Source organism: Apium graveolens, chromosome 7 (genome assembly GCF_009905375.1).
Source record: "Apium graveolens cultivar Ventura chromosome 7, ASM990537v1, whole genome shotgun sequence".
Classification (NCBI taxonomy): Eukaryota; Viridiplantae; Streptophyta; class Magnoliopsida; order Apiales; family Apiaceae; genus Apium; species Apium graveolens.
The window spans coordinates 47,344,122-47,400,726 of record NC_133653.1 but is presented as its reverse complement, the minus strand read 5'-3'; the positions used below and the strand labels follow the sequence as shown (position 1 = coordinate 47,400,726).

The following is a 56,605-nucleotide window of genomic DNA, read 5'->3' as shown; positions in this document are numbered from 1 at the left end:
TCCACAAAGATCGGTACATTCTATGCTTGCTTCATTATGAAGGATGTCTGTTCTCATAGACATTTGTGTGGTGACACTATAGCTAGTATGTAGGTGCTTATTATAGAATAAGTTCACTGAACATGACTCACACAGCTGAACAACTGATGGAGTTCACTCACGTGTCAGCAGCTGTTCACATAGTGATAGTTGTACAAGTATCCTTAGACTTGAGATCATCATAGTCATCTTGTGTACACTGAACTATGCTTTGGTTTAGTTCTTAGTCTCCAGGGACAATTATAAGGGCTCTACTGGGTATAAGAATTTGTACACGAAGATAGTGTATGATCAATAAAGGATCTACCCCTTCCAGTGAAGGAAGAGAATGTTCAATGCTGATCCACTTATGCTAGTTCAGGAATCTCTGACCAGAGTGAATGAAATTAGAAAGGAGTTTCTAATTTATATTAAATACAACTAAACATAGTGAATGAGAAAGCAAGTGATTAAATAAGATAGGCTTGACACAAGTTCTGTGCCTTATATTTAATCATGACATTGCAGGGTAGAAGGAATTAATTGTACGGCAACTATATACTGAATAGGTTCTTGGTATTCTAAGCAGTGAATTCGTATTATCCGGATAATCTCGATATGCTGAGAAGTATCCCTCACGATGTAGAATAAATATGATTGATTAATTAATCATATTTAATGAATTAGAGAATTTATATAAGTAATGATAAAATAGTTTTATTATTATTTATTTCTACTACCGGCTTAATATTGAACCTACAGGGTCACACCATAAAAGAGAATGATTTAATGGTGGAGGAATTAATTAATAATGGCTGATAATTATTCATTTATGAAATAAATAATTAATTGGAAAATTTAATAATTGATTAAATGAGATTTAATTGATTATAAATTAATTAAGAAACGTTCTTAATATTATTAATTAAGCATTTAATTTTTGGAAATTAAATCAAGAGAGAGAATTATTTCTAAAGTGTTTAGAAAAAGGATTAATAATTAAAAGGTGTTTTAATTATTAGTGAGAATAATAAAGGGTTAATAATAATAAATTTTATGGGAAAATTTTCAGCTGAAAATTTTGCCTATAAATATAATATTATAAACCCTATTTTTGCCTCAACCTAAAAATTACAAAACCCTAATTCTCTCCACCTCCTCCTCCTTCATTATATCGATTTCTTGGTGGATACTGGTGGAGTGCTTCACACTTGAGGAGCAGCTGCTAAGGATCTCCGCTCGTTGTTCTTGGATCGCTTTTACAGGTTAGAAATCAATCCCATATGTTTTAATCACGATTTATATGCTTTATTTAGATTTTATATGTGTAAAATTGTTTTACCATGCTTCTGTGATAGATAAAATTCTACAATGGTATCAGAGCATAGCTTGTATGCATATAGATATGTGATAAAAATTTCAGAATTTTATGTGCTTGTATGAATTAATTATGATTTTTACAAGTTATATCATGGATTAATTATGATTGATTAGAAATTGTTTCTCAGAATTATTTGGACTGTAGATCTGGGTTCTACAAGTGTTGTAGATCGTCTGGGTATTTTTTTCATAATTTTATGATGAATGAATTAATTATTATGAATTTTTGAAGTTGTTTTAATTAAATTCGTAATTATATATATATAAAATCTGTTATGTGTATATATTTTTTTTGATTGCTGCTGTTTAAAGAAAAAGGACAGCACTGGTGTACTGTTATGGTGGTGGCACGGGGCAGCAGTAATTAGTACGACACATTTTTTCTGTGCGGCGGCGACTGTCAGGCTTAAAGGGGAGGACCGCGCGTCCGGCATGCGCGCGAGGGGCACACGCGCTCGTGTGTCACGCGCGGCGCGTGTCAGACACGCGCGGGTCAAAGGTCAGCGTAGTGCTGACGTCATCAGATGATGTAATGCTGACGTCAACTTAGGGTTTAGGGCGCGTGAGGCGCGTGGGCGACAGTCTGACACGCGCCTGACAACGCGTGTGCGCGTGGCGGCGCGTGGGTCACCTTCTCGGGGCGCGTGAGGGCTCGTGGAGGGTCAGAATAGGGCGTGCTTTGTGCCGTTGGATTCGTCTTTTCGAGACGCATCTAATGGTATATTATATGATATTTTCTGAAATTGTTTCGAACTGTTTATAGCTAACAATAGTGTTTTAAAGCTGGTTTTGACTGTTTGAATTGCTTTTAAATGCCTCATGTGATACATAGAGATGTATAATGCTTAGACCAATATGCTACATGATGTAACATGCCTACCTTTACGTTTATTCATGCTTATATATGTGATATATGCTTAGTTTATCATGCGATGATAGATTTAGGTGAACTTAATTAACATAAGGCGTTTGTTAGACAATCTTGTATAGTGAAATTGTTTCATGACCTTAATATAAATATTATGAATACGATCATGAGATTCTTGTGTTTATGAAACACGTAATTGAATATGAATTTTCAATATTGAGAGAAAGGATGATTCTGTCAACAACAGATTTCTATCTGTAAGAAAGGGTTATTAAGTGACGCCTCTTGACAATGCTCCACCCGATCTGGGAATCATCTGATTATCGATTATTGATTTGAAATATTTAATTTAAAAGGAAGAATCTCTTCATAATATGATTATGATTATAACGTAATATAATCCCTCTAAAATTAAATAATATCAAGTAGTAATTGGACAATGACACAACGGGCTTGTGTCGGTCATAGCCTTCCAACATGATAGAAAGTAGTTCTTATTTTTAAATCATTGTCGTTTCGTGCTACAGCCGAGGGCTTTGATTTCGAAATAAGAAATACTTGTTTATTACATAGAGATGTGTACATTGAATTAAAATTTAAAGGTCATTACGTGCTACAATTGTGGGCCGTTGGAGACTGATTTAATTGTACGAAATGTTGGGTTAGACTTGACTTAGAATATTGAGTTTGTCATGCCACAGTCGTGACTCAATTATTCAAGAGGCTAAAATTATATTAGGGAATAACATAAGATGTAATTGATAAGAGTTGTCTGCCTATTGAACATCACATGACATTTCGTGCTACAGCCGAGGTTGTGTGATGGAATGTAGGATCCCTATTCCCACTAGCATTATGAATGCTTAATTTTCACTTAGGGGTTGAATAAATTAGATAAATTAGTGGGAGACACTTATGAATAAAGACCCGATTCATATAGTGTTTTGAAATGAAATTGAATATTTGCTAAGTGTTGTTATGTGTTTATCATTTATAGATTTACTATATTCGTCATGTCTTCTACACTATCACTCCGGAGCATACTAGATGCTCACAACTTGACTGGTCCTAATTTAGCTGTTTGCTTTCACTGTAACAAGTTGGGGCACTGAAAGAGGAACTGCAAGGTTTACCTTGCAGAATTGAAGAAGAAGAAGGGTAGTGAGACTACCGCTTCTGATTCAGGCATGTTCATGATCGAAGTTAATATGTCACTAGGTTAAATTTCTACTTGGGTATTAGATACCGCCTGTTGTTCTCATATTTGCAATTCGTTGCAAGGACTAAAGGGAAGTAGGACTCTTGAAAAAGATGAGGTGATTCTACGTATGGGCAATGGAGCTAGGGTTGCGGCCATATCTGTAGGATCATTTAGTTTACATATGCCTACGGGCAAGACTATTATTCAGAATAATTGTTATTACGTTCCCTCGATTGTGAGGAATATTGTTTCTATTCGTATGTTGGATTTGGATGGTTTTTCATTTATTATTAAGAATAATGAATGTTCCATTCTTAGAGATAATATTCTTTATGGACGTGATATTTTAAATAATGGTTTGTATGTATGTGACGTAGAGCATGATTTACTTCAGATTGAACAAACTAACAAAAGAAAACGAGATGATGAAAATCTGACCTATTTATGGCACTGTAGGCTAGGTCATATTAGTGAAAATAGACTGCGGATATTGCATAAGGAAGGGTTACTTGACCCCTTTGATTTTGAATCATATCCTACATGCGAGTCTTGCCTATTGGGTAAAATGACCAAATCTCCATTTAGTGGACATGGAGAGAGGGCAGCAGATTTGCTAGGATTGGTACACACAGATGTATGTGGACCAATGTCTACGCAAGCCATGGGTGGATTTCATACTTCATTACTTTTATAGATGATAGATCTAGATTCGGATATGTGTATTTGATGAAACACAAGTCTGAACCCTTTGAAAAGTTCAAAGAATATAAACATGAAGTGGAGAAACAAACCAAACACAGTATTATAACTCTTCGACCAGATCGAGGTGGTGAATACTTGAATGGAGAGTTTCTAGATTATCTCAAAGAAAATGGTATAGTCTCCCAGTGGACTCCTCCATATACTCCACAGTTAAATGGGGTATCTGAAAGGAGAAATCGAACTTTGTTAGACATGGTTCGGTCCATGATGAGCTATGCGAATCTTCCAATATTCCTATAGGGTTATGCATTGGAAACCTCAGCATATTTACTGAATAAGGTGCCTTCCAAATCTGTTCCTCAAACTCCATATGAGATATGGAAAGAAAGGAAACCGAGTCTTAAACACGTTAAGATTTGGGGATGTCCAGCTTATGTCAAGAAAGTGACTCAGATAAGCTGGAATCTTGATCCGTAAAATGTAATTTTGTGGGATATCCTAAAGAGACTTTGGGGTATTACTTTTACACCGATCATCGGGTGTTTGTCTCCAGACATGCTACCTTCTTGGAAAAGCAGTTTATCCTTGAAGGAAACAGTGGGAGAAAAATTGAACTTGATGAAGTTCAAGAAGCACAAACTACTACGGATCAAGTGGAAACACCTGTTTAGACTGAACAACCTTCTGTGGAACAGCCCATTCGTAGGACAGGGAGAGTGTCTCGCCAACCTGAGAGGTATTATGGCCTTGTCATTGAGAATGGCAATGAGTTGTCAATCATTGATGATGACGACCCTGTGACCTATAATGAGGCTATGAGTAGTGTTGACTCAGAGAAATGGCATAGTGCCATGAAATCCGAAATGGAATCTATGTATACCAACCAAGTATGGACTCTGGTTGAGGCGCCTGAAGGTGTTAAGCCTATTGGGTGCAAGTGGGTATACAAAAGAAAGATTGGAGCATATGGCCAGGTGGAGACCTATAAGGCCAGGCTCGTGGTAAAAGGATTCAAACAAAGGTAAGGGATTGACTTTGATGAAATTTTTCGCCTGTAGCCCTGTTAAAATCAATTCGGATTTTGCTTGCGATTGCTGCTTACTACGACTATGAGATCTGGCAAATGGACGTGAAAACGACCTTCCTCAATGGGGAACTTGAGGAGGAAGTGTATATGACACAGCCAGAGGGTTTTCTTTCCAATGGAAATGAACATTTAGTGTGTAAGCTGCTGCGAACCATTGATGGTTTAAGGCAAGCTTCTCGTAGATGGAACATCCGTTCTGATGAGACAATCAAGGAGTTTGGTTTTATCAAAAACATAGATGAACCATGTATCTATAAGAAGGTTAGTGGGAGCGCGGTAACATTTCTTGTATTGTATATAGATGGCATACTTATAGGAAATGATATACCGATGCTGCAATCAGTCAAAGTATGGCTATCAAAGAACTTCACCATGAAGGACTTGGGAGAAGCATCCTACATTCTCGGTATGAAGATCTATAGAGATAGATCTAGAAGAATGATAGGTCTTACCCAGGGTACATACATCCAGAAAGTGCTTAAAAGGTTTTGTTAGGTCCCAATTTGTTTGTAGAAGGGGGGGTTGAATGCAAACAATACCGTTTAGTCGAATAAAATGCGGAATAAAATTGTGAAACAAAATTCAAGTTAAATAAAACTTTTATTAAACTTGAAAGGTGTTACAACTACGGTATCGGTTACAAGGGATTAATCTCAAATCAATTATTACAAATCTAGAATAAATTCGACATGAACTTTTTCTATTTTTGTAATTAAAAGATCAAATGCTAAATGCGATTTGAGATTAAGTTCTAGGGATTTTAATCCGCTAGATAGATACACAAGAACAAGATAAGTATTTCTAGTTGATTGGCTTTAACTTTACAATCTAGAAATTAATCTTGAAGTTGCAGATGAGATGTAATATTTGTCTGCTGCTTTTTCTTTTTGTTCTTGTATATTGTGATCTGTTTGATTGATGATGAATGAACTTGTCTTCTGCTTCTTTTTAAACAACACACTGAAAAATGAATTGGAATGACAATCATTTAAGCTAGTGAGACTTTCGGTAGGACAATGTTTACAACTAGCAAGACAATTAAAAATGATCTAGCAAGACTTTCGGTATGACTATTGATTGTCATACCGATTGTCATAGTAGTACAAATGAAATTGTCTTACTGAATTAATAAGTGATTTTAATCTAAATAATAATTCTATCAAGACAATCAACTGAATTAGCATGACTTTCGGTATGACTATCAATTGTCATACCGATTGTCATACTAGTACAATCAGTTGTCTTTTTAGAATTAAAACAGATTTTAATCAATTAAAATTCTGTAAATCCTTAATATTAATTCTAAATTAATTAATCAATTTAATTCAATTAATCAATAAATTAATCTTTGCAGATATAATTTATTTTCTTAATTAAATTATATGACTTAATTAATTAATAGAGAATTAATACTAACGCTGAGCAGCATCCATTCTTCTGACAATCTTCTGAAAGTCACTGAGACTTATGAATCAATTCCGCCACTTCAATGCTGACACTCGATGTACTGTCTGGTTCATGAGTGACTAACTTCCGTGACGTTTCTTCATGTCTTGACTTTGATATTCTGATTGAATCCTTGTAATAAATTGATACCTTGACGAGATCTCTGTCACTTGATTAAATCCACGATCTTGATTTATATCACTGAGGCATGATCAAATTCTTGAACTTCTTCCAGTGAATTAACTCCTCAAGTCTGTAGATGAACCTTGTTTCTGAATCCTTTGACAGATATTACTTTACGAGATCTCTCTGACGGTCGATCCACTATTTACTTATTACATTCTTATTTGAGTTGAGTTGAATCCTCGTATATACAAATAGGCTATGACATATGACTTACAGGTTTAGCATGGAAAACTCCAAAAGAGGTCTCATACCTATGAGCCATGGAGTGTCCCTTTCCGAGAAAATGTCTCCCAAGATACCTGAGGAAAAAGAGCGTATGAGTATGATTCCTTATGCTTCAGCAATAGGATCTATCATGTACACGATGTTGTGTACTAGGCCTGATGTTGCTTATTCAATTAGTGTGACGAGCAGATATCAGTCCAATCCAGGTGAAGACCACTGGAAAGCAGTGAAAAACATCCTTAAGTACTTACGATGTTGTGTACTAGGCCTGATTTTTCTTGTTTTCGATGGTGAATCTGAGTTGAAAATACTGACTCTAGTTTTCAATCAAAAAGTGATAGCAAATCCGTGTCAGGGTACGTGTTTACTCTGAATGGTGGTGCGATTAATTGGAAGAGTTCCAAGCAGTCTACAATGGCTGACTCTACAGCGGAAGCAGAATATATAGCTGCAAGTGAGGCTGCAAAAGAAGCCGTTTGGATGAGGAAATTTGTTTCTGAGTTGGGAGTTGTTCCTAGAGTTGAAGAGCCTATTGTGTTGTATTGTGATAACAACGCAGCAATAGCACAAGCCAAGGAACCTAGGTCTCATAAAAATTCCAAACATGTCTTGCGGCGCTTTCATCTGATTAGGGAGATTGTTAAAAGAGGAGATGTCAACATCGAGAGAGTTGACACACATAACAACATAGCAGACCCTTTAACAAAGCCACTTTCTCAAAGTCACTTTGATCGTCATAAAGACAAGATGGGTATTAGATACCAGAGTGATTGGCTTTAGTACAAGTGGGAGATTGAAAGAGATATGTCCTAAGTCCAATCATGTATAAGGATTTAGGAATAACTTTTATGTAATCTGTTTTGATTTCATTGATATTAATAAAAGACTTATTTTTTTTGTTTTTATTACGGGCTCTATCTATTTTAAGTGTTTAAATAAGATATACCACAGTTTAGAGTAAAGTTTTTTATGGATTGTGATGAGATCATAATAGTGAGACCTAAAAGATGATAACTCTAAACTTAAATAGTTCATGGTCATAGGATTACTAACTGGTAATTAATAATCCGCAAAGATCGGTACATACTATGCTTGCTTCATTATGAAGGATGTCTGTTCTCATAGACATTTGTGTGGTGACACTATAGCTAGTATGTAGGTGCTTATTATAGAATAAGTTCACCGAACATGACTCACACAGCTGAACAACTGATGGAGTTCACTCACGTGTCAGCAGTTGTTTAGATAGTGAGAGTTGTACAAGTATCCTTAGACTTGAGGTCATCATAGTCATCTTGTGTACACTGAACTATGCTTTGGTTTAGTTCTTAGTCTCCAGGGACAATTATAAGGGCTCTACTGGGTATAGGAATTTGTACACGAAGATCGTATATGATCAATAAAGGATCTACCCCTTCCAGTGAAGGAAGAGAATGTTCAATGCTGATCCACTTATGCTAGTTCAGGAATCTCTGGCCAGAGTGAATGAAATTAGAAAGGAGTTTCTAATTTACATTAAATAGAACTAAGCATATTGAATGAGAAAGCAAGTGATTAAATAAGATAGGCTTGACACAAGTTCCATGCCTTATATTTAATCGTGACATTGCAGGGTAGAAGAAATTAATTGTACGGTAACTATTTATTGAATAGGTTCTCGGTATTCTAAGCAGTGAATTCGTATTATCCGGATAGTCGCGATATGCTGAGAAGTATCCCTCGCGATATAGAATAAATATGATTGATTAATTAATCATATTTAATAAATTAGAGAATTTATATAAATAATGATAAAATAGTTTTATTATTATTTATTTCTACTACCGACTTAATATTAAACCTACAGGGTCACACCATAAAAGAGAATGATTTAATGGTGGAGGAATTAATTAATAATGGCTGATAAATAATTTATGAAATAAATAATTAATTGGAAAATTTAATAATTAATTAAATGAGATTTAATTGATTATAAATTAATTAAGAAAAGTTCTTAATATTATTAATTAAGAATTTAATTTTTGGAAATTAAATCAAGAGAGAGAATTATTTCTAAAGTGTATAGAAAAAGGATTAATAATTAAAAGGTGTTTTAAATATTATTGAGAATAATAAAGGGTTAATAATAATAATAATATTTTATGGGAAAATTTTCAGCTGAAAATTTTGCTTATAAATATACTATTATAAACTCTATTTTTTCCTCAACCTAAAAATTACAAAACCTTAATTCTCTCCACCTCCTTCTCCTTCATTATATCGATTTCTTGGTGGATACCGGTGGAGTGCTTCACACTTGAGGAGCAGCTGCTAAGGATCTTCGCTCGTTGTTCTTGGATCGCTTTTAAAGGTTAGAAATCGATCCCATATGTTTTAATCACGATTTATATGCTTTTATTTGGATTTTATATGTGTAAAATTGTTTTACCATGCTTCTGTGATAGATAAAATCCTACAGGAAGGACGAGGGACAGGAGGGAGCCCACTTACACTCCCTTGGTCGCTTCTATTGAACACATATATACTGTAAATTCAAATAAGGGCATGTTCAAGAAGCCTCCTAAAATGAATAGATTCGGAACCAAAGACACCAAAAAATATTATGCTTTTCATGAGCAGACTGGGCATGAGACCGCAGATTGTTGGCAACTGAAGGAGCAAATAATGGACCTGATTCGTAATGACAAGCTCACGGAATGGGTTGTGCAAAAAGTAAAAAAATATAAGACAGGAGGAGCTGGCTACCATGAAGTGCCCCCACCAATTGACAAGAATGATGAGCCCTCAGCAAGAGGCACACGAGAGAGAAACATACATATGATCATGAGAGGGCCTCGTGTAGGGGAAACAATAATAAGGCAATGGAAAGATATGCCCGCGAAGCTAAGGGGCTCCCTCTCACTAATGTTTATCATCTAGCAGACCGTCCTCCACAATATTTTGAAAGGGAAGATGTAGAGATCATATTTACTAGGGAGCATGCAAAATGGGTTCATCACCCACACTCTGATGCCTTGGTGGTAAAGGCTAAGATTGGAACCACTAACATTCACCGGGTCTTCGTAGATACTGGAAGTTCAGCCGATGTTCTCACTTATGATGTTTATAAGAAGATGGGTTTTCTTAATAAAGATTTGTCACCAACAGCGGGACATCTCTATGGCTTCACAGGGAACTCGATTGGCATAAAGGGGCTCATAAAGCTTTCTATCAACCTTGGTGATGAGCCTTGCACAACAACTCATGTGGCTGAATTTACAGTTGTTGATCAACCATGTGCCTATAATTCTATCATTGGGAGGCCAATCTTGAAAATGATGAAGATAGTAAATTCCATCCATGCTCTCTCCATGAAATTTCTAACTCCCCATGGGGTAGGATGTGTCTGAGGAACTCAGCATGATTCAAGAGACTGTTACAACAAAGCATTAAAAGCAACCTCCAAAGGATGCGTCTCTTGTTCAGATGATGTAGAAATGGAAGATTGTGAGGGATCTAAAAAAAAGGCAAGGGACCATGAACATTATCACTATTGAAAATCTCCCAGACGGATATTTCGAAGGCTTTGGGGTACAGGCGGAGCCTCTCCCTGGTGCCATCATGATGGAAGCCTCTCAACCATTCATGATTCTCTAAGAATGTATTATTGAGGAAGCATGTGATGAAGATGAGACCCCTGAACAGATTTCTATGCGAGCCCGAAAGGGAAAGGGGGCTCTCAAGGAGACATCTACGTTGGTAGACCTCCCTAGAAAAATCACTCGCGATACTAAATTCACTTCTGAAAATTGGATGTTTAAAGATGACCACCAACGCGGGCCTGAACTTGAACCTACCTCAGGGGTCACTATGCAGGAAACATGGGAGCCTAGCAATGTGAGGGATCTTGACATCAATCTCGATCCACGTATCCCAGAGCATGTTGAAAGAGCAGGAGCAGCTGAGGAGACTATTTCTATTTTGGTGGATGCACATGACTATTCTAAAGTCCTCAAAATTGGCTCTTAATTGTCCCCAGAACTTAGAGAAAAGTTTACCATCTTTCTCAAAGCAAACTTAGATGTGTTCGCTCCCAATGTGATGTGTCACCAGCTTAACGTTGATCCTGATAAAATAGGAGTGAGGCAGAAAAGCTGACCCATTAGTGGGGAGCGAGTTGAGGCTCTCAAAGAAGAAGTGGATAGACTTCTCCAAGCAGGGTTAGTCAGAGAATCCTTCTACCCTATGTGGCTGGCAAATTCGGTATTAGTAAAAAACTGAATGGGAAGTGGAGAACATGCGTCGACTTCACGGATCTTCACAAGGCATGTCCAAAGGATAGTTTTCCTTTGTCAAGGATTGATCAACTAGTAGATGCTACAGCTGGTCACACGCTCCTTAGTTTCATGGATGCTTATTCAGGGTACAATCAAATCCCCATATATGTCCCTGATCAGGATCACATGTCTTTTATCACGGATAGAGGTCTCTACTGCTACATCGGGATGCCCTTTGGTCTCCTCAATGCAGGAGCCACTTATCAAAGATTGGTGAACATGATGTATAAAAGGCAAATTGGGAAGACCATGGAGGTCTATGTGGATGACATGCTGGTTAAGTCTAGAAAGGCCTCCGATCATATTGACCACTTGACCGAAATGTTTGACATCTTGAGAAAATATAGTTAGAAGCTCAATCCCCAGAAATGTGTGTTTGGAGTAGAGTCCGGGAAATTCCATGGCATCATTATAAACCACAGAAGAATAGAGGCCAACCCAGCGTAAAATTTAGGAATTGATGAACATGAGGTCTCTTTGGAATGTCTAGGAGTTCCAAAGCCTCACAGGGAGGATAGCTGCCTTGAACCGTTTGGTATCTAAATCATCTGACAAGTGTTATGAGTTTTTCAAGGCCATCTAAAAAGTTGGAAAGAAATTCGAGTGGACCCCTGAATGTGAGGAGGCCTTTCAGAAGATTAAGAAACACCTAGAAAAGCCTCCCCTCCTCTCAAAACCCAAGGCGGGGGAGACTCTTATTATCTATCTTGCTGTTTCAGAACATGCTATCAGTGTTGTACTCATTCGTGAGAAGGAAGGGGTTCAATACCCAGTCTACTATATTAGTAAAAGAATGTTGGATGTTGAGACTAGATATTCTACTTTTGAAAAGTTGGCATATGCTCTCATATTGGCCTCACGCAAGTTAAGGCCCTATTTTTAGGCTCATAAAATTGAAGTACTAACTGCCTACCCCTTTAGGCAACTCATGCACAAGCTTGAGACGTCAGGTAGTCTTCATAAGTGGACAGTTGAGCTCAATCAATTTGATGTGGAATACAAGCCTCGAGGTGCTTTGAAGGGACAAACGTTGGCCAATTTCATACTTGAGTTCCCTCCTCAATCAGAGGAAGACTCTGTGGCTCTCATAGCAATCCCAGGGGTAGTGGAACCCTTCAATGATCAGCAAAATTATGCCCCATGGTGGGCTCTCTCTGTTGATGGGGCCGTCAACAATGAAGGATCAGGAGCCAGGATAGAGCTAATAACCCCCGAAGGGCACAAGTTACGAAGTGCTATCCATTTTACCTTCAAAGCAACCAACAATGACATTGAATATGATGCTCTCATTATAGGCCTCAAACTAGCGCTGGAGATGAGGGTGGAGAATCTTAATGTTTACAGTGACTCAATGTTGGTCACCCACCATATTGGTTGTGGATGGCAAGCCAGGGACCCCGAACTGAACTCTATCTCAAATGTGCACAAAGAATCATCAAGCTTTTTAACGAAGTGAGAGTGGAGCACATCTTAAGGGATGAAAATACAGGGGCTGATGCGTTGGCCAAACCTTACTTGGAGTCATCCCTCTCGAAATTCAAAACAAACCCAGTGTTCCCAAAGAATTTACTTTTGAGATTGCTGCTTTAGGGCTAACATGGATGACCCCAATTTGGGACTATGTCAAGACATGCACTCTTTCCCAAGAAAAAAAGGAGGCTAGAAGGGTCAAGTATCAGGAGGCCCATTATGTCATCTATGATGAGGTTCTTTACAGATGAGGCTTCAACACACCACCACTGAGGTGTTTAGATGGAGAAGAATGTAGTTACATACTAAGGGAGGTGCATGAAGGCATATGTGGAAATCACTCGGGGGTAGCTCGCTAGGCCAAAGGGTCCTCAGACAGGGTTATTATTGTCCTACTCCCAAAAAAGATGTTTTTGGACCAACTTAAGCAACATTCCAGCCACTCATCTCAGTTCTCTTATGAGTTCTTGGACCTTTGCTATGTGGGGGATATATAACGACTCGTATATTTTTACTATTTAAATGTGCAATTATTGAGTAATTAAATATTTAAACTATGTGCATGGGTTCTGGCAGCTGGATATTATTTTTATTAATATTTTTATTAATTATGTGTGATTATTGGTGTTTGAGGATCATTTGTGTAATTAGATGTGACGCTGTGTTATTTTGTTTTATAGTTAAAAGTGATTTTATTCAAAATTTATTTCCATAAATATTTGGATTGTCTCTAAAATTATTTCTATTACTTCATAATTTTATTTATTATTTTTAGGAGTTTATAAAATTTAGAAATTAGTATTTTATTGATTATTTATCTTTAAATGATTTCATGATTTCATGATTGCATTTAATTTTAATATTAGTCTTTAATTCCAGAATTTTTTAAAAATTAAAAAAATTATATTTTATTAAGTTTGGAATATTTCGAGAACTTTATAATTGTTTTGGGAATTTTTGGGATTAATTTCACCCGCGCATCGATTCGATAAACTGATAATGATGGGTATAAATTTTGTTTTATAAATTGGTTTAAAATTTCAAAATTTATTTTTTAGTAACTTTGGGATATTTACAACATTTTAAAGTTAATTTGGTAGCTTACTGGTCAGTTTCAACCGTAAGTTCATTCGATAAAATGTATAACACGGGACAAAAATCGGAATTTGAGTCAGTAAGGGGGGAAACGTGTTGTTATTTCAGCAATTTTTGATGTGTGCCCTGTTTTGATTGGTGGTAACAACTCACCAAAAACTAACCCCTGTGTAACCCCACGGTCTCTTCTCTCTCGCGTACTCTCCCCCCTCTCTCTATCTCTCTCTCTCCCTCTCTATTCCTTTCTCTCCCTCTCCTTTGTTTCCCTGTTTCTCCCTTTCCCCGCCCATCTTTCCTTTTCTCTGGTATTTCTGCAGCCTGTCCTCCCTGTCGTAGGCTTTATTCCCGTACACCCCGCTGTTCATTCCGTTTTGGTTGTTCGATATGTATATATATGCGTATGTATATACGCGTGCTTGTGTGTATGTTTATCGCCTTTGTTTCGCTGTCCCTACACTGCCTAGCGTTGTGTTCGTTTGTTGACTGGTGGTTCTGTTTTCCGGCCACAGACGCGCGTGTATGCGTGCGTGTGGCTGGTTTGTGTGTGTATTTGGTCAGTTTGTGCTGTGAGTTTTGCGCGTGCTTGCACGCACTTGTTTGGTGATTTTGTTATATATTTAGTTATTTTATTTTCTTGCAAGAAATTATTGAATTAATATTCGTCAAAAAAAATGAATTTCATGCAGGAAATTATATAATTAATCGGTGAAATTCGTAAGAAACCCCGAAATTAATCGGGCACCGACAAATTTTACTGCCGTCGGCGATGAACCTCGGCGAGCTGACGGTGGACGGTGATGAATATTTCTGAGTCCTACAAATAAAATTATAAAAAATGAATTAAAATGTAAAATTGCGAGTATTTATTGATAATTATTTTTAATTGATAAATTGAGAATTTTGGACTGATATTGATGGTTGAAATTGGTGGTTGGGAATTGGATTGTGATTGGTTGTAATTGACTTGTTTGACGTCAGATTGTTTCGACGGGTAGTCTGATAAACAAAGGAAGCGCTGCCCGATTTCCGGGAAATCGAACTACGGAAATACGGGAGCGTAGCTGGCAATTATCGGGACGCCGAACGAATATGTATAAATATATATATATATATATATAAATATTATATGCGAAACCTGAGTGTATGTTGTGATTAAATGTTTTGCCAAAACCAATAACCCTAATTTCGTACAATGACGAGTATACGTATTTTTTTAAAAACGAACACCGAACCGACTTTCGAGAACGTGAACCCTAATTGATACGTATATTATAATATTGAGTATGTTGCGAGTCATGTTTTGTTAACGTACAGGTAGATTGTAGCGAGGATATGTCAAGCATAATCGAATGTCTAAATTAGGGTATTTCGACTCTGTAAGTTCTAGTTGGAAGGCCCAAGAGTTGGTATTGGTCTAATGATAGCGTACTGGACAGTCGAAGAGCTCAATACGGTTCCAATCAAAAGACCTGAGTGTGAAAGTCGAATCCAGGGGGATCTAATGGTTAGGCGATAAAGCCTGTGCATCCGTGTCGGCTCAAGGTCAATCATTAATATTTGTAAAGCTCTGCAAGGCAAGTACCCCAGAACAAATCTTTTACGGTTCAGTATATATGAATAATTGTTAATTTAAATTACGTACTGGAACAGAATGATTTAAGTTACGTATCCTCTGGGTTTAAAATTGTTTTGTTAACTTGTGTTTTGGGGGAAAAGTAACTTCTGAAAATACCTATCTCTAAATTTTAAATAAAATGAAACTGTTTTGGAAGTGTGCTGTGATATAATTGTTTTGATAAGAGATAGGTAAGTGATTTGGAAAAATGGATAAAAATGATCAGATAATTGGATGAGTGTGCGTAGGAGGCCCGTAACGTCCTGGAAGATAGCGTAAGAGGCGAAGTGGTTGCGCACCCTATTATAACCACCATCCTAGCGTGATAGAGACCTAGCTAGTCTCTGAGTTCCAGAACAAGTTTTCATAGGATAGCCAAGATAGAGTTATCCTATGGAGATAGACTGACTAGCTATCTCACAAGGGATCATCCAATACTTTTATATCTGAGAAAGTTTTATGGTTCCCATAACGGAACAAATGATTTTGGGTCCCCGTAACGGGACAAATGGTTTTATGGGTCCTGCGATGGGACAGAAGATTTGAAAATAAAAGTAGCATGCTAAAATTTAACTCTGGTATATATGCACAGCACACAAGTGTTGATTTGGTTTTACAGAGCATGCTAGTTTTGATATCCAGTTCATACATGTTTTACTTGTTTTTTAGCAAGTTATGAATTATGTCCTATAACTGTTGTGGAGGACCAGAAATGGTCTGTTGAGTTGCTATATTAAGATAATATTGTCAAGGTGGTTGTAATGAATTAGTTTTGTGATAAATTATAACCTAAATCATACTTAAACCTGGTAAAGATCTCGATAAGAGGGGTCGTGATTATGGTTTATAAGTGAAATGAATTTTATTATGTTACTTGTTATGTTATAGATGACGTCAACTCCTGACCCCGGGGTTAAGGCCGTCACAGTTAGTATCAGAGTTACAGGTTTGAGTCCCTGATTTAGGTTAGGAATAGAGTCAAAAGAGTGCAGGATGGTTTATATAGATGTGACTCAGCAACTCAATCAGAGGAGCGAGTCTATGAGTTCAGTTAAGACTTTCAGAGGTGTAACCCTGATGTCTTTTGAGGATTGGCTGGAACTGCCCGAGTTGTAGTAAGTCTCCCTTGTATATAAGTATCACTGACAATGTCAGGTAGAGGTTTTTAGTTTTCTTTCTCGAGAAAGCGAGTCTGACCGTGGAGTTCAGATGGAATGATAATAGTCAGGGCTGCTATGACAGCTGAGTCTCATAGTAAATGTGGATCAGTACTGTGGTTTATATCCTGAATCCTTATATTTCTTTCCACGAAGGTTCTATCGGTTGATTGGGACAAATAATACATATGATTTGACTATTTGTCTATGTGGCAAAGGGTCTGGTGGGACGCCACCGAATTATGTGTTGTAAACTGTATGTACTAAGACTGGCCATCTTACGTACTTGTATGGTTGCTCCCAGTCATATCCGCATTTTCTTCACTTTTCTTTCAAAATGGATTACCTAGATTTCAAAATTTTATTTGGAATTTTATGGAAATGAATTTCCTTCAGTAACCTCTGTGGTCAGACTGTCCTAGTTATGGAAAGTAAACGAATAGTTGACCGTCAGGAAAAGTAAGAGTTTTGTATCTGGTTGCTATTTTAGAATAACGATAGCATAAAGGATTGGCGATCCATTGGAGAAGATTTTCATCTTAGAAAAGTTAATTCAGTGGTACACGAGTCTATGGCAAATGATAAGGAACCGCCCTTAGAAGAATGGGTGGTTGAAATAGGACTAGTATGTCCAACAGGATTCAGAGTTCCTTAAGTCTGACCTGGTTTGCGAGGTTGCTTTTTGGTAGTTATAGCTGATATAGCCAACCCCGTTTTGTTATGTTGGATAATGATACATATGGTTATTAGTATGTTATGTGTCACAGTTTTGTAAATCATGGAGTAGAATGGTGGTAGTTGGTTATTATATTTGTTAGTGGCTTGGTTGATGGTGATGGAGGGATATGGTTGTTGGTTAATTATTGGTGTCGGCTTGAGTCCGACTGGTAATCAATAATATAGAGGAGTTGCTGCCCAAATTTTTGGAAAAATACCCTACTTTTAAGGATACAACGTATACTTTTGTATGTTAGTGGTGTTTCGGTTGATACTCCAATTGGTCAATTAAAAGGAAGACTTAGTTCATTTTACCAGCTAATGGTCAGTTAGATAGAAGTTAGTTCCAGTTAGGTTAAGTTAAATTCGGATGTGATTTTCAAATCTGAAAACAAAGAATGTTCAATATTTCAAATGTGGTCATAAGGGTCATTATGCGCCGGAATGCAACCCAGAAAATCCAGGAGTTATTCGTTACCATTGTGGTAAGGTTCAGCATATTGCAAGGAGTTGTGGAACGGTTACTTAAGATACTACATCCCAAGGGCCAACATCCAGCACGGCTAGAGGCAGAACTTCTAGAGTGACCAAAAGATCGAGCGTTTAGAATTCGGACGTAGTTTAGCTGATCTGACACCCTTCGGGCTAGAGGACTTTGATATGATTTTAGTAACGAAGTGGTTGTCCTGTCATAAGTCAAGGATTAATTCCGGAGAAGCGAATAGTAAAGTGTATGGAAGCCAGTAGTAGGGTGAGTTGCTAAAGGAAGGAGCAAGATAAGAAGCTCTTCCAATCGTGTGAAGAAAGAAGTTAATAAGCTAGGGAGATAAAGTAGATCCACCTTGTGTAAAGATACGAAGAAGAAAATACTTAAGCCGAGGGAACTTGAGTAATATATAAATGCCCTGGAGTTTCTTTGAAGGCCAGTGGGATGAAATAATTAGTTCAATAATTGTAAAAGATATTAGTAAGGAAAGTGAGCATACCAGATATAGTCCCTTGGGTTGCACCAGATATGTTGCTGAAAAGAAGGATGAAATTATGAGAGTATGTAATGATTACCGGGATTTTAACAAAATGACGAATAGGAATAAGTAACCCTATTAAGAATTGATTATTTAGGTAATGTTATTTGGATTAACAAGTGTATCAGTTAGTGAACATGGTGCATAAGGAGTGCTTGGATAAGCATGATTGTATTTATCGATAACATCCTCAACTACTCAAGGACCAAGGATGTCCATGTGGAACACCCAAGGATTTCCCTATAAAGATTAGAAGGGAAGCAACTATATATTAAGTTTCAAGTATGAATTTTGGCTGAGAATAACAAATAATTCTGATTATTCCATTAATGACCATTTAAGCAAAGCCGATGAAGTAATAAATGCCCTGTGTAGAAGGAGAGGACTGAATGTGATTAAAATTGCTGACGAGTTAATAAAATAATTGGAAAAAGTGGAATGGGAAGTTCAAATATCTGAAGGTGAGAAGAAGTGAAGATATGAGATTACTTTCCAGCCTTAACTAATGGAAAGGAGTAGGAGGTGTTCGAATATTTGGAAACTAAGTTAAAAATAAGCACCGCCTATCATCCGTAGACGAAGAGTCAAAGTGAAAAGACGATTTAAACAATATAAGATATGTTGAGAGTACATACATTCTGGATCTAAAAGGAAACTGAGGTAATTACCTACCATTGATTGAGTTTTCTATGTTAATCGTTATCATGCTAGTAAGGGAATGCTACCTTGCAAAGCCCTGTGTGAACATAAGTGTGAGTTCCCCTCTATTGAGAGAAAGTGGAAGTAAAAATGTTGTTAGGTCCTGAGTTAATTCAGCGCACCAAAGACATAGTGGTGTTGATTCGAAAAAGAGTTAAAGCAGCTCGGGATGGACAAAGAAAGAAGACAGATTTGTATCGAAGGAGTATGGATATAGAAACAAGATCGTTGGTATTGATAAAAGTTTCATCTTGAAAAAGATTGGTAAGATTTGATTAAAAAGGGGCGAGTGAAGTCCTAAATATATGGAACCCTTCGAGGTATCGAGACAGATAGATGAAATTTCTCATGAGTTATTATTATCGCCGCAGTTACAGCAAATTTATAGTATGTTTCACGTGACAATGTTAAAGCGATATGTCCCTGAATCAAACCAAGTCGTTGATTAGGAGCCAATGGACTCTCATCCAAATTTTATGTGAGGGATGATCGATCCAAATGCTAGATCGTTAAGAGCGAGTTCTTAGGATTGAGTTCATATCTATAGTGAGCATGCTTTGAATAAATCCTCGAGTAAAAGAGTCTACTTGGGAGTTATAGTCAAATATGCTTGACAAATATCCTCACTTGTTTAGTTAAGTCAGATTCTGAGGACAGAATCTTTTTAAGGGGGGAAGGATATAACGACTCGTATATTTTAATTATTTAAATGTGCAATTATTAAGTAATTAAATATATAAACTATGTGCATGGGTTCTGGCAGCTGGATATTATTTTTATTAATATTTTTATTAATTATGTGTGAATATTGGTGTTCGAGGATCATTTGTGTAATTAGATGTGACGCTGTGTTATTTTGTTTTATAGTTAAAAGTGATTTTATTCAAAATTTATTTTCATAAATATTTGGATTGTCTCTAAAATCATTTCTATGATTTCATAATTTTATTTATTATTTTTAGGAGTTTATAAAATTCAGAAATCAATATTTTATTGATTATCTATCTTTAAATGATTTCATGATTGCATTTAATTTTAAAATTAGTATTTAATTCCAGAATTCTTCAAAAATTACGAAATTTATATTTTATTACGTTTGGAATATTTCGAGAATTTTACAATTGTTTTGGGAATTTTTGGGATTAATTTCACCCGCGCATCGATTCGATAAACTGATAATGACGGGTATAAATTTTATTTTAGAAATTGGTTTAAAATTTTGAAATTTATTTTTTAGTAACTTTGGGATATTTATAACATTTTAAAGTTAATTTGGTATCTTTCTGGTCAGTTTCAACCGTAAGTTCATTCGATAAAATGTATAACACGGGACAAATATCGGAATTTGAGTCAGTAAGGGGGGACACGTGTTGTTATTTCAGGAAATTTTGATGCGTGCCCTGTTTTGATTGGTGGTAACAACTCACCAAAAACTCACCCTTGTGTAATCCCCCGGTCTCTTCTCTCTCGCGTACTCTCCCTCCCTCTCCCTCCCTCTCTCTCTCTCTCTCTCTCTCTCTCTCTCTCCCTCTCTATTCCTTTCTCTCCCTCTCCTTTGTTTTACTGTTTCTCCCATCCCCGCCCATCTTTCCTTTTCTCTGGAATTTCTGCCGCCTGTCCTCCCCGTCGTCGGCTTTATTCCGGTACACCCTGCTGTTCATTCCGTTTTGGTTGTCCGATATGTATATACATGCATGTGTATATACGCGTGCTTGTGTGTATATTTATCGCCTTTGTTTCGTTGTCCCTGTAATACCTAGCGTTGTGTTCGTTTGTTGACTGGTGCTTCTGTTTTCCGGCCATAGCCGCGCGTGTATGCGTGCATGTGGCTGGTTTGTGTGTGTATTTGGTCAGTTTGTGCTGTGAGTTTTGTGCGTGCTTGCACGCACTTGTTTGGGGATTTTACTATTTATTTAATTATTTTATTTTCTTGCAGGAAATTATTGAATTAATATTCGTCAAATAAAAATAAATTTCGTGCCGGAAATTATATAATTAATCGGTGAAATTCGTAAAGAACCCGAAATTAATCGGGCATCGACGAATTATACTACCGTCGGCGATGAGCCTCGGCGAGTCGACGGTGGACAGTGATGAATATTTCTGAGTCCTACAAATTTAATTATAAAATACGAATTAAAACGTAAAAATGCGAGTATTAATTGATAATTGTTTTTAATTGGTAAATTGAGAATTTTGGACTGATATTGATGGTTGAAATCGGTGGTTGGGAATTGGATTTTGATTGTTTGTAATTGACTTGTTTGACGTCTGTAATATCCGGGATATATCATGTAATTATTTTTGTTATTAAATAAGTATTATATGTGTGTTCAATATTTATTCTGTGAATTAATTGTTAAGTGTTATCTGTGTTTTGATATTCAAAAATAATATTAATTGAGTATTTTAATTTTTATATGTCCAAAATAAAATATAGATAATTTTCATATCTTCCTAATTATTTTTATGTTGATTTATGAATATATAGGAATCATATGAATTTTATAAAATCTTTTTCCGGGTATTTAAAATCTATTTTATAAAAACGGGAACCAACCGACGTCATTCGTTGTTACGTTTTTAGAACCCGAAACTTTTCCGAGAACTCCTTCCTAACCTAATTGTAATATTCCGAGCATATTCCATGTTTCGACTTTTTCGATCCGGTGTACGGTTTGTCCTGCGCGGGTCCCGGCGCAACATTTTCGATACAATATTCGTTTCGGTAAATCAATAAAACTCGTATTTTCGATAAACGGGAGCTTTTTATTAAACTATCACAATTATCACCTCGTAGTACGTGTAACCAGGCGCTGAGACCAAGACCGCAGTACAAATTGTACTGATTTGGATAATTATCTCGAAAATTGGTACCGTTTGGATCAGTTTTTATAAATAAACGTACCATTTTATATCCGGAATGATCCAACGGGATACTAATTTCCCATAAATATAAATAACCTCTACCGTATTTTATTTTGTATCAGAAATCATTTGCAAACAGTATTTACATAATTTTTACAAAGAAAATACTATAATTATATTATGTTCTTCATAATCAAACACAAATTCGGAGGCGTTATCGATATCCGATTTTGGCGTACATATACTCAAAACGAAGCTACTGAAATCTAGAATCCAAATCTTCCATCAATTTCAACCCAGAATCATCAGGTGATTTCCTATTTAATTATTTATATTCGAATTTCTTGGTATTTAAATTATGAATTTTTGTACGGATGATTGTTTGAATGATTTGATGATTGTATGTTGTAGGGCTTGTTTTCCTGATCATTTTGGTATATTATACTTCAAATTTGGAGTTCAATAACATGTTTAATTTTGGGTTTGATTCTCCGAATTTAGAAATTAGGGTTTATATTACTTTGAATGTTTTCAATTCGATTTGGGGGTTTCTTATTTCGGAATTATTAGATGTTCTAAAGGGGTGGGTTGTGTTCCTTATGCAATTTGCAATCGATCCATATAAGTTTTGTAAATCGACGAGGCCTGTAGAGGAGTGAGTTATGATTTAAAGTTTTCGCCGGTGTTCCTGAAGTTTTTGGCCGGATTTTTATTTCCGGATGTCGTTTGGTCCATTTGTTAATTGATTTGAACTCCTGAAGTGATTTAGAATGAAAACCCCACTTGAATCGTGTTAAACCATCCTGTTTTCGCCTGAATCGGGGCTCACCGGAGCCCTATTCCGGTCACCGGAATCTGGGTTCATGAAGAACCCGTTTCTGCTCTTGGTGACCAGGAGTTCCGGCCCGGTTTGACCCGGTTTTGATCCAAAATTCTGTAAAATTAATTTCTAACTTCTGTTTTTACAGTTTAGCCCCCCAAGGTTTCCCCGCTTTGCAGAAATGGGATTTCTGTTTCAAAAATTTTTAAAAATCAGATTTCTTTTATAAATTCATTTCCAAAATTGGTTTTTAATTTCTGAAAATTCTAAATATTATTATTTTAATTCCAAAAATTGTTTTTAATTCAAAAATAAATCTGAATTAATTAGTTAATTAATTTTAGTTAATTTTTAATTGATTAATTGGTCAATTAATTCGGAAATTAATTGATTAATTGATTTAATTAAGTATTAACTGATTTTAATTTATTATTCAATTATATTTAATTATTTAAAAATGATTTAAAAATTCCGAAAAATAGTTTTGAGCTTTAAAATATTATTTTAAATTATTTTCAAGGCTCGATAATTATTATAAAATTGTTTCGAAGCTAGAATTGGCCAACCGAACCCTGTTTATTACTCCGAAATTGATCCAACGACCCGTTTTAATTCTGAAAAACGTTTTAGAAATCATTTTAAATACCCGAAAGCCTGTTTATGACCCGAGACTTCTTTATAAATGATATGTCGTTGATTATTTGACGTGTTCTGTGTTATATGTGACTTGTTGTTTGACTGTCGGTCTATATGTTCGGTGATTACTTGTTTATAGAGTAACTTTCAATCCGTTATTCGGATTTGGGTAAAACGAAGGGTAAATAGACGTGTATGTCGAATAGAATCGTATGAGTTAAATATTAATAGATACTTATGATGCCTAGAAGAGTAAGCAATGCGTAAGAAAAAGAAGCAGGTGATCAGAAAATAGAATTTATATGTAGAAAATACAGCAAGTGATCAGAGGATAGAAGCGAGGCATAGAAGAAGCGGACGAGTAATTGTTGAATGGGGTCATTAGACAAGTACAAGTGAAGTTGAAATCGATTATGATAAGGCAAGTATTTCTAAACCTTTCTCAAGATACAATGCAAATATTTCTAAATTCTCTTGTGACATATTGTTAATACTCAAAATAGCTCTATTTTATACTGTACATACTTTGAATCATTCAGCCTTGAACCTGAGCCACATCATTTGATCTTTGAGCCGTCAGCCTTAGTCTTTGTAAACCATTTCTAGTTGATTTACCAGATACTAATCCCCACAAATACGATACTACTCCACAAATATATATCCATCATATACCAAACACTGGAACAAAATTGTTTACACATACAAAAACTTTTATACTCAATCCATACCTTGTGATATCAAAGTACTAAAACCTTGTAAAAACACTATTCATCTAATATCCGATTATCCTACCGGCTGGAGGCCACTTCTTTTATGTACTTTGACATACCCTTTCGGTAATCATGAATTTTTACCATGATCTTATACAAATGTGTTATTGTTAATGATTATGATCTGATTTTATTGAATTATATTATTTATCATATTGAACTGCTTTAGAATTGGATAGTTTTCTTTGTGTGGACCAGATTCGTGGTCAGACCATATCGATGGTCAAGTTAGGCCAATGTGTGCATTGGATCCAGTAGTTAGAGCAGTGCTGTGTGCTTTGCTCGGGGTTAGTACGTGACTGATCAGCAGCCTAACCTTGGTTTTAAAAACTTAAAATGAATATCCAATTCTATTGGTTGTTTAACAAGAAACTTGATTTCTTCGAATCATCTCGTTTGATCATTGTTTAACCTCAGTTATTGATAATATGACTTGCTGAGCTAGTTAGCTCACTCTTGCGAATCTTTTTATATATTTTACAGTTAAGAAGGATATGGATAATAGTGAAGTTCTTCAGTTTAAAGTGCGAGCTAGGATTTCAGTTCGAGTTGGAACGAGCTAACAGAAGCCTCATATAGTAGTGAGATAATGAAATTGTAAGAATAATTTCATTATCAGTTGTAAGTTAAATTAGTTGGGATTTGGTACGTTGTAATAAAAGTTAAGGTTGTGGCTTATTTTCATACTTTAACCTGTTGCGATCCGTGTTTATGTACAGCAAGGTGATTGCAAAAAATATTTATATACAGGTTTATATATGGTGTATGTGTTGTGGACCCCAAACTTCTGACCCGGGTTTGGAGGGCGCCACAACGTCAGATTATTTCGACGGGTAGTCCGATAAATAAAGGAAGCGCTGCCCGATTTCCGTGAAATCGAACTACGGAAATACGGGAGCGTAGCTGGCAATTATCGGGACGTCGAACGAATATGTATAAATATATATATATAAATATTTTATGCGAAACCTGATTGTATGTTGTGATGAAATGTTTTGCCAAAACCAATCACCCTAATTTCGTACAATGACGAGTATACATATTGTTTTTTAAAACGAACACTGAACCGACTTTCGAGAACGTGAACCCTAATTGATACGTGTATTATAATATTGAGTATGTTGCGAGTCGGGTTTTGTTAACGTACGGGTAGATTGTAGCGAGGATATGTCAAGCATAATCGAATGTCTAAATTAAGGTATTTCGACTCTGTAGGTTCTAGTCGGAAGGCCCAAGAGTTGGCGTTGGTCTAATGATAGCGTAGTGGACAGTCGATGAGCTCAGTAAGGTTCCAATCGAAAGACCTGAGTGTGAAAGTCGAATCCAGGGGGATCTAATGGTTAGGCCTCTCATGACTAGCTTGTGGAATGGAGTAGATAAGTGTTGAAGAGAGAGAGTTAGAGGAGATTAGGGATCTGAAGATTTCTTGAAATTAGAAAATGGTGTTGTAATGATGTGATATATATTTTAACAAGATGATGTGACATTAGCTGACTTGTTGACTATTGGATAGTCTGTTCCACTTAATGATTGCAAAGTGGTTAACGAGAGTACTACCAGTATGGGAACCTTAATGTGAAGCTACGAATAAGATAACGTGCAACGACAGCGGAAGTTTTTATTGATTAAGGAAAGTAATAGACTCAATGAAGGAGAGGAGATAAATGGAAGTGAATGGACCCTTGAGTGATCGTTTCTTTAACTTGGTATCTGGTCATAAGAAGGACAACAACCAACTGATACAGTAAGGACAACCGGAGTTGTGATTTTTAAAATTTTTAACAAGTTTTCGAAAAAGATTTCCTCATAAAATTTCTAAAAGCTTTTTTGAATAAAATAAGTTTTAAACCTTGGTTGTGAAGTTACTACTTGAGTTTCTTGTTTGTTAAAAGACTCGGATTACCTGGAAGGATGCTGTTTCAGACTCAATATTGTTAATTCAGAGAATGAGGTAACCTGCGATTATGAAGAAGTTAATTATTCCTAACAGCAAGGTGCAAGTATTGTCTGAAAAGATTAACAACAGAGCCAGCGTACGGAGTAACTATTCATCCAATTAGTGGGATTATCAGAGTTCAAAGAATTCATTGATTTAACGGAAGCCTGAGCATGACCGAAGAAGATGGGGAAGATTTCCAGACTTTTCTAAAAGAAGAATATTATTAATAAAAAGATCGTTATGTTGAATGATTCATGGTTATTCCAAATTAAAAAGAGGAAACTCAAGGTTATCTGATAAGAACGCCATTATGATCGAATTGTTAGAGTATTATACGTGTAGGTGCGACGTTACAGACGCGAGACTTAATAAGTAAGAATTTACCATAATGCTTAGTTGCGAAGGTATTTTAGCATATTTTTAAAGTTGTTATATGATACAATTGGGATATGTTCGATCAAACTCGAAAGATGAATACAAGTGAAATGTGGATGGTGACCAATGGTATCATTCTTGTCCTCAACATTACACCGTATATTCCTTTTTAATTCCTAAAAATGTATGAACTCTTTTTCTTAATAAATTCTTTCTCATAATATCAAAACGGAGGATTTTGCATTCCTTTCAAATTTAATTGTTCCCCCTCGGATTTTGCTTTCTGATTGGGACAAACAGTGTTATGATGAGACGCTTTGTCGGAATAACGAAGAGTCGAGTGGGACGCCACCTAATCATGTGCTGTATGCCATACGGTATGAAAGACTGGCCATCTTAAGTACCAATGTGGTTGTCTCATTCATATTCAAATCATTACTTTTTCTTTCTCTTCAACTCTAAGTTTATTAAAATTGTGAATCCTTCTAGTTCTTTCGTTGTACCGTTGTTCCTTGCGAGAGCTTTTCAAACAAAAGTCAACGTATTATACCCTCAGCGGGCAAAGTCTCATCTACCTCTCATGCATGGAAAGGAAACAAGGGCATATGGTGAGAATTGCAAATCACTGGCCCTAGCCAGGGGTGCATTAAGAGTCAAGGGAATCTACTTCAATAAGGAATACGTCTCTGAGAACGAGAAATTGCGATTTTCCTGAGAAATATGTTATTTAAAATATGGATGTGATGACGTGGAAGATTATTGTGGATACCTTATGCGTTAAAGTATTAAAAGATGTGGGAGCAACTTGATCGTATATCTCTCAAGGTTTTGTTTATAAGATGAATTATCCTGTCAAGCCAATAAGTTTATGACTAAAGGACTAGCAAGTTAAGAATGTGCAGTTATTGAATAAGTAAGTACCAATGGTGGAATCGATATTTCTGGAAATAAGTTGCGAAGAATTGATATCATTTGAGATAAGAAGATTTGACATTATTCTAAGGAGTGGATTAACTATTCAAGTGTGATGCCCAGGTAGACCGTCGTGATAGAAGATAGTTCTGAAGACGCCAAATGAGAATATGAAGAAGTTTAAAGGACAAAGGAAAGTAAAGAACTTGTTAAGAACGATTTAAGATTACAGTGACCAAAATATAAGGGCTATGGCGATTATAACTAAGAGTCCGGAGCGAACCGAACTTGAAGATGTTACAGTCTCAAGATATGTTTCCAGATGAGTTACCAATATTTTCTTTAGATAAAGAAAATGCGTTTATGATTGATTTAGCACCTGAAATGAAGCCAATGTCCAAATCCCCGTACAGAATGGCACCAGATAAAATAAAGGAGTTATCAGAGCAAACGTAGGAGATAATTAGAAGAAAAAGCAACTAGACCTAGCGTACCCCCTAAAGTGCACCGACGCGATGTGTTAATAAGAAAGATGGAAGTGTGAGATTATGTATTAGCGAAAGCTCAACCAGTTTACTCTCAAGAGCAGATATCTGTTACCTCGAACCAATGATTTGTTTAATTAAATGAACGAAGCAAGGTATTTTTATAAGATTGATTTAAGACTGAGTATATTACCAAGTGAAGATTGAACTTATGGACATATCAAAGATAATTTTCAGAACTCAATACTGTTGTTATAAAATTCTAGAAATGTTAGTTGGATGAACTGATATACCAGTAATATTTAAATTTGATGAGTAGAATCTTGAAGGAGGAATCTGGATAAGATGTACTTGTGTTACTTAAAAAGAACCATGCAACCTATACAATGATAGCTGAGGAATCAAAGAAGAAAGAAGCGGTATAAAAAGTTTACCAGGTGAAAACTTTAATGGTAGGAAGTATAATTCTTAGTATGGACAGTTAGTAAGAAGGAGACAAAAGGGGATTCAGCAGAAAACTTTAAAAATGGTATGAATAAAGAAAGACCAGAGGCACCAACAAAAGTAAGAAGTTTTATCATGGGCCAGTTACTATCGGCAATTTGTGCAAGATTTTTCGAAAGTTGCAATATTTTGGATAAAGCTAACCAGGAAAAGCAAGAAGGTTATATGAAATGGAGAAGGGTGAAGAAAGTTTTGCGGAGTTAAATGAAAGAATGGTTACAACACCTATTTTATCACTTTGAAAGTATCAGGGAGATTTGGTAGTTATAGTGGTACTTCTCGTAAGGGAATAGGATGTGTGTTGACGCAAAACAATAAAGTTATTGCATATGCATCCAGACAACCGAAACCTTATGAGCAGAAGTACCCTACTCATAACTGGGAATTAAAAGCAACAATAATATCCGTTTTGAAAGATTGGGAAATATTATAAGTATAGAGAAAGATGTGAGATATATACGGACCATAAGAGTTGAAGTATGAACTCCCGAGGAAAAGCAAATGTAGTGGTAAGAGATGAGTAAGAAGGAGAGAGAATGAACATAGAGACTGTACCAGAAGAATTATCTATGGAATTCTAGAAGTTGAAATTGGAAGTCAGGGTTCATGATCCAAAAAGGAGTAAGAGTGTATAAGTATAACTTTTCAGTCGGAATTGTTAGAGAAGATAAAGAAGTGTCAGGAAGAGGAAATGGATCAGGATATAAATCGTTTAGTATGTGAAAAATTATGCATGCAAAAAGGACAGTCGAGGTATTCATAGGTTTTCTTCTAGAATTTGGATTCCACCAGTGACGGAATTGAAGAATGAAATTTTATAGAAAGCTCATAACTCAAGGTATTCAATCCATCCAGGGAGTACCAAGATGTATACAGATATAAAGGAAAATTATTGGTGGCCAGATATGAAGAGGGAAATTGTAGAATGGATTAACAGATGTTATATATGTCAAAGAGTTAAAAATAGAGCATCAGAGACCAAGTGCATTGCTACAGCCATTGGAGGTTCCAGAGTGGAAGTGGGAGCATATCGCCATGGATTTTATAGTTGGGTTACCAAGGACAAAAGCTAACCATGATGCCATTTGGGTTATAGTGAATAGACTTACCAAGTCAGCTCATGTTCAGTCTATAAATGGAAGATTTTCACTGGACAAGTCAGTTCATATGTACTTAAAAGAAATTATAGTTCGTCATGGAAATCCTGTGTCCATCGTATCCGATCGAGATCCAAGATTTAATTCAAGATTTTAGGAGAGTTTTTAAGAATGTTTGGAAATGAGACTGAATATGAGTATGGCTTACCATCCACAGACGGACGGCCAGAGTGAAAGAACGATCCAGACAATCGAGGATATGTTACGTGTTTGTGCTATTGATTTCAAAGGAAGTTGGGACGAGCATTTACCTCTGGTAGAATTTGCTTACAACAATAGTTATCACGCTAGAATTGGGATGCCACCCTACGAAGCCCTTTATGGACGTAAATGCAGATCCCCGGTGTATTGAGATGAAGTAGGTGAACGCAAAATACTTGGACCTGAATTGGTGCAGCAGACAAAGGAAGTTGTTGAAATTATTCAGAAGAGATTAATAGCCATACAAGATCGTCAGAGGAAATATGCAGACCAGTCAAGGAAAGATAAGGAATTTGAAGAAGGAAACTTGGTATTACTGAAAGTATCAACATGGAAAGGACTAACGAGGTTTGGAAAGAAAGGGAAGTTAAGCCCAAGATATGTCGGACCTTTTGAGATCCTAAAGAGCGTTGGAAAAGTAGCTTACGAGTTGGCGTTACCTCCGCACATGGAGCACATTCACAATGTTTTTCACGTATCGATGCTTAAGAAGTATAATCCAGACTCCAGGCATGTAATAGAATATGAGCCAATAGAGCTTCAGGCAGATTTGTCATATGTAGAGAGTTCGATAGAGATTCTAGAGGAAAGAGAGAAAGTATTGAGAAATAAAGTGGTAAAGTTAGTAAGAGTATTGTGGATAAACCCAAAGGTTGAAGAATCAACCTAGGAGTTAGAAAGTAATATGAAGGAAAAGTACCCTCATTTATTTTCTTAGGAGATTCTGAGGATAAAATCCTTTTAAGGGGGAAGGATGTACTATCTGAGATATATCGTGTAATTATTTTTGCTATTAAATAATTATTATATGTGTGTTCAGTATTTATTCTGTGAATTAATTGTTAAGTGTTATCTGTGTTTAGATATTCAAAAATAATATTAATTGAGTATTTTAATTTTTATATGTCCAAAATAAAATATAGATAATTGTCATATCTTCCTAATTATTTTTATGTTGATTTATGAATATATAGGAATCATATGAATTTTATAAAATCTTTTTCCCGGTATTTAAAATCTATTTTATAAAAACGGAAACCAACCGACGTCATTCATTGTTACGTTTTTAGAACCCGAAACTTTTCCTAGAACTCTTTCCTAACCTAATTGTAATATTCCGAGCATATTCCATGTTTCGACTTTTTCGATCCGGCGCACGGTTTGTCCTGCGCGGGTCCCGGCGCAACATTTTCGATACAATATTCGTTTCGGTAAATCAATAAAACTCGTATTTTCGATAAACGGGAGCTTTTTATTAAACTATCACAATTATTACCTCGTAGTACGTGTAACCAGGCACTGAGACCAAGACCGCAGTACAAATTGTACTGATTTGGATAATTATCTCGAAAACCGGTACTGTTTGGATCAGTTTTTATAAATAAACGTACCATATTATATCCGGAATGATCCAACGGGACTCTAATTTCCCAGAATTGGCCAACCGAACCCTGTTTATTACTCCGAAATTGATCCAACGACCCGTTTTAATTCTGAGAAACATTTTCGAAATCATTTTAAATACCCGAAAGCCTGTTTATGACCCGAGACTTCTTTATAAATGATATGTCGTTGATTATTTGACGTGTTATGTGTTATATGTGACTTGTTGTTTGATTGTCGGTCTATATGTTCGGTGATTACTTGTTTATTGGATAACTTTCAATCCGTTAATCGGATTTGGGTAAAACAAAGGGTAGATAGACGTGTATGTCGAATAGAATCGTATGAGTTAAATATTAATAGATACTTATGATGCCTAGCAGAGTAAGAAAGGCGTAAGAAAGAGAAGCAGGTGATCAGAAAATAGAATTTACATGTAGAAAATACAGCAAGTGATCAGAGGATAGAAGCGAGGCATAGAAGAAGCGGACGAGTAATTGTTGAATGGGGTCATTGGACAAGTACAAGTGAAGTTGAAATCGATTATGATAAGGCAAGTATTTCTAAACCTTTCTCAAGATACAATGCAAATATTTCTAAATTCTCTTGTGACATACTGTTAATACCCAAAATAGCTCTGTTTTATACTGTACATACTTTGAATCCTTCAGCCTTGAACATGAGCCACATCATTTGATCTTTGAACCGTAAGCCTTAGTCTTTGTAAACCATTTCTTGTTGATTTACCAGATACTAAACCACACAAATATGATACTACTCCACAAATATATATCCATCATACACCAAACACTGGAACAGAATTGTTTACACAAACAGAAACTTTTATACTCAATCCATACCTTGTGATATCAAAGTACTAAAACCTTGTAAAAACACTATTCATCTAATACCCGATTATCCTACCGGCTGGAGGCCACTTCTTTTATGTACTTTGACATACCCTTTCGGTAACCATTAATTTTTACCATGATCTTATACAAATGTGTTATTGTTAATGATTATGATCTGATTTTATTGAATTATATTGTTTATCATATTGAACTGCTTTAGAATTGGATAGTTTTCTTTGTGTGGACCAGATTCGTGGTCAGACCATATCGATGGTCAAGTTAGGCCAATGTGTTCTTTGGATCCAGTAGTTAGAGCAGTGCTGTGTGCTTTGCTCGGGGTTAGTGCGTGACTGATCAGCAGCCTAACTTTGGTTTTCAAAACTTAAAATGAATATCCAATTCTATTGGTTGTTTAACAAGAAACTTGATTTCTTCGAATCATCTCGTTTGATCATTGTTTAACCTCAGTTATTGATAATATGACTTGCTGAGCTAGTTAGCTCACTCTTGCGAATCTTTTTATATATTTTACAGTTAAGAAGGATATGGAAGATAGTGAAGTTCTTCAGTTCAAAGTGCGAGCTAGGATTTCAGTTCGAGTTGGAACGAGCTAACAGAAGCCTCATATAGTAGTGAGATAATAAAATTGTAAGAATAATTTCATTATCAGTTGTAAGTTAAATTAGTTGGGATTTGGTACGTTGTAATAAAAGTTAAGGTTGTGGCTTGTTTTCATACTTTAACCTGTTGCGATCCGTGGTTATGTACAGCAAGGTCATTGCAAAAAATATTTATATACAGGTTTATATATGGTGTATGTGTTGTGGACCCCAAACTTCTGACCCGGGTTTGGAGGGCGCCACAACGTTAGATTATTTCGACGGGTAGTCCGATAAATAAAGGAAGCGCTGCCCGATTTCCGGGAAATTGAACTACGGAAATACGGGAGCGTAGCTGGCAATTATCGGGACGTCGAACGAATATGTATAAATATATATATAAATATTTTATGCGAAACCTGATTGTATGTTGTGATGAAATGTTTTGCCAAAACCAATCACCCTAATTTCGTACAATGACGAGTATACATATTGTTTTTGAAAACGAACACTGAACCGACTTTCGGGAACGTGAACCCTAATTGATACGTGTATTATAATATTGAGTATGTTGCGAGTCGGGTTTTGTTAACGTACGGGTAGATTGTAGCGAGGATATGTCAAGCATAATCGAATGTCTAAATTAAGGTATTTCGACTCTGTAGGTTCTAGTCGGAAGGCCCAAGAGTTGGCGTTGGTCTAATGATAGCGTAGTGGACAGTCGATGAGCTCAGTAAGGTTCCAATCGAAAGACCTGAGTGTGAAAGTCGAATCCAGGGGGATCTAATGGTTAGGCGATAAAGCCTGAGAGTCCGTGTCGGCTCAAGGTCAATCGTTAATATTTGTAAAGCTCTGCAAGGCAAGTACCCCTGAACAAATCTTTTGCGGTTCAGTATATATGAATAATTGTTGATTTAAATTACGTACTGGAACATAACGATTTAAGTTACGTATCCCCTAGGTTTCAAATTGTTTTGTTAATTTGTGTTTTGGGGGAAAAGTAACTTCTGAAAATACCTATCTCTAAATTTTGAATAAAATGAAAATGTTTTGGAAGTGTGTTGTGATATAATTATTTTGACAAGAGATAGGTAAGTGATTTGGAAAACTGGATAAAAATGATCAGATAATTGGATGAGTGTGCGCAGGAGGCCCATAACGGCCTGGAAGATAGCGTAAGAGGCGAAGTGGTTGCGCAACCTATTATAACCACCAGCCCAGCATGACAGGGACCTAGCTAGTCTCTGAGTTCCGGAACAAGTTTTCATAGGATAGCCAAGATAGAGTTATCCTATGGAGATAGCCTGATCAGCTGTCTCACCAGGGATTATCCAATACTTTTATATCTGAGCAAGTTTTATGATTCCCGTAACGGAACAAATGATTTTGGGTCCCCGTAACGGGACAAATGGTTTTATGGGTCCTGTGATGGGACAGAAGATTTGAAAATGAAAGTAGCATGCTAAAATTTAACTCTGGTATATATGCACAGCACACAAGTGTTGATTTGGTTTTACAGAGCATGCTAGTTTTGATATCCAGTTCATACATATTTTACTTATTTTCTAGCAAGTTATGAATTATGTTCCTATAACTGTTTATCATAAACTATTTTTGATTATTATTCATATAGTGGTACGGCTGAGCAATTGATTGCTCACCCTTGCAAAATATTTTCTATATGTATTGCAGATACCTAGGAGATTCTTCAGTGGTAGTCGAGGCAGAGTTCCGGTTCCTTCCATTTCAAGCTTCTCTGAGGTGGTTGTGACGGACCAGAAATGGTCTGTTGAGTTGCTATATTAAGATAGTATTGTCAAGGTGGTTGTAATGAATTAGTTTTATGATAAATTATAACCTAAATCATACTTAAACATGGTAAAGATCTTGGTAAGAGGGGTCGTGATTATGTTTTATAAGTGAAATAAATTTTATTATGTTACTTGTTATGTTGTAGATGACGTCAACTCCTGACCCCGGGGTAGAGGCCGTCACAGGATATATCTTATCGGGGAGCTTCCCAAAGCAAAAGGAAGAGTTAAGTATGTAGTTGTCGCAGTGGATTACTTTACCAAGTGGGCTAAGGCTGAGCCCCTGGACACTATCACCGCGAAGACACTCAAGGACTTTGTCTATAGGGCCATTGTATGCTGGTACGGGATCCCTTATCAACTTATTTCAGATAATGGGAAGCACTTTGACAGCAAGGAGATGCGGGAGTTCTGTGAGGCATTGGGTATAAAAAAAGGTTTTTCTGCTGTTAGTCATCCTCAAACTAATTGGCAGACGGAGGCTATCAACAAAATTATCAAACATACTTTGAAGGCTAAACTCGAAGAAAGCAAAGAAAATTGGCCTGAAGAGTTACCAAAAGTGTTATGGTCTTACAATACTACCCCAAGAAGTACAACTAGAGAGACCCCATTCTCTCTATCCTAAGGGTGTGAGGCTATGGTCCGTGTGGAAGTTGGGTCAGGCTCATTTAGAAGAGATCACTATGACCCCAAAGCTAATGTGGTTAATCACAGGCTCTATCTGGATATGATTGAGGAAACAAGAGAAGACTCCCAAGCAAGGCTAGCAGCCTATCAACAGCGGACTGCGAGGCACTATAATGGGAGAGTGAAGACCCGCCCCCTCCGGGTGGGAGATCTAGTCTTGAGGAGGGTGATGCCAAATACCAAGGTCCCGGGTCATGGGGTCTTTGGAGCAAATTGGGAGGGTCCTTACAAGGTGAAATTTGTATTTTGGGAGGACACTTATCATGTGACAAACATGAATGACAAGCTTGTTCCGCGAGCATGGAATGCGAAACATCTCAGGAAATACTACCAATAGTGGGCATTCACCAACTGGTAGCCTTATTTATTTATAGACTTAGTATGAATAATACAACATTCTCAGTCTAGGGGGTAGTGGTTATATAAATGCCTCCCCTAATAGATATAATGACATTGGGTTTCGTCCCTTATTATCTATGCATGGTCTATTCTTCAAATTTATAACTTTTACTGTTAAAGAAATTTTACTTGTGTTCTAGAATTTGAAGCACTTTCAGGACTAGGCCAGCATGTCAATGCGAGGCAAAAAAATCTAGGATAAAGCTTTGGGAGGCCCCCAAGAGGTCTCTACTGCGATCTAGGATTCTCGTCCATAAGTCTATCTAATGTTAACTCATGAAGTGACGACTAAGATAAAGCCACACATGAAAAATAATTACATTATGTCTCTCGTATCTATTTTAAGCCGCTTGGAAATAACTAACAAATATTGAGAAGACTTAACGATGAAATCTAAATGTGCCGCGTATGCCAGTAATTCGATGCAAGGCCTACACGCTAGCATCATGGAGCGCAAGACTGGTGGACAACAATCACATTACCAAAATTATCATCTCATCACATAAACAACAAAGTGATCACAAAATATTTTACAATTTTATTGTGAAAACTATATGAAGATACATAAATAAAGCAAGCCAATAAGGGTTCCAAAAAAAAATATCAAGATGAGTCAAAGAAATCAAGTCTAAAAGTGCGAGGCAAATAAATGGAGTGCCTGCACCTCCAATGAGTCTAGAAGATAAAGTCGAAGAGGAATAAAAAAGAAATCAAGTAGCCTCGTTAGTCGCTCCCTTCCTCATCTCCTCTCTAAGGTCATCAACAAGTTTCCCGGTTTCTTCATCAAATCGGTACCAATCAAAGTCATCAATCTTTTCTAAGAAGAATTTTATAAAGTTAATATATTCCTTGTCCTCAGCCTCACTAATAGTAATTGGGAGGGCATCAGCAGCATCTTTAGCTTCCCTCTCCAGCTTAGAAACACGATATGTAAGGTCCTTTATCTAGGAGTTTGTCTTCTCTTTCTCAGCAACATGATCCAACTTAAGCTTCTCTTTGGCTGGCTTCTCATCTTGAAGATCTTTATTAAGTTTCTCAGTCGCATTCTCAAGATTTTTCTTCCAAGTATCTTCTGAGCACTCGGCATTGGCCCGAGTCTCCGCAAGTGTGGATTCGAGGGCCGTTAACTGTTTGCTCATCTCTCGATTTGAAGAAGCTAAGGCTCGAATCTCCTTGTGACGAGTGGTCTGATGATAGAAAAGCTTAGTTATAGCTCTAGTCATGGAAGCATTGGACTCCTCCATGGACTGCTGTGACCAAGCATACATACTATCTTCTGCAACATGGGCATGCGCCAATTTTCCAAAGGTCTGGCTAACCTGTCCAGGAGGAGGACTGAATGAAGAGCTTGTGTTTTCTTTGATCCGCTTTAGCGATGGTTCTTCATGAATAATCATGATTTCAGCAGGCTTCTTTCTACTAGAAGAACGTGGAGAAGATGGTTGTGGAAGATTCTCAGTATAACTTATTTGCTTAAGAGGATCCTCGGCAGTTACACCCACAAGGGAGGAGGAGTTTGCCTGATCATGAGAAGGGTTATCAGAAGCACCTACCACCTCTTTCTTCCTCATGAAAGGGATCGTGGGAGGCTTCCTGGAAGCCATGCCTGTACAACCAACAAAAAATTACATCAATACAAGAAAAAATCAGTAAAGTAAGCATGTGAATGCATTATAATTCAATGCAAGTGATACGGGATGCAACAGATTAATACGAGCTACCATGCAATGCATGTGATGTGAAGACTACATAGTTTAACATATACGACTTCAGATTGAAGAATACCTATGGGCCTGGATATTTGATTTAAAGTCTGATTTGAAAGTAAATTTACAAGCTAGTTTAGAATTATTACAAACTGGTCCGGCTCGCATACACGTGTCCCAGTAAAACAACTCGGGTGGATGTTGAAAATAAACAAGTGCTTGCTGGTCTAATAAGCACACGTCAAAAATTGACAGGCACGCGTACTTGATTTAGAAAACTGCCCACAAAGTCAAAAAAGCGGAACCCATGAGTTTATTAAAACTCAGATGGAAAAGAAGAGTCCTCTCTCGGACAATAAAAATAGTGACGAGTCCTCGCAGATTGCTTATAGGCGAAGTGGGAAATTAACAAAGTGAGCCATCACATCCCAGTGGAACAAAAGTATCTTCCATTCCAGAACCAGCTTTGCCATCCCAGTGGAGTCATCGCAAATGCTCTTTGCCATGAAGATAAAGCCCTATTTGGGGACCTATTTTCCGAAGGTGGTCGCTCCGTTGGATCTGTGGATGGACATGATCAGCTTGGCAGTTGGCGCTAGTTCTGTTTCAAGCATATGTAACATGCCACTGCAAACTACTACAGAAGTTTTAACTACATAAGATGATCATATTGACATTCTGCTATCAATTCTTAACTGTCAAGGTTGTTATTCTGAAGATAGAATGACCAATAATGACGCAACAGTAACTGGACAGATGAATGTTAGCCAGATTGATGAATTTTGCTTTGAAATATTGCACAGCTTTCTTACTAGTCATCTTTTGTCTAATTCCTTGGAGGAATACCTTGTTATGAAAATTTTAAGTATGGACAACGGTTGCTTTGTTTACAATGATTAGAGCCTTGCTTTGCTTGCTCATGCTCTCATCTCTAAAATCAGTTCGGCTGGAAGTCAGTTGAGAACTAATATTCATAAGGCTTTTGTTGATTTCATATTTGAAAAGACAAAACAGTTTGTTCAGGCAGTCTTGAAATCAAGGAAGTTCTCGAATCTCTGCCATCTGTCTTCTGCATCGAAGTTCTCCTAATGACATTCCATTTATCGTCTGAAGATGAGAAGGTGACATCAGCCACGTACATATTATCTTCCGTCAAAGGGATTAATGCTCTCCCTTCCGATTTTAATAGTATTCAACTGTAATTCTGGGGTTTATTAGTTTCACGACTGATTCTAATTTTTCGTCATATGATCAACTGTCATATGCTGGGGTTTATTACTACCCTCATGCTTGTCCTGTAACTTTGCTTTCGGAGCTGAGATTCAACTTGAGAGAAGTTGCATCTTATGGATCACATAATTCCGGGGATGGTGGTAACGATTGGTCACCCTCGGCATCAGTTGCGGTGGAAACTGATGGCTAGCTGTATTAAAGAAAGGAAATGTTGGAGCTAGGCCGCTAAAGGAAACTATTCATTAAGTTGCTATTCGTCAACATTTAAGTTGCTTTTTGTATCCTATCAAGATGGAACCACATTGATAGGTCGATTAGATTCTGACACAACATCTTTATCTGAGGTATCCTATGTGTGTGAGGAGCGAGAAGGAAAGCTTCGAGCTTCTGGATTACATCGTTGGAAAGAGTTGCTGGGTAGTACTCGAGCTTCTCGAGTGTAAAATCAAACTCTGCGCTGACAATTTCCATGGGAGAAAATGAAATCTGTGCCCCGAACATGCGGTAAGCTGTGGCATCAACCTCACAAGTAGTGGGACTAACTGCTTATAGACCTTTATCAAAAGACAAAATCCACTGTCTTGTTTTACATGATGATGGGAGCCTTCGGATATACTCTCATGTACCTGTCGGGGTTGACACTTTATTTCTTTGAAAAAACAATGTGTATCACGGCTGATCTGACACTAAGTGGTGATGTCATGAGAAATGGTGATTCAGAAGGAGCCAAGCAAAGGCTGGCTTCTGAAGATGGGTTTCTTGAGAGTCCCAGTCCAACAGAATTTAAGGTAACTGTTTCAAACTCAAATCCAGATATAGTTATGGTTGGTGTTCTTGTGCATGTGGGAAACACGTCAGCCAACCCCATACCGTCGAATATAAGTATTTTCCAGAGAGTAATTAAATTAGATAAAGGCATGCGTTCATGGTATGATATTCCATGTACAGTTACCGAATCTCTTCTTGCTGATGAGGAATTTGCAGTTTGTATTGGACCAACATTCAATAGATCTGCTTTTCCCATATTACTCAACAATAAAAATGAGTGTACAAGTGTTGGATGGTGCCACTATTGTGTAGAATCATCAGTTGTGCAAAATGACGAAACATGCTCCAATACGGAATGAAGCTTTGGAACTCGACGGCAAAACATTGGTTCCAGACGAAAGGAAGGGATAGGGGTGAAACCGAGGCGAACACCTTCGAATATAAAACTGGTCAGATTCTACTCGAATTTTCAACTACTCGATTATATTCGGCTCGGATTCGAAAGAATTTCAAATACTTTGATCATATTCGACTCGAGTTCGAATAATAATATTCATTTATGATTCGATTCGATTCGAAAAGTTATCGAACTATTCGAACTACTCGCTCGGATCCGATCACTTTTGATCGTTTTGATACTACCTTGATTCCCAAACAATAAATTACAAAATTTAAAAAGCTTACATGATGTTAAATTATATTTGAATAAATTTCAGTAATAAATTCACATTTACATGGTTATAAATCCTACACAAAAATTGGTTGATGAAAATTAAAATCAAATGGTAGCATCTCCAGGCTAGAGACTTGTGTTCTTGTAATTCTTTTAACTTGTAGTCTGAAGAATGCAACCATCAGATCTTCCCCGATTTTAAATCCCATAGACATAGACTGTCACCTGAAAAAGAATAATTGCATTAGATTTTTATTTTTAGAAAAAAAGATCAACTAAAAGATAAAACATAATCTCTTTTAATGGTGAAGAAGCATACTCACGATATCCTCTCACTTTTCCTTAAACTGTGCAACAAGCTATTTAGCCAGAATGTAGTTAACTTGTACCTAAAAAAGTTATAAACCTAATATTACTTTACATGGGACCTTGACAAGAATTACAAGAAGGACAACAAAAGTAAGAAGAGTACTTATCTGAGTCAATCAACGAAGCTGTAATCTGTTTTGTTGAAGCTGTGTGACCTTTACTACTTCACTGGTACAGAAAGCTAATATGCTGGGGCCGACAACTTAACACTCATAACTCTAACTCATCTTACTATATTACATACATTGAAAATTCAAATTCTAACAATACAAAAATTAAAGTACAATAGCAGAGCTATCCAAAACTACACACATTAACAAAACAAAATACCACCAAAATTATCAGTACCAAAAAATAACATAAAATCCAATCATCATAATAATGTGCAGGTCTTAAATAAGAACATAAAAACCAGGTCTTAAATAAAGTACCATAAAACCATCAGTATACCAAACCAAATATGAAAGTAGGTCTCAAATAAGAACATAAAAACCAGTGTCTGAAAATTAATATAAACCAAAGTCTGAAATTCAAATTTCTTGACTCCTGCATTCTTCGATTTTAATCCAACAACGAGGAGCTGGAGTAGCCAGATGAATCAGTTAGGTCACCTTCTTTATCATACTGCGATAAACACACCATTATAATGTAATGTATTAGTAAGTATATACATATATGAGTTAGAGATTGCTCAATGTGCAGATATCATACCATTGTACTAGGAGCAGAATTTTAGATTTTGTATTCAGCTCTAAACCAATCAGAAGTGCAAATCAAGGCCTCAACAGTATTAGGTTTCAAAGAACTCCTGTATTGATCCAGTACGCGACCACCTGCACTAAATGTAGATTCGGATGCGGCAATAGTGATAGGAACAGAAAGAATGTCTTCAGCCATCTCCGACAACACTCTAAATTTTAGAGTATTACTCTTCCACCATTGCAGAGCATCAAATGACTCCCCTACAGAGCATATATATCTTCCCTCCTCAAGATACACATCCAGATCAGTTAAATTCTGCAATACTTTTAGTCATGTTCAGACCTCCAGTCAGCTGCACCGCAGAAGCAACACAACTCGTTGCCGGAAGAGAACCACTAGACTGCCCTTTGCAATGATTTGCAGCATAGTGAGTATACAATTCATGCAAGGTCTTGAAAACTAAATCAGCATTTCTTTTTGCTTCTGCATCAATCAAATATATTTTAGGGAAACAGAAATGAATCAAATACATCTTGTATCGCGGATCAAGCACAGATGCAATAGCCATCAACAAATTATATTCTGACCATTACTTGTCAAACTTGACCTTCTTTTTCATAGCCATATTTCTCATAAATTCAGAATCATCAACACAAGTTGAGAGTAACAACTCTTTGATTTTCCAAATCCCTGGAAGAAAAATGTTTGAGGTAGGATACTCATAACCTGAAAAAACAGTGGTTGCCTCATGAAAGACTTCTAAAAAACGAATCACTTTCACTGTTTTTTCCCAATCATCTTCAGAAGGCATATAACGAAATAAAGGATCCCTGTCATGATACCTTGGAAACACATCTTTATATAACAAAGCTGAATCGAGCATTGCATATGTTGAATTCCATCTTGTCGGGACATCTAACATAAGCTTCTTAACATTAGACAATTGGCACTGCCTAGCTATTTCATAAAACTTGTGCAGCCTACTCGGAGAACCTTTTAAATACTTCACACTATCTCTGACATTAGAAATTACATCCCCTATCATGCCTAATCCATCATGTACCATCAAATTAAGTACGTGCGCACAACATCTAACATGAAAAATCTTTCCACCAAAATACAAATTACCTTTCAACGAAAACGAATCTTTCAAATGCCTAACTGCAGAATCATTACTAGATGCATTATCCAAAGTAATAGTTGATATTTTATTTTCAATCCCCCAAGCATTTAGGCATGAAAAAATTGCATCGCTGATCATAAGACTGGTATGAGGTGGTGGAATATGACAAAAGTTAATTTCCCTTTTCTGTAGTTTCCAATCAGGATCAACATAATGAGCAGTGATTGTCATGTAGCCTACGGTTTGGTTTGAAGTCCACAAATCAGATGTAAGGCTAATTGTTCTTATACCAGTAAAAAAAGCCATTAATTTCTTTTTTTCAAGTGCATATATTTTTAGGCAATCGGTCCTAATTGTAATTCTTGACATAGGTTCAAACCTAGGGTTCAAGCTCTTTGAATACATAACAAAGAAAGGGTGCTCAACCATTCTAAACGGGTACTCATGCACAATTATCATTTTTGCCAAAATTTCCCTAACTTTTTCTTTGTCATATTTAAAAGAAGTCAGACTATTCAACTTGCCCTCTGGATCAACACTAGGAAAAGACAACACCTTCTGATTTGTCCCAGAAATTTTAGCCAATCTTATCATGCAAACATTTAAATGTCTAGCTAGGTGACTAGTTGAACCACTGGGTTGATGTGCCATATTCATACTGAAATGATTGCACTCAATTTTTACTTCACCATTTTCTAGTACAGTTTTGGTAAAATCAAGCCATACCTTTGAGGTTGGCCTTTTTTTTCTAATTTATTTTGCAACATCTTGAACAGCAAGAGATGCCGATCCAGTGGATTGATCGATGTCCCTTTTCCGAATTGCTTCATTGGCTATTGGAGCTTCCTGAGTGTGAAAACCAGAATGATTCTGGTTTTAGTTACCAGTACCTACATATAAACATTAAAATACATAAATCAGAAATACAATCGCCATAAACAAACCAATACGAACTACTAACATTAGAAAAATAAACTATAAAATAAACAATAATTACCATTTTCAATCGGAGATGATACAAAATCACTACTCATGTTAAACATGGATAATTAGCTAAGCTTTTGAAATATCTTAATGGTTGTGTATAACTGAAGAGCAAACTAGAATGTATTGATAAACTAGGATTATAATCTTTATATAGGCATGTAATATTGAATGAAAAAATAAATTAACAACTCGTACCTTTGGGATTGATTCGATTGAACAATCGCCTGCCTTGATTCTTATATTTGAGCTCATTTTTTAAGCTACTTGATTAATCTGATGGAAAGTATCAGTGGCGGTGATGAGATATGGCATATGGGTGATTTGTATCCCTCTAATTTTGATTAAGATTGAGTCAATTAAAAAGATTGTTGAGATAATTGATATCTGTATATTAATAATCAATTTTTTTAGAATCAAAATCCCTTGATTGACTATCTATTAACAGCTAGGTGAATAAATGAATATTATCTATTATATATTATATACATACATATATTCGAATCCGGTCGAACGAACCTGAATCGGGTATCCGAATTTAGACCGGGTATTCGAATAAAAATCCGAACAAATAGTGATATGGTAATATTCGACTCGAAATGTATTCGAATAGTCAAACATGACTCGAACTCGTTAGAATTTTATACAAATACGGGTAAAATTCGGTTTTTGACGAGTCGGATCCGGTTCGAATCCGGATTACTCGTATTCGTTTTCAGCCCTAGGAAGGGACTCTAGTTTGCCATCTTTTTGCATCATACATCTCATTCCATGCCTGGATAATCTCATCAATTTTCAACCCGAAACCTGCAACTGAACCGCTATATCTGTTTTGGATGCTCCGGAAAGTTCAAACTTCTCAATTGCCACCTCCTGACATTCTTCCCAAGTAGGTAAGTCCAACTTGAATTTCACAATGGAGCGCTCATACGGTACAGCCCTGTTCGCCAATATGAAATCAGTATGTGTTAAATAACAGTACTGCGAGGCGAGGTAACACTGCAATCTTGTGAAGTGGGTTGGGCATGTATTCATGTTCTGGCAGTTTGCGTTTAAAATAAAGAAATAAGAATTCCTCGCGTGAGTTTAAGCGAGGTGAAACGTGCGAGGAGACCAGTGCAATTACTAGTGCCCATAGGGTCTTCGAGGTAAAAGAATGAAAGAATACAACTCGCATGTGAGGGAAAATCGTGAATGAATGTTTTGTTGCAACACACGATTTATTAAAAAAACAAGGTAATATTTGCGGGCCTACACAACCAAAAAGGGACTCTGCTTCCTGCTTGATACAAGTAATAAGCGAGGATATTCAATTGGCTCGCGTATAAAAAAAGGAGAAAAAAGTGAGGAGTCCTCGCAAGTGTAAATATGAAGCGAAGCCCAAGAAAAAATATTAAATTATGCGAGAAGAGCTTGGGACAGACAAGGAGGAGTCGCAAGGTTTATTATAAAATTAATAAATTATTAGTGAGGCTTGTGCCAATACAAGGCTTGGGCATATATTAAGTCGCTAATGAGTCCATGCAAGCAAGGAAATCAAGCGCGAGTTGAATATTCTATGAATAAAAGTCTTCAACTGAAGGGTGTATTTTGATTTAAAAGATTACAAGACCCGAGGACTACAAAGTAATTTAAATATTATTTTTAGATGGGTACAAAATATTATTGAAGAAATTTTGAAGATAAAAAATATTGAGTTCTCCGCTATAGCTGCCTGCACCGAAGAACTCGGGGGTAGTTGTTATACCCGTAAGTTGATATTGGCTCTAAACAGACCCATGTTAAGAATTGTTATTATTATTGGGATAAAATAATTGGATCTGAATATTAAGTTGAACACTCGTACCGGTATATTGACTAGAGACTATGTACCGTTATGTTGACCAATACCTCCCCAGCTGACACGTGGGCATATATTAATAAGAGGAGTCGTACCATTATATTACTAGGTGCACAGGGCTGCCTCCACATAAATAGTAGGGTAGTCCTTGTCCTCACGTCATATTTTGAAGAGACTTGAAGAGACAAGTGGGACAAGTGAGAGTTATTACAGATATCTCAACTGCAGAGAAGGTATTACTACAACATATATGACTACATGACCCTATTGGGGAACATCATAGAAATCTAGCGGGACTACATTAAGCTTGAAAGGGCCTCATCGAGGTCAGCACTACTTACAAAATTCTGGGACCACATCACATGACGAGACTCTAAGGGGTCGCATGTGAGGCCTCAAGGTGTTCTCGTGCCTCACCAACGAGATATCTTTGCCTAATGCCATGACAGCCTATTATAGCCTATTTGGGCTTGGGTCATGGAATAATATGGGCTTTCTATGAACTATCCAACGGTCAACGAACATGGGCTTTGATGGACCAGGCCAAACCCTAGCCCGTCTAGGTAACTTGTCCTCCAAGAACTACGTGTAGCTTGAACCCTATAAAAAGGTACGTAGGCCTCTTGTTTACGGATGATCAATGATCTGAATAATCTCTCTGGCATTCTTTGAATCAACGAATAAGATCAACTACAACATTCATCAAAATGCATTTCGTGTTCTTCGCGTTCTTAGTAAAATAATCATATTTTGCTCCGTGATTTCAGCAAACCTCCACAATATTGTTATATCAAATTCTCGCTATAAAACATTTTATAACTACTAATGTTATGTTCTTTATGTCTAAATAATTCATAGTTATATTTGATTCTTTGTAGTTCGATTACTATATTAATTTGGTTGTATTTTTTAAACCACATTTAAAGTTAATAAAAACGAGCATACGTACTTATTTATGATATGTTAACTTATTGTTTAAGTCATTATTTAAACCTGTCATAATATTAATTAGGTCATAACTTTAACTCTATTCTCATTAGCCCCCCTTTGAACCGGAATGGGTGCAGTATGATCATCAAGATCATGATCCTGATTGTTGACAAAAGCATAAAGGAAAAGACAATGAGGTATTCCGTGAGCCCCTCCATAAAGTGAGGACGATGTAAAAAATTTGAGTCACGATTTGGTAGAACATGACCAATCAAGAATCTTGCACAACCCCTCTGTTATAATATCTGTAGTATTTTTCTTGAAAGCAATTTGAAATGCATTGAGAAGGGCAATCTTAATCTTTTCACGTAGAAAATGACGGTCTAATTTGATATGCCTAGTGCGCGCATGATAGAAAGGATTTGCAGACAAATCAAGAGCTGATTTGTTATCATAGTAAAGAGGAGCCAGAGAATTAACACTAACTCCAAGCTCTAGAAGAAGACTTTTTAACCAAACAACTTCACACGAAGCATATGACAAACCATGTACTCTGCCTCACAAGAGCCCAACATAAGATCAACTATAACATTCATCAAAATCCATTCCGTGTTCTTCGCATTCTTAGCAAAATAATCATATTTTGCTCCATAATTTCAGCAAACCTCCACAATATTACCTAATATAACATTTGCAAAATGACCAATATAACATTGCCAAGGAAAAATGTGAATGGTTATATAATAAGCTGTTGCAGTTAGCAAAGAAGTAATGAGGTAACTTTACCTAATCTTGGCAAACTTAGCAATCATCAAGCTGTTATAGGATTTACCATATTAACTGTGTGTTGGATTTCTTATAAAATGGTAGATTCATAAGGGATTATGCAATATCTGACTTGAGGGATATTTACCTCGGTGGATGATTATACAGCTTTGTGTTATTACAATTTTTACAATGTATATTGCACTAACAAGTCTATATTAGGAGTCACTTGCTTAAGTTTCTATTTTGGAATATATAATTTGTACTTGATAGTAATAAATTAAAGTCGTTCTTAGCAAAGAGAAATATGTTGTTGTCATAACTTATATTATTGCGTTGTTATTATAAAAATTCTGGTATGACCCACCCCATCCCCCCCAAAAAAAAAACATGTGAGCAAGTGCCTATTGTTGTTTTTTTCCCTGAAGATCATGCTTCTGGAGCTGTAATTGGTGTCTTTTAGCACTTTCATGCTTTGCAGTGACTTGCCTGTTTGAGGATTTCACAGTATTTTAAGGGTATAAAATGATGCTATAAATTCATCATCACTGGAAAGTTCACTACATTTATGAGGATGTGTTTTTTTTTCTTAGATTGGTATCATCAGTCTACTCTAATGACTCAAACACAAAAGGACTTTCAAGTTAACAAACCATCTATATGTATACAAGTGCATAGAAGTAATCTATTGTGAATGACGAGTTTAAAGGATTACCAGTGTTGATCTTCGGTACCACTTGTAGGAATTTGCATTGGTGTGATTCATTTAAAATGGTAACTTAAAGTTGAAACCGTCTAATTAAGGATGTGTTAACGTTGTTTAGGCTCAATTAGCGTATTTGAAATCCCTTCATGTGCATTAATATAATTTCATAGAAGTGGTATTTCCTTTCCAGGTTCGGATACTCACTGGTGGGGCGCTTGCCACTTAATTTTCCTTGAGTTACGTAATAAAATTGGCGAGGTCTCACTACAAAAAAAAAGGCTAAATTATTTAATTTGAATCGGTTGTAATAAAGGGAGTCGAATTTAGGAGTTCGGTCGTATTTAATTAAATTCGGCCGACTAATTATGATCGGATATTTACGACCGCTTAAATTCAACCGAAAAAATTCGACTGAGGGCAAACGAATTTAATTTTTCACTTAAAATTTTAAAATACCGCCCAAATATTTAAATATTTTGAAAAAATTTAAAAATCCCGCCCAAGTAATTAAATTTTCGAAAAAATTTAAAAATACCGCCAAAATATTAAATTAGACCGTATACAATCGAAAATTAATTTCAACTATTTTTGGTTGCAACGTAAATTCAACCGAATTCAATCAATTTAAACTAACACCAGATTTTAAAAAAACAGCAAAATGCTACACAATTTCATTTTATAATTTCAACCTAACCAAACTAGAACATCTTGGAACGTATCATTTCAACAACCGCAATTCTACACAATATTATCTGCAACTAATACAACACAAAATGTATAAAAAGACAATGTCAACCAACAGATTTAATGGCTCAACAGCAACAACAACAAACTCTGTCCACTTCGTTTTTTCCGCAACAACAAACTTCAGCATTTGGATTCTCCAACATGTTTAACATCACGCTGTGACAAAAACAGCAGTAGCAGCCTCAAACGTCTCTTCTGAAACTTAAAGCATAAAACTTGACCTTTGACAAAACAGCAATGTCTATGATCGGTCGCCTTCTTTCCCTCTATGCATCTAGTACGATAACCATCACATACATCTTCTTTTGTTTCATCAACAGAAATTATTTCAATATCTTGAGTAGACTCGTGTACTTCTTGTTCTGTTTGAGTACACATCTAATGCCAGAACAGGACTGCTCCCAGGCGAGATACCTTGGTAAAATGGATTACTTGACGTGGTCAGAGACTTAGCCATCAACCACCCTACTCTAGCTTGCATGCCAAGAATAGAAGCACCCATTCCCAGAAGGTTTACAACAATGCCATTTTTCAAGCTTTGTACAACATCGGAACGAGGAGGAGCCTAAAATAACAAACATTTGGTTCCCAGCAGAAATTAGACATATTCAATAAAAAACAGACACATTAGCAATAATACTTGTGGCCGCATAAAGAGTCCCGGAATATATCCGAATCATCTGGTTGAGATCACAACAAATAAGAGCACAAAGCAGCAAAGCACCCACTTAAACATTTGATGTTTCGAATAATTTCTACTTTGATGGTCAATATGAAAATTCTTACACAGCAAAGTAGTCAAGTACTAATTCTTCGTCCCCCCCCCCCAAAACAGAAGAGCACACACATACACATCATAATATGTATTTTCTCTTGTATAGAATCAACACTCCTCTATCTCTTTTACTGTGCTAAGTTATCAGTACTTCTTACTTCTTGTATGTTTTGTGGTAGTGTGCTCCTGTACTACTATACTAATTGGACTGACTTTTAGATGAAATAAAAGTTAAAGATAATTCAAGCAGAAATCCATAGCATACTTTAGCTAAATGAAAGCAGATGAGCAACATGAGCAAACGTGTGGTCTAATTTGTAAATCCTTTTTTATCAGTCATCTACAATAATTGTGATTACAGTGTGTAAACAAAACAGAAGAACAAATGCAAATGCTTGGAAACAATATCCCACAAGTATTTATGGTTCTTATTTTCTATATATAATCTTCAAATTGGATTTTAAACAAAAAAAAATTGTAAGAAGACATGAACCATAGGTAAAGTGTAGAATCGTACACGACTTTTACATAAAATGGAAAGTTAGAGATACCCCTAAGCCAATAAAAAGTTTATCATATAATGAACACTCCTCTTGATTCTAATTTAACAATTATCAAACATGGATAATGTGATTCGACAATTTATACAATAATAAAAAAATGAAGAAGCTGCTTATAAGCAAAATTAATATAAAAAAATGGGGAAGGAAACAAAAAGATACCAACGTTAATAGAAACCCTTTCTCCTGCTTTAACCCCCCAGCTTCAAGCACACAAAAATTCTGCAACACCAGCTCGAAAAAATCGAAGCACAAAGACACAGACCCAACAAAACATTACGACTAAATCAACCCAGACAAAAACCAGCTCCCAGACAAACAAATTTGATCCACCCATGCTTTCAAATAGGCTCATTTAGTTCCTAATTAGACCAGCTACTAAGAACACAAAATTGAAGTGAATGGGTAGAAATAAAAAGCAGGGGGTTTAGACCTGAATGTCACGATTGACGAGAGAGAAAGGGAGAGGAGCAACATGAGTCATTTGAGTAGTAAGCTGCGAATTAGCACAAGGAGTAATCGCACCGAGAGGATTATGTTTACGATGTTTTATATCCAGATGCTAAATTGCTTAGGGTTTCACATTGGGCCGGGCCTTTGTTAAAAGGGCTACCATACCATCTGTTGAAAACTTGATTATATATAAAAGGGGTTCATACTTTATTATAAAATATAAATATGAATATAAATAATGATTGAATCATGTAAAAATAAATATCCGTATAGTTGCATTAACCAAAAACATATATAAGATTTAATAAATTACAAAGTCTAATCTAATCCTAATTTGCCATTTTAATAGTCAGGCATCAGTTTGACCAGTAAATCTAATTAGTATTTAGTCCTGAATTGGTGTTTTATTTTATTTTTTTTATAAATTTTTTTCATCGATTCGACCGTATGGATGCTTATATATAAATATATGTATATATTGTTATGACCAAAATTTCAGATCAAAATATCTTTAGTTGGTTTGTCATTTTAAAAAGTCAAATATCGGTTAGACTTATACACATAACTAGCATCAATTATATTTTTTAAACAAATAAAAAAATTTGAAAATTCTTATAGCGCATAATTTATTTTTTCAAGAACTAATTTTTTTTATTTGGATAACTTTTATTCTCTCCCATATTCACAATTTCAAAATATTCACTAACATTTAAATTGAGAAAAGTTATACATACAACCGAATTCCGTTGAAATATACCTTCAAAATGGGCGGGAAATTTCCCTCATTTTTTTTTGAAAATTGCAAAAATATGGGTAAATTTCCCTCCATTTTTAAATATAAAATTTGACCGAAATCGGTTAAATTTAGGAGTGGCAAATAAATTACTTAGCGGGAAAATTCCCTCCATTTTTTTTGGGGCTAAATTTGACCAGTAATTTTTTTTGGTCGAATTTAGGGGCTAAATTCGACCGTTTTAATTTCAACCGTTTTTTCAGTTAAAATTGATTGTAAATACGACCGTTTAAATACAACCGTTTAAATTCGACTGAGGCCGGTCGAATTTAGCCGTCTCCAAAAGATTCGACCGCCTGCAGTCGAATTTAACCCCGGTCGAATTTAAATCAGTTGTATTTAACCTTATTTTCTTGTAGTGTCTGGCTGTCTAGATACAATATGTTTCAAATTTTGTGTTGATCCTTGATTTAGTAAATGTAAACATTACATTATCATCTGTAGACCTAGAGTGGGAGTACCATATACTACAACATTCCATGCTTTCTGAAACTCATTTATGTGACAGATGAGAGACGCTGCTTCATTGCATATTACAGTAGTCTTAGTTTATCCTCTTGCAGTAAACAACGTGCTTGAAGAACATAGTTGGTAACTCCTTGCAATGTGCATATAAAACCATATCTTTTAAAAACATATTTGTATGCTCTAAAGTTTAAACCACTAATTGATACAGCAGATCAAGAATGGAGAACCATCTATAATATTCCTTAAAAAAGAAATACAGTACTGAATGTCACAAAGGAAAACAGAAAAAAAGAACTATAGCTCCTGCTAACTAATGCATACAAACAAACTACTAATCCTTGGGCGTAGCTTCCTGGTAATCAGTTTCTTCAAATCTTTCTTGTACCGACCAAAGTGACAAAACTTCTTCAAGAATTGGTGTGACATCACTTCCTGTATCGTAACTGGGCCGCCAGATGAAGCACAAAATCTCACAAAATCTTCCAAATATTCAGGTAGCTTCTTCTCTGCAGGGCCTGTTCCGTTGAACAAGTCATAAGCCAATGTTCCCACTGTTGGAATAATCTAAACTTGTTTTTTTAAGTATCTGTGTTTTATAACGTGTATATTTGACACGTTGTATGGTTTGAATAAGTCTAGTAGCAGTTAAGTGTTTTCAGGAGTTATGGAGTCTTAGTAGGTGTAGTTTGCTATTTTGTAGGAAGCAGTTTTCCATATATTCTAGTTACTGTATTCAGTTTTTTTTATCAAGTAATATAACATTTCAGTTTACAGAACAAAGCGTGTGTTTTCTTGTGTTAAATTACTTGGTGTGAGTGTGTTTAATCCCAGTGTTAGAGTCTACATTTGGTATCAGAGCTCCGCTCCAGTGAATGCCAAAGTACATGCCAAAGACTGACGTGATGGAGGTGTTCAAAAGCAAAGAAGGATCTGTTGGACTGAGTTACCCGATGCTGACAAAAAGCAATTACACAACGTGGGCGATAAAGATGAGGGTGAATATGCAGGCACATGACATCTGGAAAGCTATAGAGCCTACGGATCCGAAAGCAGCACTGGAAGACAAGGTTGATAAGGTGGCAATGGCTGCGATCTTTCAGTCTATACTAGAGGACATCCTGTTGTCTGTAGCTGAAAAGAAGACTGCTAAAGAAATGTGGGAGGCGATCAAAATACTGTGCCAAGGAGCAGAAAGAGTCAAGACAGCAAGGATTCAGACACTAAAAGCTGAGTTTGAGAATATGAACATGAAAGAAGATGAGTCAATAGATGATTACTGTTTGAAATTGAACGGCGTGGTGACTAATATTCGTGCACTTGGAGAGACAGTCCAGGAAGTCTATGTGGTGAAGAAAATTCTGAGATCAGTACCAACAAGATTTTTGCAGATCACCTCAGCTATTGAACAATTCGGTAAACTGGAAGAGATGTCGATTGAGGAGACGGTTGGGTCCTTGAAAGCTCATGAGGAAAGAGTAGGAGGCAAAACCGAGAACACTGGAGGTCAGTTACTCTTGACTGAGGAGGAGTGGCTAAAAAGAGAAAATGGAGAAGGTCAACTTTTGTTCACAAGAGAGGAGTGGATGAAAAGGAATAACAGGGGAGGAACGACGCCTTTTTCAAATCAGAGAAACCGAGGAGTCAACAATCATCAAGGTGTACGTGGAGTGCGAGACAGGAGTAGAGTAAAATGCTTCAATTGTGGTGGTTATGGCCATTTCGCGGCTGAGTGCCGGAAACCTCGACGTGATCGAGAGCAAAGGACAGAGGCGAATTTAACACAGATTGCAGATGAAGAGCCTGCATTGTTGTTAGTGGAACACGATGGTCAAGGGGGCGACACATTGTTGTTAAACGAAGGAGAATTTGTGCCAAAACTTAAGAAAGAAAATAACAGAGGGAAGGGAACAGTGAGCTTCAGGAGTAAGACTGGAGAGGAAATAATTTTGGAGGAAGTGTACTACATCCCAAATTTGTGTAATAATATTATTAGCATTGGACAACTATCTGAACGTGGAAACAAAGTGGTGATTAAAGACGAGCACCTGTGGGTATACGACGTTAAAAATCGTCTTCTTATGAAAGTACTGCGGTCTGCAAATCGATTGTATAAGATATATATTGAAACTTGTAATACGACTTGCTTGCTGTCAAAGGAGAAAGAGACATCAAAATTATGGCATTCACGTCTTGGGCACGTTAATTATCAAGTAATGACGCTTATGTCAAAGCAAGCAATGGCATATGGACTACCTGAAATTGTCCAACCCAAGGAAGTGTGTGCAGTCTGTTTAATGTCAAAGCAAACCCGACAACCTTTCCCTTACCAGTCGAGTTTTTGAGCAAAGCAAGTATTGGAGCTAGTTCATGCTGATTTGTGTGGACCAATCTCGCCATCAACAAAGGGAGGTAATAAATATTTTTTATTATTGGTTGATGATTTTAGCAGAGTTATGTGGGTTTACATGTTATCTAGCAAGAATGAAGCTTTTAATGCTTTTAAGAGATTCCGAGCTGCTGCTGAGAAAGAGTCTGAAAAGAACATCAAGGTCCTCCGGTCTGATCGAGGTGGCGAGTTCGTGTCAAAACAGTTTGAGGATTATTGCAAAAATGCTGGCATAACTCGACATCTTACAGCGCCTTACTCTCCGCAGCAAAACGGAGTGGTCGAGCGCAAAAATTGGACTATCGTGGCCATGGCAAGGAGCTTCTTAAAAGAAAAACAAGTACCAACTGATTTGTGGGGCGAAGCGGTACGACACTCTGTGTATGTACTAAACAGATTGCCAACTAGAGCATTGTCCGGGAAAACTCCGTATGAAGTCTGGACTGGCAATAAACCCGATATTGGCCATATTCGCGTTTTCGGTTGTATTGCTCATATGAAACAACCCAGTGTGCATTTAACGAAGCTCGATGATAGGAGTAAAAAGGTGGTGTATCTTGGGCGAGAACAAGCGACTAAAGCATGTCGTCTATATGATCCTGAGGCAAGCAGAATTCTAGTCAGCAGGGACGTAGTCTTCGAGGAGACAAACGGTTGGGACTGGAAAAGGTTGCAACAAGTAAACGGGGAAAATATGCAGGGAGAAACATTCATGGTCTTAGATGCCTTGCTGAGAAGAGAAGCACAGGACGAAGAACCTGTGACACCAACTAGTAATGATACAGAACGAACAGTTCAAACTCCACAGACTGCAGAGGAGTCATGTGACGAAGGCAATGAAGCAAGAAAGTTTAGATCATTGAGTGACATTTACAACGAGACTGAAGAAATCGAGCTAGATGAGGAGGAACTAATGCTGGCCGGAATAGATGAGCCAAGGAATTACGAGCAAGCTGTGACAGAGCAGGGATGGGTAGACGCTATGAAAACAGAAATCAACGCAATTGAATCGGATATGAATCGGCTGCAAAGGAGTTGGGGGGCTTCATCTCTAATCTTCTTTGAGGTTTATTTCTTAATGATGTGAATGAAAGTAGTTTAAGAACCCCAAGACTATATTTATAGGGTTTGCTTAGTCCTATTAAGTCTAGGACACTGTATTAATACAAGTCTCCATGTGTATTACTATTAGTACTTTACGCCCAAGTAATTGTATTTTTTCCTTGAAGTTCATACCTCTTTGTCACAAATATTTAGCAGGATAACAAGACAAAGCCATGTCACCCACCAGGAAGTACTAACAGCTTCTAATTAGTGATAAGGGCTAAGCACTCAAATTTATAAATTTGAAGTGTTTTAATTAACGGAGGAGGGTCCATCACTATTAAAAAGTGTTGGTCAACCACAACAAGCCAAAAATTGTAAAAATTTGTGTTTAATATGTGCTCATGACACACAATAGAAACTGATAAAAGATGTATCGAAGGAGAAGAAGAAGTAATTATTTATATATTTAAACACTACTGGGTAACAAAATAAAATTTATAAAGGTGTTATATTTTTGTATTTCATATATTTATTTATTTAACTTAAAAAAGGTTATTTTCTAAAATATTTCTGATTTGATCAAATATATTATTTGAAGTATAACACTTTAAAAAATATTACATTTGTCAATGTTTCAAAAAATCTTCGATTTTATCGATTAATATTTTACAAGGTACATAAGTGATCTGATATTTAAAATCTGATTAATCCTCTTGAATTATTCTTGATCAATATATTGCATATAAATTATTAGCTATAAAATAGAATTTTTAATAAATTTAAATAACTATAATTATATAATATGATACATATTTATATTATATAAACAATTAATAAAATAAGGGTATTGAATTAAATTTAATTAAAATATATCCATTTTTTGTCTGCTTAATCCCCGATCCTCCAATTAATTCTAGATAAGTGAGCCCATGTGGTTTACCCAGTACGGTGCGTACCCGAAGAGTAGCGGCTGTGAGTTTACTATGATAAAAAAAATACTTGTATCGATTAGTTTCGATTACAAATTTTACACTACTGACTATATCATATATATATTTTTTTAAAAAAATATCCAAAAAACATCAATTTTGGGTTTCAACAGCCCAAAATATCCATAAGCGGAGCAGTTATCCAAAATATATATGGATCAACATTACGAGAATGCATATTGAACAAACTATACGCATGACTTGCATGCGTATTGCCTTTTTCTTTTTAAAAGGTATGCTACCCAAAAATACAAAAGGGAATGCGCTTGACAGTCATTTATGCGTGTTCTTTTGTAAAAGTAAAAAAAAAACGCATCTCCCAAATGCGTGTTTCGTGGGAATTTTAGACAGACATTCCCGCCGATCAGTATTTTTGCTATTTTCCCCAAATGGTGGGTATTTGATTTTTCACCCCATATTTTTACTGGACACACACAAGATCAAAAGCATCTTCACTGGGCACACATATAAAATCAAGTTTTTGATCGAAATATGTTTGTGTAGCTATATACGAGACCGAAAAATTGTTATAATTTTTCCCCAAATTATGTATGTGATAACTTTCATGATAATCGGAGTGCATGAATATTCGCCCACTAATTAGATTTTGTCGCCTCTCATTTTATATTATATCATTTTTAACTATTTCGAAAAATGTCATGGGACACATAATATTACTTTGTTAACTAACTCATATAGCTATATATGTGTGCTCGTCTCAAGTGTATATATTTAGGCTGTCATGTTTATAACAAGACATACTCAAAACATTGCGACACCTACCAGTATGTGCATGTGCACGAGAGCTTCATTTTTTGTTTCATTTTGTTATACCCGAAAGTTGATATTGGCTCTAAACAGACCCATGACAAGAATTGTTATTATTATTGGGCTAAAATAATTGGATCAGAATATAAAGTTGAACTCTCGTACCGGTATATTGACTAGAGACTATGTACCGCTATGTTGACCAAGACCTCA

General features: G+C 36.3%; 2 protein-coding genes and 1 long non-coding RNA gene across 3 annotated transcripts; 2 read left to right on the top strand and 1 right to left on the bottom strand.

Moving 5' to 3' along the window:
* Positions 1-12,357: 12,357 nt before the first annotated feature.
* On the top strand, positions 12,358-35,146 carry LOC141673582 (uncharacterized). The gene is made up of 3 exons (XM_074480335.1): positions 12,358-12,881; positions 34,400-34,468; positions 34,693-35,146. Exons 1-3 carry the CDS (start codon positions 12,358-12,360, stop codon positions 35,144-35,146), a joined length of 1,047 nt encoding a protein of 348 aa, XP_074336436.1.
* Positions 35,147-35,158: 12 nt separating this feature from the next.
* On the top strand, positions 35,159-35,545 carry LOC141673581 (uncharacterized). The gene has a single exon (XM_074480334.1). It carries the CDS (start codon positions 35,159-35,161, stop codon positions 35,543-35,545), a length of 387 nt encoding a protein of 128 aa, XP_074336435.1.
* Positions 35,546-48,065: 12,520 nt separating this feature from the next.
* LOC141675023 (uncharacterized) lies at positions 48,066-50,087 on the bottom strand. Its single transcript, XR_012555860.1, has 2 exons — positions 49,651-50,087; positions 48,066-48,718 (listed from the first exon to the last, which is right to left on the bottom strand). It is a non-coding gene; the product is annotated as an uncharacterized LOC141675023 (long non-coding RNA).
* Between the last annotated feature and the right edge of the window lie 6,518 nt (positions 50,088-56,605).

Bases quoted from the DNA above. Each gene is read 5' to 3' on its own strand.
- LOC141673582 (XM_074480335.1), top strand. From the start codon at position 12,358: ATGCACAAGCTTGAGACGTCAGGTAGTCTTCATAAGTGGACAGTTGAG. The intron at 12,882-34,399 runs GTGAGAGTGGAG...TATGTATTGCAG, and splicing joins TCATCAAGCTTTTTAACGAA to ATACCTAGGAGATTCTTCAG. The intron at 34,469-34,692 runs GTGGTTGTGACG...ACCCCGGGGTAG, and splicing joins CCATTTCAAGCTTCTCTGAG to AGGCCGTCACAGGATATATC.
- LOC141673581 (XM_074480334.1), top strand. From the start codon at position 35,159: ATGGTCCGTGTGGAAGTTGGGTCAGGCTCATTTAGAAGAGATCACTAT.